This window comes from Lagopus leucura, unplaced genomic scaffold (assembly GCF_019238085.1).
Source record: "Lagopus leucura isolate 7727_CA_CO unplaced genomic scaffold, USGS_WTPT01 35437-0_obj-0_obj, whole genome shotgun sequence".
Classification (NCBI taxonomy): Eukaryota; Metazoa; Chordata; class Aves; order Galliformes; family Phasianidae; genus Lagopus; species Lagopus leucura.
Window position 1 is genome coordinate 1 of NW_024968076.1, and position 63,168 is coordinate 63,168.

At 50.8% G+C, this 63,168-nt stretch overlaps 3 protein-coding genes and 2 long non-coding RNA genes across 20 annotated transcripts; 4 read left to right on the top strand and 1 right to left on the bottom strand.

Annotated features, from left to right (window-relative positions):
• The first annotated feature begins 174 nt into the window (after positions 1 to 174).
• LOC122193429 (capping protein, Arp2/3 and myosin-I linker protein 3-like) lies at positions 175 to 15,111 on the top strand. The gene is given in 33 exon segments (XM_042894210.1): positions 175 to 424; positions 640 to 710; positions 1,287 to 1,360; positions 1,665 to 1,740; positions 2,210 to 2,298; positions 3,174 to 3,268; positions 3,616 to 3,702; positions 4,343 to 4,452; positions 4,788 to 4,865; positions 4,940 to 5,016; positions 5,555 to 5,659; positions 5,739 to 5,808; positions 5,904 to 5,942; positions 5,944 to 5,986; positions 6,067 to 6,163; positions 6,437 to 6,491; positions 6,586 to 6,758; positions 6,830 to 6,898; positions 7,522 to 7,615; positions 7,690 to 7,788; positions 8,303 to 8,452; positions 11,069 to 11,182; positions 11,501 to 11,682; positions 12,297 to 12,384; positions 12,759 to 12,839; positions 13,148 to 13,214; positions 13,303 to 13,373; positions 13,853 to 13,914; positions 14,254 to 14,318; positions 14,469 to 14,539; positions 14,645 to 14,738; positions 14,866 to 14,970; positions 15,042 to 15,111. Coding segments are annotated over 33 exon segments (3,009 nt in total). The 3' UTR covers positions 15,050 to 15,111.
• Positions 15,112 to 15,204: 93 nt separating this feature from the next.
• RNF212B (ring finger protein 212B) lies at positions 15,205 to 20,205 on the top strand. Of its 7 annotated transcripts, XM_042894215.1 has the most exons (14): positions 15,205 to 15,377; positions 15,731 to 15,783; positions 16,010 to 16,078; positions 16,155 to 16,270; positions 16,333 to 16,393; positions 17,030 to 17,055; positions 17,130 to 17,176; positions 17,255 to 17,297; positions 17,396 to 17,448; positions 17,719 to 17,755; positions 17,840 to 18,099; positions 18,195 to 18,305; positions 18,834 to 19,135; positions 19,762 to 20,205. In XM_042894215.1, exons 1-11 carry the CDS (start codon positions 15,260 to 15,262, stop codon positions 17,964 to 17,966), a joined length of 750 nt encoding a protein of 249 aa, XP_042750149.1. In that variant the 5' UTR covers positions 15,205 to 15,259; the 3' UTR covers positions 17,967 to 18,099; positions 18,195 to 18,305; positions 18,834 to 19,135; positions 19,762 to 20,205. The 7 variants fall into 7 exon arrangements, with proteins under 7 accessions (XP_042750149.1, XP_042750147.1, XP_042750145.1 ...); XM_042894213.1 differs by lacking the exon at positions 19,762 to 20,205 and having other exon boundaries at positions 18,168 to 18,305; positions 18,834 to 19,546; XM_042894211.1 differs by lacking the exon at positions 19,762 to 20,205 and having other exon boundaries at positions 18,834 to 19,546.
• Positions 20,206 to 20,631: 426 nt separating this feature from the next.
• LOC122193434 lies at positions 20,632 to 27,704 on the top strand. Of its 10 annotated transcripts, XR_006182905.1 has the most exons (10): positions 20,632 to 20,757; positions 22,248 to 22,433; positions 23,699 to 23,878; positions 24,519 to 24,652; positions 24,729 to 24,811; positions 24,915 to 25,780; positions 25,921 to 26,017; positions 26,207 to 26,251; positions 27,050 to 27,137; positions 27,249 to 27,704. It is a non-coding gene; the product is annotated as an uncharacterized LOC122193434 (long non-coding RNA). The 10 variants fall into 10 exon arrangements; XR_006182902.1 differs by having other exon boundaries at positions 25,921 to 26,251; XR_006182900.1 differs by having other exon boundaries at positions 26,207 to 27,137.
• A 761-nt stretch (positions 27,705 to 28,465) lies between these two features.
• LOC122193433 lies at positions 28,466 to 30,488 on the top strand. The gene is made up of 2 exons (XR_006182895.1): positions 28,466 to 28,691; positions 29,194 to 30,488. It is a non-coding gene; the product is annotated as an uncharacterized LOC122193433 (long non-coding RNA).
• A 1,668-nt stretch (positions 30,489 to 32,156) lies between these two features.
• On the bottom strand, positions 32,157 to 56,261 carry MELK (maternal embryonic leucine zipper kinase). Its single transcript, XM_042894219.1, has 18 exons — positions 56,143 to 56,261; positions 54,828 to 54,927; positions 54,459 to 54,544; positions 53,896 to 54,012; positions 53,180 to 53,323; positions 52,047 to 52,115; positions 50,900 to 50,992; positions 49,697 to 49,795; positions 48,115 to 48,183; positions 47,455 to 47,553; positions 46,465 to 46,551; positions 45,034 to 45,162; positions 41,612 to 41,758; positions 40,684 to 40,906; positions 39,096 to 39,189; positions 38,479 to 38,647; positions 33,182 to 33,285; positions 32,157 to 32,568 (listed from the first exon to the last, which is right to left on the bottom strand). Exons 2-18 carry the CDS (start codon positions 54,889 to 54,891, stop codon positions 32,391 to 32,393), a joined length of 1,971 nt encoding a protein of 656 aa, XP_042750153.1. The 5' UTR covers positions 54,892 to 54,927; positions 56,143 to 56,261; the 3' UTR covers positions 32,157 to 32,390.
• Positions 56,262 to 63,168: the final 6,907 nt, after the last annotated feature.

Below are 63,168 nucleotides of genomic sequence, written 5' to 3' on the forward strand. Positions count from 1 at the left end.
CCCCCCCCGTGTGAGCCATACTTGGGATATGCTGGGAGAGGGTTGGGGCGGGCGGTGGGGGGGACAGGGAGGGGACCGGGAGGCATTAGGAGAGGGCGGAAGGGGGAGGGAAGGGATTTGGGATATACTGGGAGCAGTCCGGGGAGGGATTAGGTGGCACTGGGTTATGCTGGGATGAACCGGGAGCGGTCTGGGGGCACTGGGATGTACAGGGAGGGCACTGGGGGGTGGGTGGTCACCGCGGTGTACTGGGATGAACCGGGACGGGAGTGGGTGCACTGGAGCGCATCGGGGGCTCCAGTCGCGGGGTCTGGGGGGGCTCTCACTCTTGTCCCCGCCCCCAGCTGGACCCTCCCCCCGGCCCCGCCCCTCGACACCTCCCCCACCTCGGAGAGCTCCGCCTCCAGCGGCCCCAGCGTCTGCGGTGAGGGGCGTGGCCTCGGAGGGGGTGTGGCCACGAGGAGGGCGTGGCCTCGCCACGGGAGGGTGCTCGGTGATGGGCGTGGCCTCGGGGGCTGTGTTGGTGTTCGTGAGAAACGGGAAGGGGGGGGGGGGGGGGGGGGGTGGGGGCCGGTGGGCGTGGCCTGGGAGGGGGCGCGGACAAGACCGGCCACGCCTTCTCCCCTCCAACCCCAACAGGGGGCTTCTCGGACACCTACGCGGCGCTGTGTGACTACAACGGGCTGAGCTGCCGGGAGGAGGTGCAGTGGGTGTGTGGCGGGAATTGAGGGCTGCGGGGCGTGGGGGTGGCTTGAAGGTGTTCTCTGGGGGGCTTTGGGAGGTTTATGGGGTCCCTGGGGGCCTTTGAGAGAACGTATGCGGCAGTGTTTCGGAGGGTACGTGGGGTGTTTTGGTTGGGGCGATGGGGTTTATGAGAAGCTTTCTGGGGGGGCTCTATGGCATTCCTAGGGGACCTTGAGAGGTCCGTGGGGAAATCTTGGGGGGGTCCTGGGGGATCACTGGGGGTCTCAGTGTTCTCTTTTGTCCTGAGGGATTTATGGGGATATATGTGGGGGTTTGGAGGTGTTTGAGATGCAAAGAGAGCATGGGGTTTTAGGGGGGTCGATGGTAGTTTGTGGGTTCAGCACCAAGGACAGCGTCGAGAGAGGGCTTGGGCTCCACGGGGCTGCTGGGAATCCTTGGGGTCCTTCCGGGGACCCTTGGGGGGTCTCTGGGAGGCTCCAGGGGATTTTGGGGGTCCTGCGGGTCAGTGGTGGGTCTATGGGGTCTTTGGATTTCTCTGGGGGGGTCTCTGGGGGGCTATGGGGGTTTTGGGGTCCCCCCAGGACGTGGACACGCTGTACCATGCGGGGGAGCGGAGATGCTTCGACCTGAGGGACTTCAGCCACTTGGAGAGCCGGTGATGGTGGCACTGGGGGCACTGGGAGGGAATGGGTGTTACTGGGAGCACTGGGAAGAGGCTCGGGGCAATTAGGAGACACTGGAAGGGGAAATGGGGACACTGGAAGGGGTTTGGGAACTGTGGGAGGTACTGGGAGGGAGAATAGGAGTATTGGGAGGGGGCCTGGAGCACATGGAGGCGCTGGAAAGGCAGTGGGGAACTACTGGGAGGTCACTGGTGCTTACTGGGAGTGCCGGGAGGTGGCTCAGGGTTACTGGAAGGCACTGAGGAGTTCGGGTGCTTACTGGTGGCACTGATGCAGGGAGCTGGCACTGGCAGTGGCAGCACTGGGCTACAACCGCTGGTTCCGGGGGCTGTGCTGCCGTGATCTACGCCTGGTGGGTACCCCAAACCCAGGACCTCCCCATAGCCTCCACTTTGGGATCCCCTCGTTCCTTTCTTCCCTCCCAAACCCCCACTGTTGGAGTCCCCCGATCCTATTCTCCACTACCCCATTTTGGGGGAACCCACTGTCCCTTTGCACACACTTTGGGGTCATCACCTTGCCTTCTTGCCGCATTTCTGAGCTCCTTCTGTTTTCAGGGTCCTCCAACACCTCACTTCCATCTCAAAATCAGTCTTGGGGTTCCCATAACTTCCTCCATCCTGTCTTGGGGTCACACAAGTTTCGGGGCCCCCACAGTTTTGGGGATTCCCCCTGTCCTTCCGCACCATTTTAGAAGTCCCTCCCTCCCTTCACCCACCATACTCCTGTTTTTGGGTCCCTGCCCCCACCCCATTCTCAGGGTGCTCCCCATTTTGGGGTTCTGTCTCCAACGTTTTGGGCTCTCCCATGTTGTGGTGCAGAGCAGTGAGGTGCAGGCACAGGTGCTGCATGCTGTGCGTCGCTCACCTGCGTTGGAGGAGCTGATCCTGGACAATGTGGGGTTAAATGCGTATGCGTGGGGTCGATTCCTTTGGGACTTGGGCTGTGCACCATAAGTGGAAGGGGTGGGATTCTGGGGGGAACCTGAGGGGGGAGGGTTGGAATGGTTTTGAAGGAATTTCGGGGGGCGATTTTAGAGGTCTTGGGAGGGATTTGGGGGGGCCATACTGGAAGGATTTGGGGGAGTTTTGGAGGTTTGGGGGTTTTGGAGGGGTGGATTTTTGGGACATTATTGTGGGAATTGGGGGATTGTGGTTGATTTTGGGGGGTTTAGGGAGATTTGGGGCATTTTTGGTTGGTTTGAATGGTTTTGGGAGCGTGTGGGGGATTTGGGGGATTTTTGTCTTTTTAGGGGGGGAAATTTTAAGAGTGTTGGGGGTGTCAGGGTGGTATTGGTACATTTGGGAGGGAGGCGTGGGTATTTTGGTTGATTTGGGGGAATTGTTATGGGTTGGGAGTTTGGGTTTAGGGTTGAGGTTAGGAGATGTTGTATGGGTTTAAAGAGATCTGGTCCACTGCAGGTTTGTGAATGCACCCTCAATATGGAGGGATCTAAAATCTAAGTGGAATTTGGGAGGTTTTGGGAAGATCTTGAGGGGGTTTGGGGAGGATCCTGTGGGGTGCTTGGATGTTTCAGAGGGGTACAAAATTGGGGATGTCCCCTTTAGCTGGGGGAGGTGAGATTATGCAGGAACGGATTTAAGGCATTTGGATTCTTTTTGGTTGGGTGCATGAGGAGCGCTTGGGGAAGCCCTGGGGGGAATTTGGGGTGGATTTTGTGTTTTGAGTGAGATCTTGGTGGGTTTGGGGGGATTTAGGGTGAGATTTGGGGGCTTGGGGTGTTTCAGAGTTCGAGGTGCCCAAATGTGGCATTCCCCCCCCAAGGGACTTCGCCTCGCGGTTGGCAGCAGCGCTGGCGGCTCACCCAGACCCACCGCTGCGATGCCTGGAGCTGCCCCGTGGATCCCTGGGGGACAAAGGTGACCTTCACACCCCCACTGCTCCCCAGAATTCCTACGGCACCTCAGAGCCCCCATGGCACTGCAAACCCACTTACAGAACCTCAGAAATCTCCCTAACGTGCCAATTCCCCCATTGGACCTCAACTCCTTTTCTTGCACCCAGGAATTCTTCCTCCAAATCTTACCCCAAACGCCCCCTTCACACCCCCAGTTGTCCCCAGATCCCATTACGGGATCCCCTAAATTGCCCCCAAGTCCCCTGACTCCACGATTCCCCCACCCCCAGATCCCTTATTCGGTGATCCCCAACCTTTTGGGGTCCGCCCTTATTTTGTGGTTCCCCTCAATTTTGGAATCTTCTCCAGGCCTGGCAGCACTGAGTCAGCGCTTCCTGGGGCTGCCAGGGGGGCTGCGACGGCTACGCCTGCCCCATTGCGGCCTGGGGGCACGAGGTGGGGCCGTGGGGACTGTGCAGTGTTGTTGGGGCAGGGGGTGGTGAGAGCAGGGAGGGTGCGATGGGTATGTGGTACTGGAGGGATATGGGGGAGGGGAAAGGATATTAAGGGGCCATTGGGTGACCCATAAGGTTTTGGGCGCCTTGCAGTGTAATGGGGACCCATAGGGCTGTCGGGTGTCCACAAGAATATTGGAGTGCCTTCTAGATAATGGTATGCCCCATAAGGTTTTGGGGTGCCCATGGGGTGAAGGAGACCTACTGGGTAACGTGGAGCCCCGTGGGGATATTGGAGTGCCTGTGGGGGTGTTGGGGTGCCCACTGGGGTTGGTTGGTGGGAGGGGAAGATTGTGTTATTGGGATGCTTCTGTAGCATGGGGGAGCACTCTAAATGTGAACAGGTTACTGGTGTGAAACCGATTATTTTGGTACCAAAATATTTTTGGGGGTATCTATGGGGGTTGTGAGGTGCCAATGACTGCAGTGAATACAACAAATACTGTTGGGTTCTGGGGAGTCCCCTGGGGATATTGGGCTGTGCATGGAAATTTTGGATGCTTATGTGTGCTGTGGTTCTGTGTGCCTCCATGGGTTCCTATGGGTGTCCTCCATGCTACTGCGCCCCACCTGCCTCACAGGATTGGCGGCGCTGGGCCGGGCGCTGGGCGCAAACCCTGCTTTCCGCAGTGCCCTACAACTGCTGGACCTGGGCCACAATCCTGGGCTGCTGGGCAGCCCCCACGGCACTGTAGGATGGGAATGGGGTGCTATGGGGCAGGGATGGGGCTGTGGGGCACTGGAGGTCAATGAGGGGTACTGGGGTTTGGATATATGCTATGGGGCTGGAGTGGTGCTATGAGTTGGATAGGCTGTATGGTGTTGGAGGGGATGCTATGGGCTAGAACAGGAGTTGTGGGACTGGAGAAGTTGCTATGGGGTTGGAGAGGGGGTGTTGGGCAGGGTACAGTGGGATGCAATGGGGCTGGATGGGTGCTAAGGGGCTGGATGGGGTGGGTGGTAATGTGGGACTGAGTGCTATACAATGGAGCAGCCATGGGGTCAGGCCCTACTCCACACCTCCAGGACCTCTTTGCCTTCCTGGCTCAACCCAACGCCCTCCTGCACCTTGACCTGGCTTCCACTGACTGCGCCCTTGATGTGGTGAGGGGCTGTGGGGTCGCCATGGGGCTGCCGTGGGGCAGTCGTGGGGCTGATGGCCCCCTTGTGCCTCCCAGCTCTTCGGGGCGCTGCTGCACGGCTGTTGCTCACGGCTCAGCTACCTCAACGTGGCCGGGAACAGCTTCTGCCACCGGTCAGCTCCTGCCCCACATGTCAATGGTGGCTGTGGGGCAGGGGGCAGGTGGGGCCTGGGGAGGCGGTTGGGAGCCCATCGGAAGTTGGAGTACCCTAGTGGCCAGATAGGTGGTCCAGAATGTCATTGGGTAGATGGCCATCCCACTGTGTGGTAGAGCATCCCGTTGGGTGATAGAAAACCCCTGTGAGCACTGAGTGCCCCATTGGCCGATCGAGAAATGCCATTGGGCTGTTGAATAGTGGAAAGACCCCTTTGGGCATTGGAGCTCCCAGCTGGCCAATCTCTTGGGTGATCTAGAGCAGCATTGGGTGGTTGAACATCCTGTTATGTGTTCAGGAACCTCACTGGGTGGTCAGGAACCCCATTGGGTGGTCAGGAACCCCATTGGGTGGTCAAGTACCGTGTTGGGTGGTCAAGAACTCTGTTGGGTGTCCAAGGGCGCCATTGAGTTTTGGCCTGACCGGTTGACGCAAGGAGTGCCTGACTGACCCCAGACGAGTGGGGCTGATGGAACCCTGCTTCCACCTCCCCCCAGGAAGACCCGTGAGGTCCCACCCACCCTGCAGCAGTTCTTCTGCAGCACCTTTGCTCTGTCCCACATCAGCCTGGCAGGCGTGCGGCTGCCCCCTGATGCTCTCAGGTGAGCTTCGCCCCCTGGGGAGGCCCTCTGCCTTCTGGGGAGACGGAGATGTGGGAGCACCGTGACCTGCCCTCCCCAGGTCTCTCCTGCAGGGATTGGCTGCCAACACCCACCTGAGCGACCTCCACCTGGACCTGAGCAGCTGTGAGGTGGGGATGGGGGGCACGGCCCAAGGCTGGAGGGGCCTCGTGGGCACCCTCACATCGTTTTCTGTCTCTGTCCAATTCTTGGTGCCATCTTACAGCTCCGCTCACCAGGGGCTCGTGTGTTGGAGGAGCTGCTGGGGGGGCATCAGTGCCGTGGGCAGCCTGGACCTCTCAGACAATGGTGAGAAGAGGGAGAAACCCCGTCCTGGGGACTGGCCTGGGACCCCCTGCTGTCTCCATTTCTCCCCACACTTCTCTCAGGCTTTGATGCCGATTTGCTGACGCTCGTACCAGCCCTGGGGAGGAACAAGGCGCTGAAGCACCTCTGGTTGGGCAAGAACTTCAGTGTCAAGGCGCGGTGAGTGCCCTGCTGGACTCCCCTGGTTCCATAGGGCCTTCTGAGGGCCCCCCTCCCCACCAGCCCTGGAGGAGGTAAGCAGAACCATTGTTGGGCTGAGCCCAAGGAGGTCCATCCTAATGGCCAAAGCCGTGTCATGGAAGCCCACCAAGACCTGATGGGCCATGCTGTGCCCATGGCGGCCCACCAAGACCCAGAGTTCTCATTGACATCTTCTGAGACCCCAAGGGCCAGGTCGTGTCCATGTCCCACTGTTCTTTCTCCCCCCTTCAGAACACTGGAGGAGATCCTCCACAAGCTGGTTCAGGTCATCCAGGAGGACGACTGTGTGAGTTCCCCAGGGGACGGTGGGATGGCAGGTGGACATCCCTCCTGTGGATCCCCCAGGCCCCATCTCATGTTCTCTCTGGCCTTCCCGTAAGTCCCTGCAGTCGCTGTCAGTGGCTGAATCGAGGCTGAAGGCCAGGACCTGTATCCTGGTGAACGCACTGGGCAGCAATGCCTGCTTGGCAAAAGTGGACCTCAGTGGTAACCTCATGGAGGACATGGGCGCCAAGATGCTGGCCAAGGCCCTGCAGATCAACAGCACCCTGCGGTGGGTGGGTGGTTTCACGGGGGTTCAGGGGTGCTCTCTCCACCCCGATGTCACCTGTGGTCCCATGGCAGGAGCCTTAGCTGGGACAGGAACAACACAACAGCTGTGGGCTTCCAGGACATCGCCAGGGCCATGGAGAGGTGAGTGGGACCACCAGCATATTATACTGCAGGTGGACGCCCCATCTGGAGCATGTGAACATCAGGTTCAAACAACCAACCAGGTCTGGACATGATACCTGGATCTCCAGACAGGTCAACCAGTTTTTGGACCTACTTGCCAGTTCTAGACTGTGCAACTGACTATTCCATACAGGTTGATGAGTTACCAACTGATTTTAAACTGGTCAACAATTTTTAGACTGGGCAACCCATCGCAGACAAGTCAGTGGGTTCCCAATTAGTAAACCAGTTCTAGACTGGTCAACAGTGTCTAGATCAGACAACCCATCCCAAACTTGTCAATTGGATCCCAACCACTCAAATGCTTCTAGACTGGTCAAACATCTCTAGACTGGACAACCATCTCAGAGCAGTCAACTTTTCCAAAACGTCAATGGGATCTCAGCTAGTCAACTGGTTCTAGACTGGGCAACCGTCTCTAGACTGGTCAGTCATCTTTAGACCAGTCAGCTCATTTCAGTTCAGTCAATGGGATCCGGTCTGGTCAACTGGCTCTACAGTGATCAACCAGCTGTTGACCAATCAACCTGCTGTATTCCGTTGTCAATGGAATCCCAAGCAGATCCGTGTCCTCTCAACAGCAACCACACATTGACCTTCATGGCCCTTCCCCTCTGCGACCTCACAGCCGCCTACCGTAGTGCCCCGGAGCGGACAGACACTGGTTGGCAGCAGGTGGGTGGAGGCACCTGGAGATTCTCTACAATTTGTGTCTGGGAGTCTCAGGCATCCCAATTTCCCTCCTGAAGATCCAGTGGTGCCTCCTACGCAATGGCCGTGGTCCCAAGGTGCCACCAGAGCAGGTGCTCCGGCTGCAGCGGGGCATCGTCACCAGCACGGCTGAGCAAGTAATCTTTCCCCGGGGACATGGGGAACCTGGGCACTGGGGGCGCTTGTGGGGCAGGAGAGGGCATGTGGGGCTGTGGGGCTGATGGGGGAAGTGATGTGCAGGATACAGGATGGTGGCCAGAAGGATGCTTGGGTGGTTACTGGGGTCACTGCTAGGCAGCTTTTGGGGTGATTATAAGTGTTGCTGAGGGATTGCCTCGGTGGTTTCCAGGGCAGTTGCTGGGGCAATAAGAGCAGAATCTGCTGTTGTTTCTGGAATGGTTGCCAAGATGAGAGATTGCCAGAGCAGTTGTGAGGGTGGTTGCTGGAGCGGTTATTGGGGTGATGGGAAATATTCCTGACGTAATGCTGGGCTGATTGCTGGGGCAGTGGCAGGGTTGTAGGGTGGTTGCCGGGGTGATGGGAGGTGTTGCTGATGAGGGGCCGGGGCAGTTGCTGTGGAGGTTGCTGAGGTGATGGGGTGGTTGTTGAGGGGATGCCAGGATGGTTGCCAGTTTCCAGGGTGGTTGCCAGGGCTGTTGCCAAGGAGATGTGCTACAGATGCTCTGCCGGCTGAGCGGCCGAGTGCAGGCGGCGGCGCGGGGGCTGCGGGGGCACCCAGGGGCACAGCGGGACCTTGCAGAGGCCCAGGAGCTGCTGCGGGAAGCCAGGAACGCCCGTGCGGTGAGCACCCCAACAGCATGTCCCAACAGAGAGCGAATGGAGCCTGTGTGCCCCAAGCCCTGAAACACCCCAAAATCCCCAGCACCGCAGGCATCTGACCCCACATTGAAGCATCTTCTCCCCCCTAGAAAATAGAACCCACAAAGAACCCCAGGAACATCCACAGGACCCCAACACCCCCCCCCCCCCCCATTTTTAGCGTATGACCACCAAATTGAAGTATCTCCCCAGGAAATTGAGCCCCCAAAGCGCCCCAGGAACCCTGCAGAAATCCCCTGCGTGCCCATCAGAATTGGAGTGTCCCACTCCCCTGTTGAAGCTCCTCCCCAGAATTGAAGCATTCTCCCTCAAGGAACCTCAGAAACATCCCCCCAAAATAGCGTCACCTTCAAAATAGAAACATCTCACTCCAAAATTGAAGCTTCCCACCCAAATAAAGAGAGTCCTTAAAAAGCTCAGAATCTTTATAGAAATAAAGCACACCTCCCCAAATGAAACAAATCCTCCCAAAGCTGAAACATCTCCCCCCACCCTGATGAAAATAGAACTCCCTCTCAAAAAACAGAAGCCCTCCCAACCCCCATCCCAAACCTCCCTCCAGAACAGTGCTCTTCCTCTCAAAAATGAGACCCCTCCAAATGAGATCTGCTCCAGCACCACAAAACCAGACCCCTGACAGCCCCCATAGGTCCCAAATTTTCACCATGACCTTGTGACCCCCCCATGACCCCATGACCTCCTATGAATCCCACTGCTCCCCCATGACCCAGGGACCCCTATGATCTCCTATGAACTATGATACCCTGTGACTTCTTTGACTTCCCATGACCCCATAACCTCATGACCCCCATCACTCCTATGGCCTCCCATATTGTCCCATGACTTCTATGACTCTCTTGACCCCTTGCATGACCTCCCCCCTTTTCCCGCCCATAACCCTATAACCTCCCTTTTGAGGAGTAGGAGGGAAATGCACAGGCAGTAGGAGCAGGGATGGGTGCCCTGGGAAGAGTGCACAGATGTCAACAGGAAAGCCATGGCACAGATGGAGCTGCACTGGGCCAGGTGTGGCAGATAATGAGGAGGGATTCCGCAGGTCCCTTGGTCAGAAGAAACAGTGAGAAGAGTGCACCGTCTGTGATGGATGAGAAGGGCGCCAAGGCAGCAGCAGGCACGGAGGTGGCTGAGGCACTCCATGAATTCTTTGCCTCGGGCTTCGCTGTCAGCCACGTCTCACACATCTCTCCAGGCGGAGCTGGGGCAGCAAAGTCCCTCCACCGCAATCAGGGAGCAGGTTTGAGAACAGCTGATGAGACCGAATGTGTGCAATCCCTGCTGGATCCAGATGCTGCTGTGGGAGGTGTTCAGGGACCTGAAGGCTGAGCGGGCGATCTGAGAGAGCACGGCTTCCCCAAGGGCAGCTCATGCCTTACCCACCCGGTGCCGCTCCGTGGTGGAGCGATGGCTGCTGCAGACCAGTGCAAAGCAACCGATGGTGTCATCTGCTGGGACTCCTGCAGGGCTGCTGGCATGACCCACATCACACCTCCCATATGGGAAGATACGGATTTCACCATTCCATGGGCGGCTGCAGCCCGAGGGCTATGGGCAGTGGCTCTGCGTCCAGGTGGAGGTGCTCACAAATAACATCCCCAGGGGTCCTCGTGGGAGCAGCGTGCCTGAACATCTTTATCAGGGATTGGATGTTGGGATCGGCGTGTCCTCAGCTTGGTGATGACCCCATGTGTGTGCTTCAGGAACACAACCAAAGGATGTTGATGCCACCATCCAGAGGGAGCTGGACAGACTCAAAAAGTGGGCACGTGTGAACTGAATGAGGGCCAGCGGGGCCAAGTGTAGCTGTTGGGTCGGGGCAATCGCAGCTGTGAGTACAGAGTGGGAGAAGAACGGCTTGAGAGCAGCCCTGCTGAGGGGGCCGGGGGTCCTGGAGGGTGAAAAGCCGGACGTGATCCAGTGCTGAGTGCCAGCAGCCTGAGGGCAACCGCAGCCCAGGCTGCACCGACGGAGGGCGGTGGGGCAGGGAGGGGACCGGCCCGTCTGTCTGCCCTCGGCAGCCCCATCCGGACCGCGGGAGCCGTGGGGCTGCGGGAGCGGGGCCGGAGGAGCACGGGGACGGCCAGGGGTGCAGCTGTGTGTGGGGAAAGGCCGAGGGAGGCGCTGTGCGGCCTGGAGAACGGACGGCTGCGGGGAGACCGCGCTGCGGCATTCCAGTACTCGAATGGAGCCTATGGGCAGGAAGGGGAGCGACTTTGAACGACCCGGCGCTGCTGCCCGGAGCTGTGGGTGCCCATCCCCGGAGGTGCCTGGGGCCATGGATGGGCAGCCCGAGCTGGGGGGCACGCAGCCCATGGCAGGGGTGGGGCTGGATGGTCATTAAGGTTCCTTCCGAAGCAACCATTTCATGATTACTCCCCACAACCCCACGACCTCATCACCCCGTGACCTCACCTGACCCATGACCTCACATGACCCCATGACAGCCATGACTGCCACGATCCCCTTGAACTCCATGACCTCTATGACCTCCATGCCCCTCCATGACCACCTCCGACTCCATGGCCGTGTGAACGCCCTCCTGACCCTGTGACCCCACAGCTGTTCCCCAGCCTGGCAGCGCTGGGACCGGCAGGAGCCGGAGCGGGGCCGCTGCAGCTCCTCCTGCAGGGCGTGGCTGGGGACGTGGCCAAGGCTGTGGACAAGGAGCTGGAGGTGAGCGCTGGGGGAACTGGGAGCGACTGGGAGGAGTCTGTTGGGGAGCTGGGGAGGGAGTGGGAGGGAATGAGAGGCGTGGGAAGGACTGGGAAGGACAAGGAGGGAGCTGGGAGGAACTGGGATGGAATGGGATGGAATGGGAGGGACGGGGGGGGGCTGAGAGGGAACAGAGAGGGAACTGGGAGACACTGGGAGGGAACTGGAGGAACTGGGGATGCTGAAGGCCCTCAAACCCCAATCGGGAAAGGAAAGGCCTTCCAGGTGGGGGTCCCCTCGCCGGAAGTCCCCCTCCCAACCGGAAGTCCCCTTCCCCAGGTGCTGCTGGAGGCGCTGCTGGGTCGGGCCGCCGAGCTCTGCCCCCGGGCGACGGCGGCTGGGGTGTGGCCCGGGGGGGCGTGGCTCGGGGGGGCGCCTCGGCCACGCCCCCCGCTGCCCCCCGGCCTGGCCCCGGGGGCGCTGCTGGAGCGGGCAGGGGAGGAGATCCGGGAGCAGCTGGGGTAAGGGGGCACTGGGGGGACTGGGCGCACTGGGATGGGTGGGAGCGAGGTGTAGTGGGAAGGCGCTGTAAGGGCACGGGGGGACGTTGGGATGTAATGCAAATGAGTGGGAGTGTGTAATGAGAGTGCTGGGATGGTCAGAGTGACTGAGACGGTGTTAAAGATGACTGGGAAGGCGCTGAGATATACCAGGAAACCACTGGGATGGACTGGGATAGATTAGGAAGTACTGGGAGAGCATTGGGGTGAACTAGGATAGATTCAAAAGGACTGGTAGGGCACTGTGAAATGCTGGGAAGCCACTTGGGAAGCGGCAAGTGGGGCATACTTGCAGGATGCTGGAATATAGTGGAATACAGTTGGATGTACAGAGAGGCACTGGGATATACTGAAATGGCACTGAGATATTCAGGGAGGGCACTGAGGGTTGCTGGGGGAGTGCTGAGGGGAACTGGGAGGCACTGGGACATACTGGGAGGGATGTGTGGGAAACTAGAAGGAGATCAGGGAACACTGGGAGGGGATTAGGGTGCACTGGAATGTAATGGGAGGGCACTGGTGGGCACTAGAAGGGGTGCTGGTGCTGCTACCACCCCAAGTGTTCCTGTGGTCAGGGAGGTGCAGCTGGCGCTGGTGACGTCCCTGACCCAGGCAGTGGTGGCTGAGCTGCTGCGGGAGCTACGCCGTGTCCACCAAGCACTGGTGAGTCCCCCCTGATCCCCCAACAGCCCCCTGGTCCTCCATAAGCCCCCAAAGTACTCCAACACCCTCCAACATTCTCCAATTCCCTGAGGTCTCCAATACCCATTGGGTTCTCCAACATCCTCTGGAGACCTCCAACCCCTGAGACTTTCCAAGATCTTTTGGGTCTTCCAACACCCTTCAAGGTCCTCTTACATTCTGTGGTGCCCTCCAATCTCCCAAAGTCCTCCAGCATCCTTCCAGCCATCCAACAACTTTTGGGTCCTCCAACACCATTGAGATCTGCAAACACCCCCTCAAGTTCTCCCACACTCCTTTGGTCCAAAACCCTACAATATCCTCCAGCCCTCTAAAATCCTCCCATGTGCCTCCAGGCCCAGCACCTGCAGGATCCGAGGAGTCCCCAGGGGCAGGAGCCATCCAACAGCACCGATGAGGAGCTGGGCGTTGACGTTGTAAGAAGAAGGGCAAAAGTTGGGGAGGACATCCAAAATCTGAGGGGCATGCAGTTTTGGGGTGTTGGGGTGCCCTGTGGATCAGAGGGGAGATCTGGGTGGAGTCCATGGGCTCTGGAGACCCCACTGCATATTTTGAGTGCCATGAGAGTTTTGGGAGGAAGGCCGGGGATCTGGGGAAGCTTATGCATGGGGGTGGAGCTAAGGAGTTTTGGGAGTCTCCTGTGGTTTGGGTGTACTTAAGGGTGTTAGATTCACGTGACAGTTTTGAGATGAAACCAAAGGACTTTTGGGTTCTTCCCTTGGAGGATGCACCGACGCTGCAGCGGCACAGGCGCTGCTGCCGCCGCACCCGCCCGCCTTCTGCCTTCATGGGTGAGCACCTGCACGACCGCGCACCATCACCTGTCATTGAACGTCGTAGTGCACTGTTACCCATCATGGCAAATGTCACTGCCTCCAGGGCAATCCGAGGGCCTGGAGTCACCGTCGCCCCCCAGGAGCTCTGAGGGGGATGCCAAGCCCCACCCACTGGTGAGTAGCCCTGCCTGCCATGACAGAGCCCTGTCCATTGGTCCCTAGCCCTGCCCACAGCCCCGCAGCCTGCCCTATTGGTGCTGTCTTTAGGCTTGTAGCCATGGCCACTGCTGGACACGCCCCCAGGCACATCGCCACGCTCCCAATCCCACAGCCCCGCCCCCCATCCCCTAGCTGTAACCACAGCCACTTGGCCCCGCCCACCGACACAGTCCCGCCCACATAGCCCCGCCCACAGACACCCCTGCTCAGCCCCTCATGGCCTCACCTCCAACTCATGGCCCCGCCCCCTGTCTGCAGCCCCCCCACCTTTTGCTCTTGGCCACGCCCACCGCCCAATGGCCCCTCCTGTGACCTCAGACCCACTATGTCCCCTGACCACGCCCACAAGATCTTATCCCCGCCCCTCGAGGCCCCGCCCCCTGGGTAAATGGGCGTGGCCTCCCTTAAAGGCGCCGTGCTCCTCCTTCCCCCAGCACTTCAGGGCCCCGGAGGTTCAGACCGTGGGGGGCTCCCCGCAGCAGGAGGAGTTTGGCCGGTGAGCTGGGAGTGAGGGATTGGGGTGCAAGAGGGCGTTCCCAAGGTGATGATGGAGGGATCAACGGGAACTGGAGGGAGAGGGGAGCTATTAGGGTCCAGGAGAAGGCAACTGGGAATAATACAGGGGGATCATGATGGACTAACTGGGGAACGTAAGGTGCAACTGAGATCTTCTGGTGCTGTGGGGTACAAAAATGGGGTAACTGCAACTTCAGAGGGGGTAAATGTGGAAAGTCTTACAGAGGTAATGGGTTAATCTGTGATCCTGGAGGGGTAGCTGATGTTGAGAGGGCAATAGGAGGGTTCTTGTGGGTCACACGGTCTATGTTGCCCCTAGGCTGCCCCCCACAGTGCCTCCCTATCCCCAGGAGCACAGCTGCAGCCCAGGCTCAGAGGCATCAGGTGGGTTCCCCCTCCCAAAAGCTGCCCATGATGCTTGAATACTCCCATAAAGCCAGGGGTTTCCCCAGAACCCTCTTCACGAAGATCACCCTCGCCAAAATTATTTTTCTCTCTCAAAAACGTGTCTTTAATTCACATTTCCCACTGCAGCCCCTCCGGAAGCTGGCAGCCCCGGCCTGGAGTGGGCAGGGCTTCCTTCCCCACAGACCCCGCCCCCTCAGGTGAGTGGCAGCGCGGGGTCAGCTAGGCTCCGCCCTCCGCTGCGAGGAGAGCAGCCCTGGGGGCGGAGCTTAGGGCTGCAGGCTCCGCCTTCCGCCTTTCTCCAGGCCCTGCCCAGGATGGGGGCTTGGCCCCAGCAGAGCTGCGGCGGCGAGGGAGGGGGCGGGGCCATCCCGGAGGCCACGCCCACTGCTCCCACAGGTGAGGGCGGTGCGAGATCCAGCGACAGCGGGAGGGGCGGAGGGGGGTCTGGAGGTGCGCTGGGATGCCGGAGGGGTTCAGGCGGCGTTCCTGGGGCGCTGTGGGATGCCGGAAGTCTCTCTCGCAGGGACCTCAGACAGGAGCCGCCAGCTGCCCCCCCCGAAGCCCCAGCGGAGGCAGCGAGCCCATTCCTGCGACAAGGCGGATGCCGGGCCCGGGCCGGGGGGAGGAGGTGAGGCCGCCGCGGTGCTCTTAAGGGGCCGCCGCTCACCTCACCGCTCGAACGGCCACTTCTCCCCACAGGCACCTGAGGGGCGGGCAGGACCTCACGACGGCCGCTCTCGGACGGGAATAAACTTTTATTGAAGAGAAAGCTCGGGAGGTCTCGTTAATGGCATTAAAACCACCGCGCCCCGCTGCACCACGCAGCCGCGCGCTTCCCACGGCCGCTCCGCTTTTCCCGCCCTTTTAACGGTTTCCCTCAGGATCTTCCCGCCTTTCCCGGAGCTCTGCTCCCCCCCATGGCGGCCCCCCCGGCCCGGGATTGGTTCCACTGCAATCGCTGCTACCGCCAGGAAGGCGCCCGCTTCTCCGTCACCAGCTGCGGGCACGTCCTGTGCGAGGCCTGCCTGGGTGCAGGTAGGGATCCCCGCAGAGCCCCTCACAGAACGGAGCAGAAAGGAGGTTCCAACTCCTGACCCGTAGAACGACAGCAAAGGGCCCCCGGGCCTTCAGCCCCACACAGCGGTGACGAGGAGGGACTCCGTGTACCTTCCCCACAGCTGGGGAACTTTTACCCTCACGAAATGCCCACCCTAATCTTTAGCCCACACACAATGGAGGCACGGAGAGGCCCACCTCTTTTAGCCCCCAAAACAACCCCAGCTCCATCCTGCTCTGATGGCTGCAGGCTGGGCTGTTCTGGGGGGAGGTGAGTGTTGTGCCCTACCTTCTGCCATGTGTGGGTCTTCAACCTCCTCCCCACACCACAGGGCCGTGCCCCATCTGTGCTGCTGTGTGCCGTCGCTTCCCCATCCCCGAGCAGGTGAGTGCCCCCAGGACACTTGGAAGGGTCCATTTCAGTCCCCTTTTCCGCACACTCATAGGACGCCCTTTTGCACCTCCCTCTTCACTTACACACACGTGCAGGCTGCCATTTTGTCACACCCTTCCCCCTACAACCAGAGGCTGCCGTTTTGTACCCTGGTGGGCTGCCACTTTGAAGGCACATGGCCATGTCGTCCTTCTCCCCCTCCTTCCCCCACTTACAGCTGGAGGAGACGCTCTTCTTAAAGAGCCCCACCGCCATCGCCCGGCAGCGCTTGGCACACATCTCTCAGGTGAGCAAACCCAGGGGGCTCTCCACCATCTATAAACACCCCCAAAGCACAATGAACCCCAAGTTTCTCCCCTTAGGCCTGGCGCTTCCAGCAGGCACAGGTGGACCTGCTGCTTGCCTCCCACCGTGACACAGCGCGCCGGGCTGAGGCGGCTCTGCGGGACACCCGGCGGGCATTGGACTCCAAGCAGAGGTGAGTGTTGCTGCCTGGGGGTGCCCTGTGCCCAAACCCAGCCTCACTCAGGCTTCCCACAGGGAAGCGGAGGCGCTGCGGAGGGAGAACGGGGAGCTGCGGAGGCACCTGCGGGAGGCTGAGGTCACCTTTTTTTCTTTGTTTGATGCTCACCCTTTCCTCAACACTTAGGCCTGCTTTTTCTCCTCAGTTAACCTCCCATTTTTCTATATTTAGCTGTCATTTTTTCCTCATTTAACCTCTGTCAATTTAGCTCCCCATTTTTCCTTATTTAGCTCCCTATTTTTCCTCATTTAGAATCATAGAATCTTTTGGGTTGGAAGGGCCCTTCCAAGGTCCCACGCCCTGCACTGACCCCCACAGGGAGCAGGGACCCCCACAGCTCCATCAGTGCCCCATCCCCTGCCCATGGGTGTCTGCAGTGACAGGGTACCACCACCTCTCTGGGCAACCCGTGCAGTGTCTCACCACCTTTACTGTAAAAAAAACTTCCTCCTTATATCCAATCTAAATCTCTCCTCTTTTAGTTTGAAACCCATTTCCTCTTGTTCTATCACAACAGATCCTGCTAAAGAATCTTCCCCATCCTCATAGCCCCCTTTGTACAGATGTAGATTTAAGCCCCCCTTTACCCATTCTATCCATTTTTCCCCATTTTACACTTTTACCAAATTAACCCTTCATTTCTGCCCCCTCTCCCCAGCACTTCTCCTTATTTTACTCCAATTTTTCCCAATTTAACTCCTTTTCTTCCCACAGGTCTCCCCTACCTGGCGGTCAAGCAGGTGAGCCCCAAGCATTTCAATTTTGGGGAAAGGGAGAACATCCAATGATCAGCATCCTGTATTTTTCCATGCAGGAGCAGCACTCCTCGGCCCATTGGCATCACTTCCCCAGCTACGACAGGTAGATCCCCCCCCTAATTTTACCCGTTTCCCCCCGATTTCAAGAGGAACTTTATTAAAAGGTCTCTGTCTGCTCCAGTCACCCCACAGCCTCGGCGGCAGCTCAGCGGGCAGGTGGTGAGGTGAGCAGAGCCCCCCAGGTTGCCCTATTGCAGAAACGGGAGGAACACCCTCAGATTTGTGTCTTTTCCCCTCAAATGTTCTCCCCTCCATAACGCAGCCGCTCAGCCTCACTGGAGTTCCCCTCGGCCAGCAGCACCCCGACGTGGCTGGGTGAGCCCCCAAACCTGCTGCACGTGCCGCCTCCTCGCCCAGCTGGCTCCCAAACCACATCCCTCTGGGCTGCACACTGCACCCCCACCTCTGCATTCCTGCAGCCCGATCCTTTTATCCCCGTGCCTGTAGCCGTGCCCCCTGCCCAGAGCCCTTTCACACCCCTGACCCCTGCGCCCACTCCCCAGCTTTGGCTTCCCCACTGCTCTCTTGATTCCCCCCCTTTCCAGCCTTGTCCCTCTCCTCTGACCCTGCCCCTCTCCCCCACAGCCCCATCTCCAGGCTCCACCCCCAGTCTGGCCCACAGGTGAGTGGTGCAGGGTGGGATTGGGGATGTGCTTTCTGGGCACCCGGGATGTCCCTGTGCCCACTAAAGCCCCCATCTGCCCAGGGCTTCCCTGCTGGCTTCCCGTACTCCGTTGTGGGGTCCTTTCACCACTCCGCCGCTGCCGGTCCCCGTCCCGCCCGGTGAGCCCCAGCACTTTCTGTCCGCCGGCCTGCAGCCCCGCCGTGGCTGAGCCCACCATGGCCTGGCCTCGACCAAGCTCGTACTGCAGCGCTGCCGTGTGCGGCTCAAAGAAGCGCCTTCTGGAGTGCTGCTGGAACCCCTGCATTGTCCGGCAGTGTGGGACCATCGCTGCCATTTTGGAGGTAGAGCGGTCGTCTTGGAAGCAGATGCCTTTCCTAGATCCTCTGCCTCCCTGCTGAGACCCCACCAGTTCCTGTCGTCTTCCTACTCTTTGCAGTTCTGTGGGATGTTTTGGGGCTGCCAGAGGGGTTCACTGCTCCCCCATGGTGCACCGCACCCCTCCAGGCCTGACTTCCACCTCCTGCTTAGCATCACCATGCAGGCCAAGGTAAGCTTGGAGCCAGGGAACCTTGTGGAGACAGAGCCTGGCTGGGGCAAGCCCAAAAACCTAATGCTGGGGATGCCAAGGCCCAATGGAAGCTCCTGTAGGAGCTGTGCCCTGTGTGAAAGGACCTTCTGGAGGGAACCCCATGGCCCCATAGAAGCTTCTGCTGAGCAGATTTTGCTCATGGGGATCCTTAGGTCCTATGGTGGGAACCTAAAGCTAGGTGTAGGACTCATGGTGGGAACCCACAGCTACATAAAAGCTTCCAGAGGGCTGATTTCTGCTTGAAGAGAGGGATCCATGGAAGGACCCCAAGGACATGTAGAGGTGTCATGGCACACTCAAGGCCATATAGGGACCCCCATGGAGCTGACCCTTACCCACCACATCCCCTCAGCCCTGTGTCCAGCCCCAGACCCTGCAGTTTGACCATGGTGTGTTATCATGGTGGTGGGATCATGGCCACCTGCCCATAAGGGTGCCCACATACAGCTGGTGGCCACCAGTCTGCTATCCTGTTTGTCCCTGCAGGGCTCTACTATGCAGGCAGTGAGGAAACCCACGTGGCTGGCTGAGCTCTTGTGGTGGGCTTGGGCCCCACCTGCAGCACCCTGGGCTGAGGCTGCAGCTGGGGGCTCCCAGTGGAGGCTGCCTGAGGCCTGCTCTGCTGTGCCATCTTCCAGGAAACACGATGTGATGCCTCCTTGGTTTGCCATGGTGCTGTGCAATGTGGGGCAGCTGGCTGCACCACATCTCAACCAACAGTGTGGCTGAGCTGCAGGAGCTCTGCGGATCACAGCAAGTCCAGCCTGAGGCTCTGCAGGGATGGAGGGGTGAGGAGCTGCTCCAGAGATTTTTCTTGGTCGTGGAGGGGCAACTGCAGTCTGAATCGGGGGTGTTTTGGCACAAGGAGTCTCCTTAGTTAAGATGGTTTTGGGGTGAAGGGACTTTTTTCTTAAGATTGAGGTCTACATGGTTGCAGAGTGAGGTTAAGATAGAAACAGCAGTTGTGGGGTGAGTTACGGGGGCTACCGCAGTTGGGGAGGGTGGTGATAAAAGCTGGAGGCCACCACACCTGAGGGCTGCAAGCTCTAGGTCAGTACTGAGCAGAGCCACGGTGCTGCTGTCTTGGGATGCAGAGGCACCTCTACGGCCAGGAAGGTGGCAGCTGCCCTTGGACTGAGGGCTGTGGCTGTGGACTGGGTCACCTCCCTCCCTGGTGTATAAAGTTTCCTGATTCGTTACAGCTGATGTCTGTCGTTGTTGGAGGTGGGACGTGCGGTTGGTTGCAGCTCCTGATAGCAGAGGGCGGGATGTGAGCGCACGGTGATGGAGGGCTCTGCCCCAGCTCGTGTGCTGTTGGAGCTGGGGGAAGTGAGAAGGGCGCTGCGCAGCCTGCAGGTGCTCCAATAGCTCTGGGATGTGTCGAGCTCACTGCGGGGCTCTGAATGGCCTCCAGGTCCCATCAGATGGCACAGGGTTCCACCGGAGTGTTGCAGAGTACAGGGAAGCCTTGGAAGCCTCTCAGGAAGCCTCGGTGGGGCCTAGAGCAGAGCAGCTTTGGTGGCGTCTGAGTGGCTGGGAGGCGGCTGCCCCGGGAAGGTGAACGAGGATCAGCTCTGGGTGGTGCTGGGAGGCCCGAGGGGTGCGGGGAGCTCCGCGGTACTTGGATGCCTCCAGAAAGCTTTAATCGCTACAAACTCCCAAATCCTCACTCGGCAAATCCAGAAACAGCTGCAACCCTTCTGTAAGGCAGCAGCCGCCCCGCAGCCCCTCCCTGACAAAACGCTCCCGAGGACGGAATCAGCAATACTGGTGGGCACGGGCACTCAGCTCTAAGAGAACAAATGCCAGCGAGCAGCGGCCGCCCCACGCATCCCTTAAAAACGCAGCTCTATCTGCTCCCAGCTCCCAGCTCCCGCACCGAGCCCCGCAGCTCAGACGAGCAGCGTCCACCGCCTTCCTGCTCCCGGAGCTCCATCTGCTCCGCGCTCTCGTCTCCGTCTCGGACTCGCGTGCCCGAGAGAACCCCGGAAACGGCTCGGTTCGCCTCCTATCGCGCCGCCCGCCCCGCCGCCCAGCAGCGCTGAGCAGACCTGCCCTGAACAGCAAAGCGCCGCAGCTTCCCGGCTTTATGGGGACTTGTCCAATCGCTACTGCGCGTGCTCCAGCGTGTGCCAGTCTTTGTCGTCAGTCGTCCAAGCTCTATGGTTACCCGTCCGCTAGGCAGCAACGCCCGCGACAGAAACGCGGAAATGGCATTTCTTTACGGTTGCCGCTCTGCACTGCCACTCTATGGTAAAAGGCTTTTCCGGCAGTACAGCGCATGCGCATACAAACGCGGAAGTAGCGGCGTTCCGATCCGTGCAGCGTGGCAATGAAACGAGCAGGGAACGCACTGCCCTGCTGTGCGGGACTCACTGCCCTGTGCTGCGCGGCGAGGGAGAGGGGAAAGGTCTGAGAGCAGTTACTGTGCGTATGTCCGTAACCGCACTGCGGAGCGCGCGCTGCTGTTCCTCACTCTGCTCCGCAGCGCAGTTTTGCATTCCCGCGTTCCTCTCACCCGGGTCACGTGGTGCCGGGTCACGTGGTGCCGGGAGCTAATGGCGGCAGGGGCGTCCCGTGCCGTGCGGCAGTGGGCGCGGGATGGGAAGGGGAGCAGAACGGGGCGATGGCGGGCGGAGCGCTGTCAGGTTGTGCTGCGCTGCAGGTACGGCCCAGGGTGTTGATTTGCAGAAGCCAATACACGATGTGTAGTAGCACATTTTAGAAGCAGAGCTGTTGAAGTGTTGCGCTGTGTGATTATTTCATGCTGAAGCAGCTGTTAGATGTTGTGAGGTTCTGGATGTGGCGCTGCAGACTGCAAAGCGGCTGTGTTCTAACGAGAGACCTTCAGCACATGAAACAACAATGAAACGGCGCAAACGGCTCAGCCGGCATCAAAAGGAGCCCCAGTAGGGCCTGCAGCTGCCGCAGGAGCTGAGCTGTTACTGCAGCAGGCAGCGTGGAGGTGCTGCTCCTTGTCTGCCAACACCCTGCTATATGGCATTCATATCATAGAATCACAGAATGGCCTGGTTTAAAAAAGGCCCACCGTGCTCATCTGCTTCCAAGCCCCTGCTGTGTGCAGGTCGCCAACCAGCAGCCCAGGCTGCCCAGAGCCACATCCAGCCTGGCCTCGAATGCCTGCAGGGATGGGGCATCCACAGCCTCCTTGGGCAACCTGTTGCAGTGCCTTACCACCCTCTGGCTGAAAAACTTCCTCCTCATATCCAACCTAAACCTCCCCTGTCTCACTTTAAAACCATTCCCCCTTGTCCCATCACTGTCCACCCTTGTAAACAGCCGTTCCCCTCCTGTTCATACACTCCCTTCAAGTACTGGAAGGCCACAGTCTCCCCGCAGCCTTCTCTTCTCCAAGCCAATCAATCCCAGTTCCCTCAACCTCTCCTCACAGCAGAGCTGCTCCAGCCCTCTGCTCATCTCAGTGCCTCCTCTGGACCCGCTCCCAGAGCTCCAAGTCCTTCCTGTGCTGGAAGCCCCAGACCTGGACCCAGTACTGCAGGTGGGGGCCTCACAAGAGCCGAGCAGAGGGGGACGATCGCCTCCCTGTCCCTGCTGGCCATCCCTTCTTAAAGGCAGCCCAGAACACAGTTCAGTTGGCCTTCCGGGCTGCGAGCGCACACTGCTGGCTCATATCCAGCTTCTCTTCCACCAGGACCCTCGAGTCCTTCTCCGCTCTCAAGATCTTCCTCCAGTCTGTATCAATACCTGGGATTGCCCCAACCCAATGCAGCACCCTGCACTTGGCCTTATTGAACACCATTAGGTTTTCAAAAGACAGGTGGCCAAACTGATCTCTATCCAAGGACGAGCAGATGTGCAGAAATAACGGCCGAGTGCTGAGTGAGCAAATGTTCTGATTGTGGTATCTATAAATTACAGGCGGTTGGCATTCTCCTCCCCAGTGTGTGTCAGTGAAGGAAGTTCACTTTGAGGATGAGTGAGGAAGAGCCCTGGATGAAGTCAAAGGCTGTCAGTGGGGCTGTCGTGGTGCTAAAAGGACGCTGGGCAGTAGAAGAGATCGTGGCATAGAAGACTGGAAACCTCATAAATCACTGCCTGAGTGAGGTGTGTATGTCTTAATTGCCTCGCAGGCAATTGATGTGTACCATCTCTGGAAATACAGTGAGTTCTGGATCCTGCCATCTTTGAAGTGCTAATGGTGGGAATATTCACAGTGCTTCACAGTGCTGCTGACAAAGAGCCGCTGCCTGAATGGTGACAAAACTTTGCCGTTAAGTTTCTCAGCTTCTTTCCTTCAATTCGGTGTCAGAATGAAGCTGTGAAGTGCTGCGCTGATTTTACCCAGAAGTTACCCTGTAAACCCACTGCAGCCACAGCATCAGCTCTGCTCCTTCTGCATTTCATGAAGTTGTGTTTCACCAAGGTTAATTGGCGCGTGCCTTGGAGTGCTGCCAGCACCTCCATTTTTGTGTGACAGACATCACGTTCCATTCAGAGCTCTACAAAAAGTGCTTTGGGCAGAGAAGCTCTTAGCAGGTCAGCACAAAACTGAAAGCACAGAAGTGAATAAAGGGAGGAGGCATTTTTTCACAGTTCTTTCAGTGTCTGCGATTCATTCAGATTCATTAAGTGGTGTTGATGGAAGACGTCACAGGTTGTGGCCAAACAAGAGAGGAAGCATTGCTGCAGGGAGTATCATTCATTGGATTAAAATGCTGAGATTACATTTATTTGATACAACGCACTGACAAAAAGCCTGCCTGGACTTGAGAGGCTGCTTTGTGTTCCCTCAGCCATAATGGAGAGTGGCAAACACAGCAATTTCTGTGCTTCTGGCTGTGTGTGATGCTGCACTCAGATGCAGAGCGGTTCTTCTGCTTGGAGCAATGTCCTTTATGCTTTGCCAGGAGTGCTGCGGGCAGGAGAAGCTGCAGGGCTGCCCTGTTGTGCTTCTGGTGAGAAAGAAAGCCTCCATGTTCACAGTGCAGCCTTTGGCACCTGGGATCCGTGGTTGGAGTCAGTGATCTTTAAGGTCGTTTCCAGCCTGAGTGACTCTATGACTCTGCAATCCATCCCTGTGTCCCCACGACCCTGACACACACGGGGAAGCCTCGGGCTGCTCCCTCCACAAGGATTGCTCACAGGAGCTTCCTGGGTGGACAGAATGCTGTTCTGAGATTGGCATCCTCAGAGCAGTGCCCTCAGCACAGCAAACACCACGGATGCCTTTGAGTTGAGGGAAATGAATTTGCACAGCGAGAAGGGAGGTGCTGAGCGCCCCTAAAGCTGGCCTCCAATCTGCGGCATACTTTTATCCAGGATTGCTGTGTGATGTTTATCACCTTTATTTTTGTATTTTCTCCTCGTAGGTTTTGTTTCGAAAGGAACACTCAGATGCTTTTTGGTGTCCTGAATTACTTTACAACTCGAGGTGGAAGTTGGAGTCTCGGGTCCAATATCCCAGAGCCACAGCTGATGCTGCACCCAGGAGTCCAGGCTGTGCTCAGGAATTACGCCAAGATGGGAAGCTGCTGTTGGTCTTCAAGGAGGTAGGAGTTTGTTATTAATACACAACATGATATTCCTTTTTTACTTTCTTTTTGGACCAGCGGTGATATGCAGGCTGACTCAGTGTGTTGGAAAAGTGTTTTGTGTTGTTGTCAGGTGACGTTAGCAGCAGAGCACTGGGCCGGGGCAGGGAAAGATGGAGGGAGGGAAGGGGGCAGGGAGAGGGGGATGGAAGAAGGAAAGGACAGGAACCTGCAGAGCGTCCTGAAAAGCAGTAAGGAGCTGTGGGAGGACTGCAGGGTGCCACGTGCTGTAACAGGTGTATCTGTGTGCATGGCCACGACTCGTTTGGGTCGGGGTTGTTGCTGCTTCTGAGCTCCTGCAGTGGGAAGAGCTGGAGCAGATGGTGCAGTCTGTGCAGACCTGTGGGATCCTTGGACAGCCCTCTGCTGTCAGGCTTCCTCTGTGTGCCCAAACTGTGAGCTGTGCCGTGCCTGGCTGCGCTGCTCCATGCCTGTAGCTGCATCTTTGTTTCCTTCTCTCCCACACAGAGCCCTGAGGTGCTCCCACCATCCTCTGCCCACCCCCAAAATGCTGAAGAAGACATTTGGCAGTGGGTCAGAGGAGTGCCAGCACCCTGCCTTCCCTCTGCTTGCAGTTCTCTCCTCCTCTGCCCCACAGGGCTCCAGCCTGAGCAATGGGAATGGGGTGGGGGACAGGGAGACCCTCATGTGCTCTCTCCTGCTGCAGCAGGACCAGAGAAGGGCAGATGAGAAGCTGCAGCTGAGCCTGATGGACCTGCACAACTGCAAAAGGTAATCAGGGAATTAGAATTCTCATTACTTCTCTTTCATTTGAAAAGTAAAGTAAGGTTTTGTCTTCTGTTTTCAGTCCCGGTGGTGTGGCTGTCAGCAGAGGAAGGCGTATCAAATCCATCTGTGTTACTATGAGCACACAAGGACCATGGAGTGAAGGTAGAAAAGGCTCCATGGGGATTTTATTTTTGGTAAACATTTTGGGTAGCAGCATCTGTGGAAAAGTCTTTTGTCTGACCTATTTCTGGTTTATTTCCTGCAGATTCAACCAGTAACCAGGCTGTATCAAACCAGAAGGTGTTACAGAGATCACCTGCAGTGCTTCAGGGGCCACAGAAGAGGCTGTTCAATGAATTCAGTATCTGACTTCTTACTCCTCCCTATGTGAGCTGCAGTGGCTGTTTTTGTTGTTCTTCGATCCCGGAGAAATGACACTGTAAACATTCAAGCCTTTGAGCAAACGAAGCGTCAGAAGGAAGACAACAAAACCCTCAGTGAGTGTTGCTGGAAGAATAACAGCAGTGTGCATTGAGTCTGCAGTAAATACTGCTGGTGTGATGTGTAACGTCAGGCAGTTATGAAGGTCGGTTGGGACGATGCTGGTGAAGTGGTGCTGAGAGCTGAAGGGAGACTGGATTCCTGATTTCTGCTGCTGAGAAACAGCCACGGAGGGAGGCAGTGGAATGGAAAACAGGTTGGGGCTCAAAGCCCAGTTTAGAAAGAAAGGCGTTCTCAAGCATCTTCAGGACGCCGCAGCTCTGACAGCAATCCCTGCTCACAGCAATTTGTCCTTCTGGGTTCTCAGAAACCTCAGGAATTCAGGACAGGATGGAGAACTGAGTGCTCTAACAAATGAGATTTCCCTTCACCAGCCCCACGTGGACCTCGCTTCTGACTTTTCCACATGCAGGAAAGTGACCTCGCAGCTGCAGGTGCTTCCAGTGTTTGTTCTGGGATGAATAACGGTGGGATCTGCCCCTCTGTCCCTCTCTGTTCTTTGCAGGATGTGGTTTCTCACAGCGAAAAGCTTTCTAAGGAGAACAAGAAGCAAAAGGGAGGTTTGAAAGCTTTGAGCGAATAGGAGAAGAAATGCTGGCAGTCTGTTGGCAGCTGTTCTGCTTCCTTCAGGTGTGCAGGATTCACTTTGCTCTTTAGGAATTAAGCCATTTTCCTTTAGCTCTGTACTTTGTCACTCGGGGAGGTGCTGGTTGTGATCTGATGCAACGCCTTCCTAAAACTCAGTCCAATCTCAATCCTTTTCTTACAAGGAGTGCCAGCAGGCTGTGAGCTCGGGCTTTGCAGGCCAGGGCAGCTGACACAGAGGGCTCTGAATGTTCAAAAAGGAACGAGAAGGCTGAGAATCAGGTGCTTTGTTTTTACCAGCTGTCCTCCCTAAGGATCCTGCCTGTCTGAGGCATGTTTGGTGGCTTTGGCTGGAGCTGAGCTTGGTGCTCATGGCTTCAGTCCTCTGTGATACAGAGCTGCACCACCGGCTGCCCACACCAAACATGCGTGTTGTTGGAGGAGATTACTACATGCATTTTGTTTTTTTAGAGTGTGAGATGCTGTGTGACTGTGGAACCAAACTCTGTGACGCAGGTGAGATTACAAAGCAGGTGTGGTTCATTCAGTGCTGCACAGACACCGGGTGCAGGGGGCATCGATCCGCCTGACTTGGAAAGTCGTGCTGCAGATACAGGCTGAACTCAGGCATCGTCAGGAGTTTCCCTGGATTCGGATCCATATTCATTACACCCCGACAGTTCATTAGTGTGCACACCCTCCCCTCTTGAGTGTGGATAGTGGGTCGTGGGATGAAGATTTGTTGTTTTCCTTGCAAAGGCTTCTGACCGTTTTTGCTGTCAACTCCTGGCCTTTCAGGGGGGCATCCCCCAAACCGGTTTCTTCTCACGCTGTGGACATCAAAACCCCTCCCTGCCAAATGTCCTCGGGCTGTTCTCAAACCTTATCTTTATGGCCTTCATCCCTCTCACTATCCCAGACACAGGGTCTGCCATCCCTTATTTTCTAACAAGCTCTACATTCCTGCTTCTATCAACTATCTCTAACTATTCCCCTTCACCCCCTTATTCTCAGTCACTGAAGCCTTCTTGCCTTTTGACTTTCACTTGTGGGCCCGTCTCACCTTTCAGCATGCCTTCAAACAGTCCACGTCTACAAGAAACTTCTTTTTCTCTTTTCTTCTTTTTTCCTTCTTCCCTTGGAGCAGCAGCTCAGGGAAATGTGGATGCTTTCTTCTCTGCTGCTGTGCTTCCCATAGCAGTATTCCAGGAATGGCTTCTGTCATTGATTGCTTTCTTGCTTATTTTAAATACTGAAGGGAACTTACTGTTCTTTTCTTCTACCCACATAAAACTCAGTTTTTTTCCATTGTAGTTTCGAGTTGTGCTCTCGAATGGAATGTACAGCTGGATCTACAACAGCTGCCAAGGAGCCTGCAGGCAAACGGTGATGGATTTCCCAGGTGAGGCCATAAAGTTCCTTGCCTCCTGCTGTTCTTGTATTATACTTACATAGGGTTGTATGTGGTTGCTGTACTGTGACTTTTATGACAAATCCATTCTGTTTCCCCAAGGCGATGCTGAGACGCCTCCTGCTGACCTTGGCATACCTCGTGCTTCATATTAATTCTTCCCTTGGGTTAAAAGCAGACCAAATCCTCGAAGCCGTGCCTGGGAATCCTGCTGTTACTGGAATGGTTCAGCCATTCAGTCAGAGCGCCCTGCAGCAGATCCTGGCATTGGTTGTGAATGGGAGAACTCGCAACAGATCGCTCGATCTCAAAACCAATCCGGTGGATATGGACGAGCCTCGGGCGCCCCGTGTGGGATCCCAGCATGGGGAGGCCGCATATGGAAGCTCTTCCTGCTGTGCTTCTGCTAAGAGTTGCTCGGCTGTTTTATGTTGCTCTGTTAATTGCTCCAAGCCATCCTTGGGTTTGCTGCACATCTCTGTCTGATTGATACCAGCTTTTTCGTCACCTCAGACACTGGCTGAAAAAAAATAAAAATAATAATAAATAAATAAAGCATGACAACATCAGTTTGCTGGTTATTAATTTATTTCCACACAAATTTCCACATCATAAAAACTTAGCGCAGGTTTGGTGGATTTGTCGAAGTTTTCGTTGGTTTTCTTCGTCGTCTCCCTTTCCCCCCCCCTCCCTCTTCTGGTTTTCCTCTGCCATCAAAAGGAACAGAGCGGATCGCCGGGGCTGCACTGCGGCTCCGCGACAATTCGCACGGAGCGGTTGTTTCCGCGGTCTCTGCTGCCCCCACGCGGCCAATCGGGGGAACTGCGGCCATGTTGGTTTGGTGCCGCAGGCCGCACGACGCATGCGCGCCCTGATGCGGAAGTGGCGTGTCGGAGTTTTGACCGCTCTGCGCAGAGAATCCGCCAGTCTTTATTGTGAGACGCCCTGCGGCCGGCGGCGCGGCTCGAAGACGCACCGAAGGCACGGATGTTTGCACGAACTGCCGAGCAGTTCATCTCCCGCGACCCCCCGCCCTGCGGCGTCCCCCGGCCACGTAAAAGCGCTCTCAGCGGCAGTGGAACGCGAGCAGCTCGGCGATTCACCGTCGCGGGGCTGGCGTGGAGCGGCTCCGACATCGCAGCCCCCGGGACCGGCACGGAGAGGCTCCGCGGTCGCCCCAAGGGGAGCATTGCCGAGTTTGCTAGGAGGAAATGGGCTTTTCCACCCGTCCTGTCCCACCCCCGGTAGCCGGGCTCCTTCACGAGGCAGTGCCGCACGGCTGCGGGCACGGCACCACGCGCTGCAGGTAAGCAGGCACGCAGCAGAGCCGCGGCGCTGTCGGCGGGGCGAGGAGTGCTCCGCGGGAAGGCGGCAGGAATACCGCAACAGAGCGGGAAGCGAGCAGGAAAACGCACCGTGCCAGGCTGGGAGGGGAAGGGCAGCGCCCCCCGATCTCGTGCCGGCCCTTGAACGGGTGCTGCTCACAGGGGAAAGCTGCGTGTCCGGGAATGCCCCGGAGCCCAACTTTGGTCACTGCCCAAACAGGTGAGGACCTCGTATGGATGCACATCTTTTCCATTTCACAGCGCGGTACAATGCGGTGCTCCCAGAGCTCGTTACGGTGCTTTAGGGCACCTTCCTGACCTTTTCCTCCTCTCTTTCCCTGGTTCTCCCCAGGTTTTTGCCTTGCTTTTCCCCGTTATTCCTGCTCCCTTCTTCTGTGTCACTTAGGTGTGAATATCAAACCCCCAGCTTTGCTGCTCCACAAGAGTTATGTGCTGGGATTGCATTGCTTCACTTTGTGCCCTGGGCTTTTTTCTGGGGCTCAGCATCAAAGCGAATGGCAGTGTGGGGGGGGGGCCTCATTGGCTGGGATGTGACCTTAGTGTTAACCTTAACGTGGACTCCAACCCTCATAGGAGCTGTAAAGATACCCATATTAACCCCCCGTGTAAGTCTAATCCTGAATGATTTTCCTTCAGTGTTTTTGCAGTGGAAATTTCCAGTGTTTCTGTGTGTAACGTGGGATACGTTGTTTTTCACACAGAAAGCTGCTGAACAGAGTGCATTTGGGACTGGGGTGTTCCAACCTAGGTAAAACTGGGACAGGCACCAGGTAAGGTAATTATACAGGGTAGGGAGAGTTTGGTATGGGACGAGTGTGCAGGTAGTTGAAAATACTGTCCTCCTATCGCAATAAAATGTATGGAACATAGCTAAAAATGATGGGTTGGTAACAGACATTGCAGGGAAGCGTAAGGTAGCTATGGAAGTGTATGGCAGTAACAGTGTTGGAAGGCTGTGAGCCTGAGATGCTCCTGAGTGCCAGGAGCGGCTTTACCTGCGTCAGACCCAGGGTCTGGCAGGTCTACCAGGATGGGTTTCCCTGACTGGTTGTGCAGTTTCTCCCTGGTCGTTAGGGGTGTGCACCCGTTGTTGCAATAATGAATAAAATGCCCTTCACAGAGATCATGGCTTGATTGGAAGTTGTTGATTTTGGGCTATTTCTCACAAGATGCCCCATGAGTCTTCCCTGCTGCAGGGAATTTCCAGCTCTCCCTGAGTCTTTCCTCATAGAAGGAGATGCTTGAGAGTGGAGACCCCTCCCCATCTGTGTGTCGTTGGTTGGACTCTCTATGGCAGCTCCCTGCTCCTGTTGTGCTGCAGAGCCAAGGACTGGACGTGGTTGTGCAGAGCAGCTTCACCAGTGCTGAGGGGAAGGTTCTGCAGCATTGACCTGCACCTCATAACATAACCCTGGTGGGTGCTGGCCTCCTTTGCTGCTTACAAGGGCAGATTCCTGCTGTTTTATGAAAGTTCCGTTGATGTTTTAAAGCCTTCTTGGCTTTCACAAACCACTGAGAAACACTCTGCATGGAAATGCAATGGTGCCAAAACTGTAGGATGCTGCAGATGCATGAGCTGGCACCAGCACTGCAACAGTGGGAAAACCCAGGAGAAATTGAGCTACCTGAAGAACACAGGGCAAAAGAGTTCCAGAAGAGAAGGATCTTCCTCCTGCAGTGCTGGCATCTTCAGCTGATTCCTGATATTTAGCAGGCTTAAATTTCAACAGCTGAAAACCAAACAGAGGTCTAATATTGCAGCTGGAGGGGTTGTGCACAGAAGTTATTTAAGCACTGATATGAGACTTTAATTTGTTGGAAATGTATGTTATGTACACTTTGTCAACAATTATCAAACTCAATTTATTATCCTTTTTTAAAATTTAATCAATTATTAATTATCAAGCTCAACTCTTGTGCTGGTCGTACACCACCTGTAAAATCTCACTTTGTGGTATTCACTGTTTGCATTAAAGCTTAAGGGACTTAAACCTCATTGCCACTGTGTTGTTTTTGGTCCCATCTCAAGGCATGGGTCTGTGTGCCCTCGCCCCATTAGTCACAGAACCAGGCCTGAACCACTGGCACACGTTCTGTACACATCTATCAGTTAATGTGACTGACCAGGCTGGGCTCACATTGCAGCCTTTCCTTGCATTTGTTGGTCAGGTTTGTGTCATCGTGTGTTCCTGTGAAGAGTTCCCCATTGATGTCATTTTGCATCTGAAAGATTCCTGACCAGAAACACAAAAAATTTAGTAACATTTTTAACTTTTCCTTGGAATTCCTTGAAAATATTCCCAGTTCTTTCCCTGCCTGAAGAGCAGCAAAGTGGGAACTTAAAGTTAGAGAAAAGTGATGCAGACTTCTACCTTGGTCAGCCATTCTGATGCATATATCCTCCTGCTTCATGCATGAAGGGCTGTGGATCGTTGTAGCCCCTGTTTGTAGCTTCTGGATGAGAAAGCCTCAGCCAGGAAAGAGCCAATAATGTGTCTTACATACTGCACAGAGTGCAGTTCCTGTCATGAAGGAAAACCTGCAGCACAGTGCTGTGAGCTGCAGCCCCTTTCCAGGTGTTTGAGGGCTTTTGTATGCAGAAAGGCTCCGGCATGGCTGCCCTCACACTGCTGCGTAGTTGGATATCAGCGTGGTTGGTGCTCACATTCTCATGCCTTCCTGATGCAGGATAAAGGTTTAACTGCATAACAGAAGGAACCAGGCTTTGGAGATGTGCTGTTTTATGAGGGATGTCCTAACGCCTCTACCAACTCCTGTGTTTCCTTCCTAGTTCTGCAGATTTCAGAAGTTGTTTGTATTAACCTAGGATCAGTGCTTCCCCTTTACATTCAGCAAAGCTAATAGCATCTGGAGAGACTGTGGGAGAGTCCTCTCTCAGTGTGCCTCGTCATTAAGGGCAGTAAGTTAATAAGTGATGGGAACCAGTCCTGGTCAGAGCCACTGATCAGCAGGGCCGTCTGAGAGCATGGAAACGTTTGTTGCAGCAGGGTGATCCGGGCAAGGACTCCTCAGGGGTCTGCGCTTCTCTGGGTTACATGCTCAGCTTTGTTGCAAAGGGGGCTGTGGGGGTTGTGTCCCCATCCTGGGCTGAGACCTTGGGCCGCCCGGCAGGAGGGCTGTGGGAGCAGCAGCAGGAGGCTGCCGCTCTGCTCTCTGTGCACTGCTCACAGCACCCTGCTCAGCTGCTTGCAAAACCTAACTGAGACGTTTCCTTCACTCACACGACTTAAAGGTGCTGCATGACTTAAAGGTGCTGCATTACTCTTAGCATAACGACCAGGGAACACAGCATCAGAAGGAACGCTCACTTTTTAAGCATCACAGAGGCTCAGTAATGAGCTGCAGCAATGTTTTACATAGGATCACAGTTTAAGTCCTGGCTCTCCTGACTTCCCATTTACTGAAGATGGCTCTGTTTGGTATGGCACTGAGCACATATTTCAGCTCTGTGATCCACAGCTGTGACTAGCTAATGATCTCAATAAATCCTACTTACACAGAGACAAGAAGAGAACTGTGCAAATGCATTTCTGTCCCACATCTATTGATAACTGGAATCGTGCATAAATGAGCCTCAGCACATCAACACCAATAACTCCTTTTTTTATAGCAGATACAAAAGATGGGGCAGTGGAGCTGGGGGTAGTTTAAGGAATTTTATTTCAGTCGAGTTACAGTTGCAGAATACATAGCATAAGTTGACAGTTTTTGTAAGAAAAGGAAACATGCAGTGGGCAGAAAGGGGTGGATAAAAGTGTAAGAGCTGCGATTTCTCAAATACAGCTGTGAAGGAGGCCACAAATCACCTTTCCAGACTGATTTTTTCACAAACAATGATAACTGTCTCAGCACAGCATTGTGGCTTTCCGAGCAGCAGTCACACCTGGCAGCTGGATAAAATGTCTTCCACCAGCCTCTTGTAGACCCACGCATCCCCTCTGAGCCTCTGTCTCCTGATTCCAACTGCTTCGTTCTTGCTGAGCTGACACACTTCTAGCTCAAACTTCATGCATTCTTTGCCAAAATCTGGCTTTGTTTGGCATTTCAGGGTGTAGCTGTACAAAACAAAGGCGAAGCAGAACAATCATTTCGTCATGTTTCAAAGCTGGCGTTGGACAATTTTAGATGAATAAAAGCACTTCATTGCAGTACTCCACTGGCATTCACATGACTGGGAAAACAGCCCCTGGTGAAGTCAGCTGAGAGCTGTGACACCCAAATCCAGCAGTGGCACCTTCAGAGGTCCCTTCCAACCCTGAGGATTCTGTATTCTGTGACCTCTTGGCCAAATGTTTGTGTGTTTTAACTGCAAGAATGGGCATTACAGTTACAGCCTCTCTCCCAGTTGTCTGTGTATTACAGCTCACCTTTTGTATTGCAGTTTCACAGGGGCAGACAACACTCACACCAGCCTCTAAGTGCTACATCATCATTACTGCTTCATATTATCACAGAGCTCTACGGGAGCTCATTTAACTCACTTAACACTGTTTTGCATCGTGTGGACAATTTTTCATGCACAGACCCATTTACTGTTTCCTATGCTTTTTCTGAAAGTGTTTTACAGAGTGGGACAGAGAAAGTAAATGACAACATTTGCTTTATGAAGGGCTATGGAACTGACTGTTGAGGCACGTACAAGGTGAAGGCGTTCCGTTTTCCACTTACCCCTTCTGAATGTATTCCACCTGCTTCTTTGAGAGGACAGAGATTATTTCATTCAGCAGTTGGTCAGGATTCAGCAGTTGAGTCATGGTGACATTATAGTGTGCCTAAAAGCAGTCAGCTCATTAAAAAAAATCAGAATCATAGAATATATCTTTTTCCTGAAACTGAAGATATTACGGAAACTTTTGATGCTGGAAGCTGCAGAACATCCCACCATGCAGACAAATGCTTCAGCTCCCCAGTGATCACCGTTAAGACTCTGGAATAACAGCAGGAACGCTAACCAAGAAGTTCTGGACAACTAATATCAAAGCACTGCAAGTTCTAAGTCAGCATAAAATCCAAAGCAGCAGTGATGGGGCAGGAAGCACAGAGGCATGCAGCCACGAGTGCTCGCTTGGCAGGATGACAGAAGACAGGCATGAAACCTTATTTCCAGTACCCTGTGACAGCAGCACGCAGCTGGGAACTGCCTGTGCTGTGCTGCTTTGCTCAGACTGAGTGCTGCAGATGTCAGGGAACACACAAGGTTCCATGAGGCTTTTCCAGCCCTGAAACATCAGTGCAAAAAAAACCCCAACAAAACAACAAGTAATTTCCAACCTTAAACTTATGGTTGCAGTTTTGTTTGTTTGTATCATGTCTAATACTGTGTACAACAGATTTGTCCACTAAGTGACTTCTGCAACTTTCAGACACCCACGTGTAGAAGGAGAGAGGGTTCACCAATTGGCATCTCACAAATACTGGAACTGCCATACAGACAGAGCAGAGAAGACAGGAAGGTAAAACAGCTTGAGACATGAACACAGGCTGTGGATGTAAAGGTGGAGAGAGAAAAAAAGAAAAAGAAAGCTCTTCAATTCCCTGTTCAACCCAGAACACACAGAACTACCAAAAGGCAAAGATTACATAAAGTTTCATCTTCCACTGTTGTGATCTAGTGCCCATGGAAGTGCACCAGTGATCCTGCATAATGCTTTGGACAAGGGAAATTGATACAGAATGAGAAAAGCTTCTAGAGGCAAAAAATTTCACTTGTATTTGTTTCTGATCACTCAGCATCCCAAATTATTGGTGCAGTCTGGCCGCTTGTCAAATGAGCTGGGTAGGTTTGTAGTCCCAAATGTGCTGAGCTGGTAACAATGCCATCTTAGATTTAACAAAGCACCAATTGGATAAGCTTCCATATCAGAATACAGAAGCTAAACTGCATTTAACCAGACTGCAGAACACAAATTAATCCCCTTATTACAGCCTTGCATGCATCAACCATGAGACAGCTGATAACAGGATCTTGCATCAAAGAAAGACAGCAATAATTAGGACTGCACTCCTAGACTTGAGGAGATCCAGCTTTGGCCACTTTGAGGGCCTGATATCCCATGAGCTGGTAGACATTCAAGCACCACTTCCTCCAGGCTCACGACTGGGAATCCTTATGGGTAAGAAATCAGGCACCAGTGGCAAGAAACCTAAAGGATGAGCAAGGAGCTCATGGGAAATCTCAAATAGAAAAAAGAAAGTCCACAGAATGTGAAAAAGGGTCTGTCCCCTTGGTAGAAATACAGGAATGTTGTCAGGGCGTGCAGGGTTACAACAAGGAAGGCTAGGACACTTTTGGAATTAAATCTGGTGAGGGAGGTCAAGGACAGCAAGAAAAGCTTCTCTAAGTAAATCAATAACAAAAGGAAGGTGAGGGAAAGTGAGGTCCCACTGCATCCTGGCAGCAAAGGACATTGAGAAGGCAGAGTTAGTGAATGCTGCCTTTGCTTTAGTCATTACTTATAAGACCCCCAGAGAATCCCAGACTCTGAAGGTAAGAGAATGAGTCCGGAGAAAGGAAAACTTCCTGATGGTCGAGAAGGATCTGATTAGAAATAGGCTAGGCAAACTCAATGCACACAGATCCATGGCCTTTGATGGGATGCACCCACAAGCAGTGAGGGAGCTGGAAGAAGAGATTGCTGAACGACTCTCTTTCATTTTTAAAAGGTCACAGATAACAGGACAGGGGCCTGAGGAGTGGAGGACAGTCAATGTCAGGTCACTCTTCAAAAAGGGCAAGAAGCCAAGAAACCATGGGCTGGGAAGCCTCACCTCTGTCACTGGGAAGATGATGGAGTAGCTTCTTCTAATGTCATCTCCAAGCAAGTGAAAGAAAAGAGGGTTATTAAGAGTAGTGAACGTGGGTTCACCAATGGGAAATCATGTTTGACCAATCCAGTGCCACTTGATTTTATACATCCACATTTATTTTATCCACCCTATTTATTTTATATATGCACAAGTCTATGGGTCCCAATGAGATGCATCTCAGAGTCCGAATGGAATCAGCTGATGCAGCCTCCAAGCCATTCTCTACGATATTTGAAAAGTTGTGGCAATCAGGTAAAGTCCCTGGAGACTGGAAAAAAGGTAACATCATGCCCATATTTAAACAGAATGACTGAAAAGGGAACTACTGACCTGTCAGTCTGTGTGCCAGGAAAGATCATGAAACAGATCCTCCTGAAGCTAGATCCAGACAGGCTGGAGAGTTGGGCAGGGAGGAATTTAATGCGATGTAACATGGGCGAGCGTAGAGTCCTGCATCTGGACAAAAACAGCCCCAGGTACCAGGGTAGGTTGGGACAGAGCTGTTGGAGAGGAGAGCAGGGGAAAGGGACCTGGAGGACAGAGGGATGACCGTGGGCCAGCACTGTGCCCCTGTGGACAAGAAGGCAAAAGGCATCCTGGGGTGTAATAGAAGGGCTGTGGGCAGTAGGGTGAGATTGGTCTCCTCTCCAACTACTCTGCCCCAGTGAGACCACATCTGGAATATGGTGTCCAGTTCTGGGCCCCTCCGTTCAAGAAGGACAGGGAACTGCTTGAGAGAGTCCAGCACAGAGCCACAAAGATGATGAAGAGAGTGGAGCATCTCCCTTACGAGGAGAGATTGAGGGAGCTGGGCCTCTTCAGCTCAGAGGAGACTGAGGGGTGACTTCATTAGTGTTTATAAATATGTAAAGGGTGGGTATGAGGAGGATGGAGCCAGGCTCTGCTCAGAGACACCCAATAATAGCACAAAGGACAGTGGGCACAGGCTGGAACACAGGAGGTTCCACATAAATACGAGAAAGAAATTCTTTATGGTGAGGGTAACAGAGCACTGGAATGGGCTGCACAGAGAGGTTGTGGGGTCACCTTCTCTGGAGACATTCAAAACCCACCTTAAGTGTTCCTGAGTGACCTAATATAGGAGCTTCTGCTCCAGCAGGGGGGTTGGAATGGATGATCTTTTGAAGTCCCTTCCAATCCCTGACATCCTGTGATTCCATAGTAAAGCACATGGAAGGCAAGGAGATGATACAGGAGAATTAGCATGGCTTCATCAGGGGCAAATCCTGCTCTACCAAATAGTGGCCTTCTATGATGGTGTCACTGCATCAGTGGACAAGGGAAGAGCCACTGATATCACCTGTCTCAATTTCAATGAGGCCTTTGACGTGGGACCCCACAACATACTTCTCTTTAATTGGAAAGACATGGGTTTGAGGGATGGACTGGCCAGTAGACAAAGAAGGGAACAGACTCTTCAGCAGGGTTTGGGGTGACAGAACGAGGGGAAATGGTTTTAAGCTCAAAGAGGGTAGATTTAGAGTAGAGGTAAGGAAAAACTCTCCTACAGTGAGGGTGGTGAGGCACTGGAACAGGCTGTCTCGTAATGTGGTGGATGTCCCATCCCTGAAGACTCTCAAGGAGAGGTTGGATCAGGCAACCTGATCAAGCTGTGCGTGTGGCTGTACACTGCAGGGGAGTTGGACTAGATGGCCTTCAGAGGTCCCTTCCAACTCTAAGGATTCTATGACCATGTAATGACCAGCTGGGTAGATGGGGGGAGAGCAGTGGATGTTGTGCACCTTGAATTCAGCAAGGCTTCTGACTCCGTAACATCCTCATAGGTAAGCTTAGGAAGATAGATGACTAAACAGTGAGGTGGATTGAGAATTGGTGACAAGCAGAGCTCAGAGGGCTGTGATCAGTGGCACAGCCTAGCTGTGCCTCCCTTATGAGGAAAGGCTGACAGACCTGGGGCATCTTATCAATGTTTACAAATATCTGAATCATAGGCATCAAGTGGATGGGGTCAGATGATTTTCAGTGGTGATCAGCATCAGGACAAGAGGCAATGAGTACAATCTGCAACACAGGAAGTTCCATACAAGCATGAGAAACAACTTCAAGGGTGTCAGAGCCCTGGAGCAAGCTACCCAAAAAGACTGAAGTCTCCTTCTCTGGAGATACTCAAAACTCCCCCGGATGTTTTCCAGTGCTGTTTAATGTAGAGAACTTGTTTTAGCATAGGCTGCACTGGATGATCTCCTGAGGTCTCCCTTCCAGACTCCTGGATTCTGTGGCTGTCCTGCAGATGTCCCTTGTAGCTACAGCTCCAGGAGACAGCTGGCTGGAGAGATGCACCAGTTTCTTTTTGTGAATGATTAATGTGAAGCCTTGTCTTCACATTAATCACATGCTTTTTGAACGTCATCTACAGATTCAAATATAAATTCCTGCCAGGTGATTTATGTGATTCTGTTCACTGCATGGAGAAGTCTATGGATGTGCATTCTAGAAATCTAAAACTGATGTTATGAATCAACTTTGCTAGGCGTAAGTTCTTAATGTCATGTAAAAGTGTTCTATGCAATGCACTAAGTAATTTTTGCAGGGCAACTTAAAAAAAAAAAGTAATAAAAAAAGGGCTTGGGTGCAGAGACACCAAAACTTTGAAAATTAAAAGTCACAATGACAGCATCAGAAATTCTTTCACCAGCTGAATTCATTAAAGCCTTAACTTTAATCTTGGATTCTATCGAATCCCAGACAAGGTCCTGGGACTCCTTTCCAAGTGCATCATTCCTGACCTATGGAAAACAGCTAGCAGGGAATGTTATCAAAACTCCCTCACAGCAGAGGGAAAAGCCAGCAGTATTTCTACAGAAATAACATCATTAAATGTTTTCAGCTCCTTTAAACCCATCCTGCATCCCCTCCAGTGTGGTGAGATGGCATGCACAAAGCAATGCTCAGCCCTCTCCCATGAGGTGCTGGTGACTCACCTGAGCTGGAGCCAGCACTAAATCCCTGGGCAATAACAGGGCCATTGTATTAACAGCAAAACAGAACGAGCAGGTGCAGTTTTCTATAGAGTGCAGGCAACCCAGACCACAGAATTCTTCACAAGACCATTCCTAATAGCTCTTGAAAACGTTTAATGCTATCATTTCCATAAAATATTTCTCTAGCAAACATACCTTAAGTTTTCTTGGCCCATGTCTACTGAATCGCTTCTTTTTGCCTGGTGTAAGCATTGTTATCACTTTATCCAGGCCTCTTTCAAGACTTCCAAATAGTTTGGCCTTCCTCTTCTTTTGGCTGCTCTGCAAATGAGCTAGGTTGAGATCTAGATCCACAGAATGACACCTGTCACAAAACCAAATTAATTAGTGGCCTTTCCTCAGCAATCAGACAGCAGTTATTTCAGACACACTATTAGAACATTACCAGGTCGGACAGAATGAAGGAACAAAAGGAAGTGCTGTGTATTAGGAGAGTTTCTGCTTACATGTCAGTTGAGCTTTAAGCTCAGAGATGCATTTTAAAACTGCAGCACTCAGGGAAAATGGAACAAGATGGGATTTATGTAATGAAAATAGGAATGCATTCCAAAGATGAGTGACTTCTAGTTTTAAATTTTATTTTTTTCCTGCTTTCAGTGTTTCCCAGTGAATACAGAAAGAGGTTTTAGGAAACTTTTAACCAAGATAAAGGAAATACAGCTTGCTGTTGTGAACAATGCTTCCTAGGCTGTTCACTGATTAAGATAGCACTGCTCTAAACAGAAAACATGCACAGGTAACTGGACATTTACCTCTTCTCAGGAAGAACCTCAGCTGCTGTCAGTTCATACGTATTTGTTGGTATTTTGGGCTTCTTAACTGGGGTAACTGTGATGAACTGGATCTCTGAAAGAAAGTATCCAAATCAGAGCATTTATGTTTTTGCACTGGAGGATTTACTTTTCTTCAGTCAGGATTTCTCATGATTAGCAATTATTTTTTAAAGCCAGCCTCCTACGTATCTCTAGACTGCATCTCCAGAGTGATAAAATAGGTTTTAACTGCTCTGCTCTGCCCCGTCTCCAGACAAACAGAGGAATTTCCTACATCAAAAAGTCACATTCCACATCAACTCATTTCCTTAAGGTGAAAGGTGTGAATTACATTACCACAGTTAATGCTACGTGTTAAGTAACAGCCTAAAAACTTCCATTATCCACATGTGGGAAAAGAGTTACATGGAGCAGTTCTGAATTTGTGGAGCCAACTCAATGCAGAGCTCAGAGATTCGGCTTCAACAGCAGCAGTTGGCCCCAGACAGTGGTGTGCTAGCATTTCCTAGAGATACTTCCACCATTTTCATCATGTCTCCAAGTACTGCTTTGGCCCATCCCAGTGTAAGAACTTCCAACAGAACGACAACATTTTAATTAACTCTCACAATATCTAACAAAAATGATACCATACTTCTGCGCTTCTCATTTAAGAAATACCTACTTTTACTTTTTAAACTTACTGTAAGACCAGCATCACAAATCATGTGCAATCTTAAGACAAAAATGAAACCTGTGTGAACAACCAGCCTTCATAATGCGCTGCGTTGAACACTTAACAAAGGACAGCAATATGTTCAATAACCCTTACTAACATATTAGCCTGCAAAGATCTAGCATCTCTGAACAGTATTTTCTAGCACTTGGAACAGAAGAATCTTCAATATTAAGAAATGTATAGTATTTTAAAAGGCAAAGTGAACACATGCAGTATCAACACTAAGACAGGCTGGAGAAAAACATTTTTGTAGCTCAGAGGAGCTGATGGAGCATGGACACATTTCCGTGGTCCTTCACATAAATGCAGGTGTTACACTGCTAGCCTAAGTATTTTCAATGCCATGCTGAACAGATATGTGGAAGGATATGGTATGCTATCATGAGGAATCCAGTAGGTAACATTTAATTTAGAAGCAAGATGCAATAAAAGCACACGTAAGTAAAAGCACTCCCTTTTCTTTCACTCAAAATAGCCCAGAAAAAACAAAAACCATAATGAATAGTGAAGAAATTTTCTACTGGATTTCCACGGACAGTGGAACCACGTGCCAGTTTTGGGAGCACAGCACTTGTCTCGTGATGGATGACTGAGGGGAACGAGTGCATCCAAAGGCACGCTCCTTGTGAAGCTGTGAGTTGTTCTCTGATGAACAGACGAGCGACCTGCCCTGATGGATGGTTGGACCACCTGCAGAGCACTGTCAGATGTACAGGCTGGTGAGCGTACGAGCTGTGACCAAAAAACCCTCAAACCTAAATCTTCCAGAAACAGAAGCTTAGCATCTACAAGTATTGTGCTCACATTTAAATTACAAAAACGTCTGGGTTTTCATTTGATACGACTTGCCTTTGGAAGTAGGTGCCTGAAAGGGCATGCCTTGTGCTTGCTTGTCTGCCTCACTCTTTGCAAAGGAGGCCTTTGGAGCAGGAAGTGCAAAGGGCAGCTCATTTCTTAATGCTGACTCTGCATCAACATTCTCTTTGTTTGCGTGCTTTGGTGCCACTTTTCTTGTCACTGGAGTTGATGGTGTGAATTCCATATCACCCAGCTGAGTGTCATGCCTTGAACGCTGCCAGAGATGTAACAAAAGGCATTTCAACCACATCCAGAGAAGTCACTGTCAAGGAAATTCTAACATCTAAGCAGGTCAGACATGCTTATAAAAATATCATACACTACTTGTCTATTGAGCAAAATAGTTAAAAACTCTCCAGTACCTCTGATTCTCTCCTAGAATGAGTTTGCTTCTTATAGATTGTCAAGTGCCATTTTTTTATTTGTTCATCTAAACTCTACATTTAGGATTAGTCCTCGCCAAATATCTAAACATAACTATGAATTATCACTTGGTTTAGCTGCAAAATTTGAATTGCTTCACTGTGGATTTTCTTGTCCAATACAGAGAGATTGAATTTCTGTCAGTGCCTTTAAAGCTCTGTCCGCCTCTTGCCTAACTCCAAAATCTTACTAACTGTGCCTTATCACTTCCCATTTTGTTTTAAAATCCTCACTGACTCCTTTACTCTTTCCCTTATTTGCTGTTTCTGTGCAAACCGAACACTGAAGTTAAGGTTCTCATCAAATAAACCATGGTCTACAGGTAGAAGCACCAAAATTTATGCTCAACATACTTCTTTGCTCAATCTGTATCTCCCTTCGGTCAAGGTCTGCTAGATACTTAAGTATGTAATAAGCATTCTATACAATGAGAAGTAGATTTCTGGATTAAGAATTGTGTTTTTCTGTTGGAAACTAGCACTGGATCTTCAGACACCTGCTTTGTTCTGTGAGTATTCAGAATAAACTCTTCCAGTGGAGATTCTTCAGACAATGAAGCTGCATCAGAGAATTCCATGGATCCAAACACATCTGGCACATGGCTGCAACCTGGCACATCTTCAGATGTCACAGCCTTTTCAGACTGAAAAGAAACGTTCAGTGGAGATTATTTTGCAGGATTAAAAGGAAGATTTCATCAGAAAAAAATAATACCAGTAAAATCTAAATATGATTGCTTTGCAAGTTCCTAACTATGGCTAACAGCTCATGGCAGTCCACATGCCAACAGCCCCAACTTTTGTATCATGTTCTTAATATTGTAATCGTGGATTTGACATTTGTATCAAGAGCAGAAGGGAAATTATTCTTAAAGCTCCAGTCATCTTTTACAACCTGTGTCAACAAGAGCAGCATCTCAGAGCCTTCCATTGGGAGACTTGGACCACAAGCTCTTTTCAACAAAAGTCAAATAACAGCCTGGAAAGAACTGAAGAAAAGAATGCAGTGAGGTCTGAAAGTGGCTCACACGAAGGTAAACAAGTCATATCCAAAACCTATGATTGTGCAATCTGCAGCACTGCTTGAAGCGGCGTTTGGAAGCCTGTGAGCAAGCCCAGGTAAAAGCTCCTTACTGAATCATGGAATCCAGCTCTTCAGTCAAGATTGCTAACCTTCACGTCTCACACCACGTGTGACTGTGGTATCAAAGTTTCCTTTGTTTTAAGAGCTCGTTATGGTTTCAGGAACATCTCTTCCATGGACTTATTTCATACCACTTTGCCACTGTTGCATACAGCTACCTCATCAGTCCTGAGATGGAAAGGAAGCATTTTTGGAAGCTATGTTCTGTTGACACAGAACAGAGACACAGTGCCTCCAGACCTGTGTTCACAGATATCACAATGATCCCGTGTCTCATTACTAGTGAGAGCAGAAACAGCAGATCTAGGGAAGTTCTGGGAAGCTCTGTGATGACTTACGTAGGGTATTTTGGCAGGCTGAGGTATTCACATGCATTATCTACAGGCAGGCAGGTAAAGTTTGTTCTGACTACTGTAGAAGGACTAATAGGCTGCTGCTTTATGTGGGCATGATTTTCACAACCGTATGTGAGGCATAATGCATATTTTAAATAGCAGTATTAGTCAGACCTAATTTACCTGGCACCCATTCCACAAGCAGAGATAGAGTAACGTCACTGTTGCTGAACCCAGAAAAACCAATGATCTGGGTGTGAAAGACTAACCCACTGTGACCACAGAAATCACACTGTACCTCTTCAGCAACTCTTATGATACTTGATCTGTTATGCAGAACTAGTAATCTTAGATCTCATCAGTGTGACACAGCAGCTGTGTGAATGATCTGAAATGATTTACATGCAAGTGAATCAGATGCATAATAATGTATTTATTTGGAGAGCTTGTCTTTACACAAAATAGCACGTTCAGCTAGCTAGCTACCAATTTTACACAGAAATCCAGAGTTCAAGTAATGGTTTATATTATGGCTGCAATTCTACTGAAAGCTTTCATCACACACCTCCCCTGTGTGGAAGGGCTGAGAGAGCTAGAGCTCTTCAGCCTGGAGAAGAGAAGGCTCCAAGGAGACCTTGCAGTGGCCTGCCAGTATCTGAAGGGGGCCTACAGGAAAGCTGGGGAGGGACTTTTTATAAGGGCAGGTAGCAACAGAATGAGGAGAAATGGCTTTAAATTGGAACAGGGTAGGTTTAGACCACATATTAGGAAGAAATTCTTTACTGTGGGGCAGTGAGACACTGGAACAGGTTGCCCAGTGAGGTTGTGAATGCCTCCTGCCTGCAAGCATTCAGAGCCAGGCTGGATAGGACTTCTGTGCAACCTGGTCTAGAGGGAGGTATCCCTGCCTATAGCTTGGGTTTGGAAGTAGCTAACCTTAAAGGTCACTTCCAATCCATACCATTCTATGATTCTATTCTATGATTGTATATTCATAAGGCTATTCTTGTTCTCTAATTTGTTGTGCTACTTGAATAGAATAATCTTGCACAGAATTTGCTTAGAAGATGCAATTAAATTTGCTGAAGCCCGAGGACACTGGACTTTCACCCAGCTGCAAGTAAGGAAGGCCACAGAGCTTACTCTAACTGCAAGATAAGGAAGCAAGAAAGATGAAATTGAGACTCTGCAAGCATTGGCAGATCTTATAGTCCTGAAGATTGGAGAAAACAGCCCACCAAGAAACAATGAGAGGAACCAATCCAGAGCAGAAAGATCTCCAACCTCCATAGAACTATTGGTCTACATGACTGAGTGAGAGGTTGGGAACATGCAGCAAAAGGCCATTTCTTTGTGCAAGGTCCTTCTTCAAGGACAATCACCTCGAGTTTCTTGTTTAACTTCAACTCTGTATGGCTTTTATTTGCTTTGGTGGGGAACCAACCACCATCCTAAGAAGCCTGTATCAGCAGCTGCAGCACTAACAGTAAAGAAGTGTTTCCTATTGTCTGGTCTGAACCTCCCCTCGTGCAGCTCAGTGCCATTCCTACTCTTCCTGTCATTGGTTCCCAGGTAAACACAGCACCTTCCTCTGCACTTTGCTCTTCAGGGAGTTGCAGAGAGCAAAGAAGTCATCTCCTGGCCTTCTGTTCTCTGGACCAGGCAATGCAAGTGCCCTCAGCCTCTCCCCAGAGCACACACCTTCCAGTCCTGTTAGCAGCTTTGTTCCCCTCCTCCTGGCTGCCAGGGCACGCCACTGGCTGGTGTTAAACTTGCTGTCACCACCACCTCTAGACCCTGTCCTGAAGTACTGCTCTCCAGACACTTGTCTCCTATTCTGTATCTTTGTCCTTATTCCATTGCTGGTACAGTGTCTGGCATTTTCCTCTGCTGAACTCCATGCCACTCCTGACTGCCTAATGCTCTGATCTATCTAAATTCTTCTGCAAGGCTTCATATCCTCCAGGGAGCCTCCAGCACTTCCCAGTGAAATATCATCAGAAAACCTGCAGAGGATGCACGCCTTGCCTGCATCCAAGTCACTGATTAAAATGTCGAACAGGATTGGCCCAGAAGTGGAGTGTTGGGAACACCACTAGTGAGAGCCTACAGTAGACGTAGCCCCATTCACTGTGACTCTTTGAGCTCTGCCACTGAGCCACTCAGTATAGCCTGTACCTGCCCATCTCACACTTGGATGACTTGTCTGGAAGGATGCCACAGGGGACAGGATCAAAGGCCTCCCTGAAATCTAGAAGGATCACATCCTCTGCCTTCATACACAAAGTGGGCGGCCTTATCACAGAACAAGATTTGACGACCAAGACTGGCTGCACACATCTCTCTTACAGATGTTTGGGCCACCAGGCTGTTTACCCAGGCAGAGCTTGAGCACACAGCAGCATTTTTACCAAATGTTGTGCTGAACTCTAACACTTACCCCCAGATTTGCTGGCTGTGTTGTACTGGCATGTGCTGCTTGTGATGGAATCCTTAAGTGGATGCGCTTGCCACGAACCTTCCTGGACTGAAGCAAGAGATAGGTTGCTGACATCTGGTCATAGTTCCACTAGAAAACAAGAGTATTTAGATCTCTTCAGAGAAGTTGTCAGTACAAAGAAAGCTTAGCGTTCTGAACGTTTCTGCACATCTGGAATATTTTCCCCTTGACGTGCAACCTTCATGTCTGATCACATTGGGGTAGTTTCAGACCTTAGCTGCTCACACAACAAGTTTAAGATAAAGAAGCAGACTGCTCTTGTTTTTGCTTGAGAGCAGTACAATTGCTGAAAGTGAAAAGTAAAGCTGGTGCCAGAATCTCTCTACTGAAGTGAATGGCAAAGCTCCTAATAATGCATTTTGCACAGTATTTAAGCTGGACTCCCATTTTTGGGGGCCATGTTTCAGCCCAGCTCCAAGGAGCATCAACATTCAGCTTGATTTTCAGCAGCTTTTTGACTGCTATGAGAACCATGGGTAAATTGCTTGACAGACTCACAGTGTAGTACAATTGGCTTGAATTACTTATAAGGCATTAGCAGTCCTTTGATAAGAAACTGAAAACATCACAGACTAACATGGAAGAACTCCTTCCCCTTGGAAGTAGATTGTTCTCATTATTTCCTGTACCTGAAGAAAAGTAGCAGTGACTCCACAAATGATCTCTCCCAGGTAAAACTTACATTTTACATCTATTCCTACTAAAGTTATATGGAAATCCTAACAATCCTTCCAAATTCTACCACTTTCTATTTAATAGAAAGACAATTCAACTTCAAGGAACAATTTTCAGATTCAGATAAAAGCCAGAGTACACACTGTGTTTTAGATTTCCTCTACAGCTTGGAATATCATTATTTACATTTATACAGCATCTCTAGAAGCACTCAGTTTAGCTTTTCTCATTTATTTTCATAAGTTGCTGAAATGGATTCATTTCTTTTAGAGTTTGTGAGTTGTAATTCCCAAAACTTGTTTGGTTGTCTGAGTGAGGTGTTGGTATTTTCCACTTATTAATGAAACATTTCAGAGCAGTGTGTTCAGCCAGCACGTGACAACTGTTATTTATCCATAAGTTTCTGTTTTGAGTCTGTCTGGACTTCCAGAGATTCCTAAGAATTTTAGCATGGTAGAAAATAACAGAAAGCCTTAGAAAACACAATTAAAGGAGAAAAAGAATAAATGTGAACTTCAGAAATGTAGTTATTAGCTACAGATAGACTGTGGAGTTCAGCAGGGGTACCTCAGGTCTGAAAGGTATGAAATATTTCACATTTGAGAATAAGTGAGCATTAGAGTCTGTTAATACAGAAAGGTTATTTACTGTAGTAGTGAGCTTAAATACAATAAATTACTGACATACATTCATTACCTCTGATATTAATGTTGATATACTCTCTCTGCTCTGGTTGTGAAACACAGAAAGCTCTGTTACACAGTCTTCATCAAGGTGCCCCAGCTGCAAGAACAAGACCTGTACTGAAGAAACAGCTTCCAAGTCATCTCACATAGCCAATATCACCACCATATCAGATAGTCTTCTGATATGCAGCAATCAAGTCAACAATTAGCCACAATTCCAGATTTTCTATTTTAAATAGTTAGCATCAGGGCTAAATACTGCAAGGAGTAAACAGAGTCACCACACTTCAGCAACTGGTCCCTCAGTGGCAGCAGGTTCTGCGTTCAAGTACAAAAGCCTGTCAGCAGATGAGATTTTCACTAGAGCACAAGTTACACCTCTGTCCCCTCTTAATTATTCAGTTGCATGGCATGCACAGCACACGGTGGTGTACGACCAGCACAGCTGTTCTTCAGAGAAGCAGTGGCACCCAGAGGCCAGCAGCAGCCATTGGCTGCAAATACACAGCAACTTCTCAGTATCTGCAGCAAGAATCTCCCTCACACACCCAATTCCCACCCCCACCAACCTCTCACACAGGTCAGACAATTGAGAGATAAGGAGCACAAGCACAGCACCAGAGAATCATAGAACAGCTTGAGTTGGAAGGGACCTTAAAGACCATCAGGCTCCAAGTTGCAAAGTTGCAACTCACCAGATCAAACTGTCCAGGGCCTCATCCAACCCAGCCTTGAGTACCACCAGGATGAGATCCCTACCTCCTGTTTGATCCACTGCACCTCTCAGCACGGGGCTGCCTGCAAACTTTCTGAAGGTGCTCTCTAGTTTCATTCTCTCTGTCACTGACAAAGGTGTTGAAGGTGCCAAAGTGGACCCTGAGAGTCACCACTTGTCAGCAGCCTCTGAAGAAATGTGTTATCACTCCCATTCTGTGAGGATGCCACTGGTCCAGAAAAGATTCCAGAAAATACTTAGGCTTCTTCAGGTAAATGTACTTACTGGGTATTTACTTTGCCACTGAACAGCATCAGAATAACCTTGCATGAGCCAAGGGTGATTTAACAGGTGTTTAACTGTAATCCGCTTCTTTGGGTCTACCTAGTGGGCAGCAACATTCAAGCTGTTACTTATATCATCAAGAACTGGAGACAGTTATTCTTTTCCTAAGAACTTCAAGGTGTCCAGAAGCACAAATAGAGACCAGCAGTATTTATTCACTTCACCAGAAGGAAGGTCAAACACCTGAGCTGTGAAAAACAGTTGCAGAACCTATGGTTACAGTAAATGTTCCACGACCATTTTGTGTTTGAGACTGCATAGATACAAGCCCCAAGGCACACTCAGTACGTTCAGCTTCCTTTATGAAACAGCTTTTGTGTACAGATCACTTTTAATTACACAGCACAATTAAGAACATTCAAATGCAAGCTGCTTGAAGACTGATTAATTATTAAAACTAATTATTTCTATAACCAGTAACTAGTACTACGTTACTGAGAATTTTCAGCACAAGGCAATGCTAACCTTTTCTTCAAGGAAATCAGGCGTGGAACAGTTTAACTTGTTTAAACACTGAATATTTTCTAAGCACTCCATCAATGTTTTGACCTCATGCAACAGCATTTTGTACATCAATCTGAATAGAAGCAGCTCTTTTACCTGTAGCAGTTGGTTAAGTAGCAGCGTGCTGCTAGGGGAAAGCCATTTTGGAACAGTGTATTTTCCTCTCTGCAATAAAAAAGTTAATGAAAACAAAATAACTGTAATAAAAGAGGATCTAGAATGAACCTTGAACAACTAGCTCAAAAGGACTGTTATATTGTTTGGATGATACTGACATCTCCTTTCTTTCAAAGCGTAGGAACAGACATGCAAACTCTGCTTTAAGAATAGCTTGAATAAATTAATGCTAAAAATTAACACGTGCTTGGCTGAGGGCAATGCTGGAAGGGGAATTGCTCACAAGAGCTACAAAATGGTAAGATCACACCAGAAATACTTTGTGCTAACAACAGTTATGGCACATAGTCCATTTCCTGAAGTATTCCCAAAATGAAGTGATGTGGAGCATTACAGGGAAAAGAACACTGAACACAGATGCTGTGATCCTGATTGGATTCAAGCAGTAGACTTAAACCAGTTCTGAGTTTTAGATTCCAGGATATCTCAGGATCTGTAACGTGTGACAGTCAATTACACAACAATGCCTCGGTGTCTGCATTTCAAGCACTTTTCAGATCACAGCCACATAAAATTAAAACAAATTCAGTGCAGAAATAGCAAGCCAGTATCTTAATACTTGTGAGATTATCCATTTTTTACTGCATTCTGACTCAGTTCTGAAACTTGCTCATCCCAGTTCACTTAAGCAAGTTCCACCAGCTCAAGCAAAGCAGCTCTCAGCTCTGTGCATCAGACAGACAGAACTAAATGGTGCAGAAACAATCTTGGACAGCTTTAAGAGCTCCATTCTGCTTACAAACTCTCAGTCCAAAACTATCCACAATTTTAAGGAAACGAACAGCAGAAGCAGTTGGATCATTTGCCATTTGCCACATTCTGCATCTTGGAGTAATGATAAGCACGAAGGGTTTCCTGCAGTCCTGCAGAAATGGACAAAGTCCTGCTTACAAATGGACAAAGTCTCAATGCACACATAGTTCACACCAGACTAAGAAGCCGTGTCACTGATTAACACGCTCAGGTTGTTGTGCACTCTGACAGGAAACAGAACCAACTGCTGAAATTTGAAGGCAACCAATGGGGTCCTACATTTCCTCCTGATTCTGGAAGAGGAAATTCTGATAGCAGATGCAGAACTTTGCTCTTCCAAGACATGAGAAAAGCTGGCATTTAATAACATAAAGAAATATAAATAAATAAAATTCATTTCAGGTAAATCAGACAATGCATTTGTATTTTTACTACAGGTAGTATAGGGAGCAGCCAGTTGAAGAACCAGACACAAAAATCTAGTCCATTGGCAAGAAAATACTTCTCCTTAAACTCTGTATGCTATCGTATTATAGAATCAGGCTACAGTGCTGTGCTAGCCAACCAAGTGCAGAACCAAATCCACAAAATAGTGGTGGAAAAAGCAGCAAAAAGAGGGGCAATGTTCAGCAGACAGTCCTTTCCACCCACAGCACAGCTCAGCATGCTCTGCCATCAGAAAAGCAAGGCCTCTTGTCATGCTCAGCTATTTCCCTTCTCAGTGTATTCTAGCACCATTGATACCTACTGTTATCCTCCTGTAGAGTGCCATCACATTGTCATCATCAAAAGGAAGAAACCCACACAGCAGAGCATACAGCAGTACACCCATGCTCCAAATATCTGCCTAAAAAACAAAAGGGCAAGTTTACAAACCTGGAGCACCTAAAATGGTTTACTGACAGACTGTATTGTCTGCCCTTGCCAAAGGCCACACACAGCCCAAGAAAAGCTGGCTCTTTTCCTCAAGAAAAAAAAAATTATGGTCTCAGAGAAAGCATAGGACCTTATTCAATTGTTCTTCCATTCAACTTAAAGCACTACTAAAACTACTAATATCTTCTTAACTCATCACCCTGCTGCAGTGCCTTCTATCCACAAGGATTTCACTGGCAAAAACGAAATCAAACCCATCAGAAGGGATTTGGCACAGTTACTGGCTACAGCGAGAGCTGCCAGCACAATCACCTGTGAGGCTCTGCTGCTGTTCTCTTTATGTATAGGTACAACAAGGTTCGTACACCTCACAGTTCTCACTTTGACTGTAAAGAAGAAGGAGGCTTGAAAAGCAGTCTGTGGAAAACAAAGCAAGAATTAGAAGCCAACAGCAGTGGTGCAATGGTACCTGAAAGAATTGCTCCATCTTTAACAGCAGAGCAATTCAAGAAGTATGAGGGAAGTATGCCCTAGACCAGTTTGGACAGATGAACAACTGCAAGTAGTGGGTTCCAAAATCCCAGATATGAAATCAAAGCTGGAAAAACTCCTCACGTTTTCATCTCTCAATTTTTAGTACATTGTGCATTACAATGGAAGCAAGTCTTCACACACAACTTGGAAGCTAAAGACAAGTCTGACAAAACATGTAAGATCCTGAGACCACACAAAAGTTTGACCAATGATGGATAATTAACAGAGCAAATTGCTCTTTCAATGGCTTAGTAATAGAAGGAGATCTCTGAAGTTGCTGTTTTGTAGAGCCCCAAAGTAGGGAACAATTGGTGGAGACAGATGAGGATCAGGCAGAGACAAACCAGCCAGCTGTGTGAACTGCAGCCCACTGCACTTTTCAGTCTGTGGCCACTGACAGCTTCTGAGAGCTGCTGAGCAACGCAACCCAGAATTCAGGAGGGGAACCAAGTGAGCGTATCTGAGCTGCACTGCCTTTAAACGCTCTCTGGGGAGGGAAAGAGGGGAGAGGTGCAAAACAAACCAACTCTGGTCTGCATACCTCTGAGCCAATATAGGCTTTGCCCTGGATCAGCTCTGGTGCTGCATATGCTGGGCTTCCACAGCACGTGTTCAGGCGGTAATCAAGGCCTCCCTGGAATAGCACAGAAAACAGAAGAGTTTAATTTAACAGAGTTTATGCTTTCTAGTAGTGACACTTGAGAAGCCTCACAGGCTTCTTCTCCTGAGCATATTTTCATTCATTATAATTTTGCTTTCAATAGGCGACCTCACTGAGCAAATATTGTCTAAGACAATATATGAGTATTGTATAAATGTACAGATCCCAAGCTGCTCACTTATCTGATGTATCCTTGGCATGATGCATTATTTCCCTTAGCTGATCATCTACTAAGGTGAACTGTCTGTGCAAACACAAAACTGAGAAAGAAGCCATGCAAGAGCTGTTGTGTTTGAGGTCGCAGGTCATTCAGAACAATCCAAAGCAATAACTTTACAAACTTCACAAAGAACAACTGATAGAATACTTCCTTATTCAGAGTATCCTACTAGTTTACTTGGGTTTTGTTCTAAACAGGTCAGAGCAAGATGACATTATACCACTGGGACAACAGCCTGTTGGCCTTGATTACCTGCGAGAGGCTCTAAATTTGGCCAGGAAAAGCGATTTGAGGGTAAGTAATTCTGTTTGAATCAGGAAGGCAGTCTTCCCATTGAATTCTTTCTTACCAGCACCCATCTGGCATGTTAAGTAAAGGCTCCTAGAAAGCAGTTTTAAGATCAAGAAACAATTCAGTTCAAGCATATGCAACCACAGGATCTGTCTGTCACCTGCAAAACTCATTTGGTTCTATCCACAATCTCAACCTACATGCAGTTCCTCAGAAGAGATAATGGCATGCCAGCCCAGTGCTCCTACGACAGGCCCTTGCATAAGACAGGTGACACACCTACAAGATCATCCACAACTTAGACTATGAAAATAGGAAGTCTGGGTAGAGAAAAGAATCTGTGCTTCTGAGCAATCTGTTCACCACTCTCACACAGCTAAGGCCCTTCCAAGCAAGATGCAACTGCATGTCAACCACAGAAGCAGCTTGAATTTAAGGTGCTTGGACAAGTCCCTGTTGCACACTGTGGTCAAACATGCATTACTTGGGGGCACGTTATATTTAAGTTACTCTTACCTTTGGCTTTGCACAGAGCCCAAAGTCTATCAGCTTCAAATTATGTTTCTCATCAATTAGCAGATTTTCCTGGTGAATGAAAAAGCAGTCAGGAATGATTTTCACCTGAGTGTCCAAAGAAACATATTTTCTCTTCTGTTATTTCTTGTTGTGGTCGCTGATTAGCAGTCCACTAAAAGCCCTCTCTCTCTTAGAGATTTTCACTGACTGCTAACAAATACCCATCTTCCAATACCCAGGTGGGAAATACTAGTTTGTCTCTATTAGCAAGGGCCTGGGGGCTAGGAGGACAAGTGGTGATAGACCACAAGATGAATGCAAGCCAGCAGTGCGTTCTGACAAAAAAAAAAAAGCACAACAATATAATTGGCTGCATTCAAAAGCAGCACAACCAGACCAGGACAAATCACCCCTGCTTCACACTCATTGGATCACATCTACAATACTGTATCTAGTTTTTGGCCAGGAAGGATAACAGCCTGAAGCAAATTCTGTGATTGGCCTCCAGTCAGTGCAGGGAGCTGAAGCTCCCACTCAGTGAAGAGAAACTGGAGAGAAAGATGTTTGTTCAGAGTGCAGAGGAACCTCATGGCAGCTTCTAAACGCCCACAAGGGAGGTGTTGAAAATGGAAAAAGCTCTGAGAAACTTGGTCTCAGGATTCTCGGAGCAGCAGGTTCAGTAACAGAATCACAGAATGGCCAGGGTTGGAAGGGACCTCAAGGATCAAGAAGCTCCAACCCCTCTGCCACATGCAGGGCCAGCAACCTCCCCATTTAATGCTAGACCATTAGATCACGTAAATCTCTTCCACTACTAGGAGGCTAACTGGACATTGATTGGTAGGTGGTGAGCAATTGCTTTTGCATTCATCATAACTGTTATCCTTTTCCTTTCCTCTATCTCAGTAAATAATTTTATCTCAACCCATGAGTTCTGCTTTGTGTTGTTTTTTCCCCCTTCAATTCTCCCTTGCAATCCACTGGAAAGGAGCGGAGTGAGTGAAGCACTGTGTGATACTTAACCCCCTGCCAGGCTAAACCACAACAAAGGGATACATCACTCTCCCTCCCAATGGAAAAATAAAAACACATTCATTATTCTTCATGAAAGACTGAATGCAGTTCAGACTTACTGGTTTGAGGTCTCTGTGGGCGTAACCCTGACTGTGAACATAAGCAATTGCTGAAACAATCTGTCGGAAAAAGACTCGAGCTTCCTCTTCTGAAAGGCGGTCCTTAGAAACAATGTAATCAAAAAGCTCCCCTCCGGGACAATACTGTGATACAATACAACCAGAAAGGTAAAGTTATCTGAAAACGTATTTAGAATGGATCAGAGAAAGGTAAGTAACAATGAGAGCACAGAAAGCACCGTGCAGCACGTGCAGGACGCTCTTCCATGCCCTGTGCTCAATCAGAGCAGAACACGAGCGGCCCAGTTATGCCATGGGCCGCCACTGTGGCAGCCCACACAAAGGAATCTGACTCTTGCCTCCAATCTGGTAACTGAGGCACTGCACTCAGGGTCGTGGGTGGCACAAATCACTCAGGAGATGGCAACAGCTTGGGGGCTCTGGTGTCCTGCAGACCTTGCAGATGCTACTTTAAAAAACCGAAATGTAAGTTAGGAATTAAAACCAGTTCCCTTACTGTGAATGCTGATTAGGGGCTTTTACAAAGAGACAGAATATAGAACATTTTCTACTTAATTCTAAAACCAATGAATCTTGAACCCATTCACCATTGAGATATTTAAGAATCATTTCATTTCAGCTTCGTTTTTGTATTATTGTCTATGGCTAAAGATAAAAACAGTAGCCTTAAGCGTGGCAGAAACACCATTTCTTACCTCTAAGACCATGAATATTTTCTTTGATGTCTCTATGACATGATACAATCGGCAAACATGTTGATGACTCAAGTTCTTCATGGCATCAATTTCTGTTTTAACACGAGGCAAGTCATCCTAAAGAGACCATAAAAGCAAGCTATGAAATCACTAATTCGGCATACCAGGTACCACATCTGACTGTTGTGGAACATAAGAAGTCAAAGCCTGTATGTGACAGTACACAATTCAGCATCAACTCAGCCACGGCTCAGTACTCCCATAGGAATTCTGGAACACATCTGCAAAAACTGAAATGTAAAAATCTAGTGTTTTCATTAGCATTTTGTTAAAGTTGCTGTAAAATGGAGGAAGTTCAACATTATTACAGCCAGAGAGCATTGCCCTCTGAACAACGAGGCACAAGATTTGTGGTGTTCTGTTGAACTTTTTCCAATCCTACAGCATCCTTCAAAAGGCAGTGGCACTAGTAGGCTGCATTTCTTTATACACCTCCCTGTGTTCTTGAGAACTCCACAACTCCAACAGAAGGTGTTATTGTACTTAAATATCTTTTGGCTTACCCCTAACGCAACTTTGTCCATGATCTTTATTGCAACTTTTTCACCAGTAAGAAGATGCCGTCCGAGTTTTACCTTTGCAAAACCACCTAAAATTCAAAACACAGATGCTTAAAGTTGAGTGTGAATTCTTCTCTAATATAAAGTTACAGGGAAAGCAGAGTACCTAGCATACATTGTGTGTAATGTTTTAATTAGAGGACGAGGTGATCAGCATAATCAATTTCCAACTGGTTTCAAAATTCAATTTCAAGTTTATACACGTGAAACCTGACATAGGGATCTTATAAGAGCAGTTAATCTATTCTAAGATAAAGAGAGTGGTGAGTCAGACTGTTAGGCACGCTGTTTTTGTACAAAGATCACGCTTACCCGTTCCAATTGTTTCATGTAATTCATAGTACTTGAGAATTTCCTGGTAGTCGCTGACAGACATCCTGGATTCTGCAAGACCTTGAGATCCTCCAAGCACCTGCAGTGAGGAAGAGCCAGCAGCGTTCTCATCCTACTTAGGACACACTCTTAGAAGCAGAAGGGACACTTCTGGCAGCTCCAGCACTGCCCATCTCCTCACCAAGGCTCGTCCCCTCTCACCTAGCAATAACAAATCACACTGCATGGCTCTGACTTCCCTTATGCTAACAGTACACAGCACCCCTCAGGGCTTTGTGCTGCAAAGCAGCAGCAGGGTTGGACTACAGCTTTCAGAATCGTAGAATCACAGTGTTGGAAATGACCTGCAAGATCATCCAGTCCAACCGTCCTCCCACTGCCATTGCTACCACAAGCACTAAACCAGATCTCGCAGCTCCTCATCCAGACACCTATTGAACACAGCGAGGGATGGCGACTCCACCACCTCCCTGGGCAGCCATTGCAATGCCTGACCACTCCCTGAGAGAAAATGTTCTTGCTTATGTCTAACCATAACTTCCTCTGGTACAACTTGCGGCCATTTCCTTGAGTCCTGTTTGTTGCCTGGGAGAAGAGGCCATACTCCTCACATCACAACCTCCCTTCAGGAAATTGTAGAGTGCAGTGAGGTCTCCCCTGAGCCTCCTCTTCTCCAGACTGAACAATCCCAGCTCCCTCAGCCGCTCCTCATCAGACTTGTGCTCCAGACCCCTCACCAGTTTCGCTGCCCTTTTCTGGACACTCTCCAGGGTCTCAATGTCTTTCTTGCAGTGAGGGGCCTAAAACCAAACACAGTACTCGAGGTGCAGCCTCACCAGAACTGAGTACAGGGGGATGATCACCTCCCTGCCCCTGCTGGCCACATTATTTCTAATGCAGGCCAGGAGGCCGTTGGCCCTCTTGGCCACCTGGGCACGCTGCTGGCTCGTGTTCAACCAAGCACGCGCAGGTCCCTTTCCTCTTAACAGTCAGCCAGCCACTCAGCCCCAAGCCTTTAACGCTGCATGGGGTTATTGTGGCCAAAGGGCAGGACCCGGCACTCGGCCTTGCTGAACCTCATTAGGAAGCAACGGGAGCCTTTCCCCATAGAGCCAAGCGGCCCAGCAGCGCTCTGTCCGTTAGCAGAGCCGCCTCAGCTCCGATCCCACCCCGCGCGCCGCTCCGAGGAAGGGCCGCTCCGCCGATGAGCCCCGCCGCCTCAGCGCAGACACACGGAGCGCTGCTCCCAGCCCCCCAGCCCCCTTTCCAGGACGACCCGGCCTCTGCCACATACCGGAACCGCGCTCGGACGGCTGCCAGGACAGCAGCGCCGGGTCGAAAGCGAGCGGGGCAGCCAGCAGCTGCACAGAACGCAGCCCGGCCGGCAGCTGCGTTTGAACTTCGCTGTCGGAACGCTCACTTCCGGCCGGGAGAGAGGATGGACCAATCACCGCAGCGCCGTAACCGGAACTGCTGGTGTCGCGCAGTGCATGACGGGAGGAAGGTAGAAACGCAATGGGGTGCGGTGCCACAGCGGCGCCATATTGGGTAGGTCTCCGGCTCCACTGCAGCGCTGAAGGGAGATGGATGCGGTGGTGAAACTGAATTTATGCAGCCCAAGGAGGCCTGGATTGCCGCATAACGCACGTTAATGATGAATCTCAGAGCCGTTTTATCACTGCCCCCCAAATGCACTTCAAGTGCTTTAGGAGCATCAGTGGAATTTTGAATAAACTCAGCATATTTTAGCAAAGCTGCAACAACTGCATGACAGAACTATGGGAAAAAAATAACCTGTAACGACTGTTGGATAGTGTTATTTAATGATCATCTGGTAATTAAATTAATCAAACCAAGGGAATCACCTCCCAGCCAATCAGCTCCCAGCCAAGCAGGTGCAACCTGCTGGTTGCACGAGCTGCTCCTACACTCCAGGGCCCACGGAGTCTTGCCAAGGGGTCTCCAAAAACTCCCCTGTTGACCTCTGGCTTCCAGTGCCCCTAATGTGCCACAGAGGTTTCTCAGGGCCCCACAGTTTGCTCTGCAGATATCCAGACATGCCCAATCATGCGTGCTGCAGGGGGACCAAGAGACATCTCAGAGCACCCTAGTGCCTTCTCACAGCTCCTCGGTGTGCTCGAGGGCTCTTCAGCTGTTTCCAAATATTTCCAAATATGCCCTACTGGACTCCAAGGACATCCCCATGTCTTCCTGTACACTCCAACATACGCTCAGAGTCCCCCCATTGTGGTGTCTGAGGCACAGACTCAGATGCAAACAATCCAAATCATTTATTGCAGGTTCTGACATCCCTCATAGAGACTCCCAAATTAGTCTTGTAACTTTCTCACCTTCCTTTACATATCAACAAAACATTTCATACAGACACACCTTAACCATGCATGCAGGTGCTTATCCAGGCAGTTCTTCCTCCAATCAGGGTCATTATCATGAAGCCATCACACAGCTTAGGTGACTTGTGGTTTTTGGTTTTCTCTTCTGGAGCCTTCCTTGGTTCTCATCTTTGCTTTCTCATGCCATTTATCTTGCTCCACAGCTTCTGCTTAGAATGCTGTATGGGAACTGCTGAGTCACGGCCTGAACCTCTGATTGATCACCTGAGGTGAGCCATGAGTCAGCCAGAGGAGCACAGGTGAAGGCAATTCACCCCTCCTGGACCTATTTAAAAGCTGGCTACCAGAGGGGAAGGATCTCTTCTGGAGATCCCCTCTTTTGGTATCTTCTAGTGAGCTCAACCCAAGGGTAAGCTCTTCCACTTATTCTCTTTTTGTGATCGTTGTCTGCTTTGCCTTACTCTCTTGATTATATTGTGATTATAACATCTTGATATCTATTGATTATACACAATTATATTGTGATTATAACATCTTGGTTATACACTTGGTGAGCCAGGCAGGCTGAATATACTGAAATTAACATCATGTCTTTTCTGTGGAATTTCTATAAATGGGTCAAGGGGGAGAACAATACTCCTCTAGAGAAAATGATTCCAGGGCAGATCCCAGGATTTGAGGGATTGCCCTATTATGAGTTAGCTGCCATCATTGAAAAATGGGGTCCCTTACACGTTATGGGCAATCTCTCCCCATATCGCATGGCGGACTATTTTCAAGGACTTGGCAAGGATGTCCTCACTACCGAAGAAAGACAACTGGCTGCCTCCATGGTGGCATAGCCATTATTAACCGCTTTAAATCATGCGGACTTAAGAAATAATACTTTAGAAACTGAAAATCAGCTTTTGAAAGACCGCATTGAAAAGCTGGAGCACGAACTTGGCGTTTTAACAGGGAAGAAGCCAATTCTACATCTTCCTATAAGCCAAATTCGTAATATTTCAATAAACGATGACCAGACTCCTGAATCAACAGACTTCGTTGATCAGGACAACAAGAAATCCAAATCAGATCTTGAATGTCCAATTCAAACTGATCCATTGGAAGTCCGTCCTGTTGTAACCCAAAAAACAAAAAAAGTACAGGACAGACCGGCAGGGGTGCCGCCTGATCAATGGCCCCCTGCCCAGACTCATTTACATGTTACAGCTCGGCCATACACGGCAACAGAATTAATGGACTTAGTACAACGATTTCGGCAGAAGCCTAGAGAAAGTGTGCCGGCTTGGTTATTGAGATTGTGGGATTCTGGGGCAGAAAGTGTCTTGGTGAATGGCCCAGAAATATCTAAGTTGGCCACCATGACCGTCCATCCTGCTCTCAGACAGAGGTTATACGTAGGCAATCAATATCGTGATGAAAACCATTCCATACTAGAATGGTTAATGGCGGCCTGCCGTATGGTATGGCCGAATAAATCAGACATACCGTTACATACAGGTATGTGGTCCTCCATGGAGGACCTTCAAAACTATATCTGTGAACTGGGTGTAAGAGAGGCCATCTATGAAGATACATTTGATGGCCCTGATATGGTTAAATTTTCAGCAGGGATGAGAGATTTAATTCTACAGCAAGCTCCCTCCCATCTGTACGGCACCCTAGTTTCCATATTAAATCCCCTTGTAGCATCAGAAGCCGTAGTCCAGCAGGCTGCCCAGTGAGTGGCCGACTTGGGAGAAACAGAACGCCTGCGGACTAGGCGCAGTATTCGGTTTTTGGAGGAAACAGAGGTCCTGCTGGTAAATAAAACCAAAATGCCGGCTACTCGAGCTCCTCCATTGGGACCCATAAGGGTATCCCGAAAACAAATGTTTAATGATTTAATTCGGGCTGGGGTCCAGTTTGCTAAGATCGACTGCCAGCCCAACCATGTCCTTCTCCAGCTCTGGAGACAACTAAAGGACAATCAAAAATTCCAGAGCTACCCTAAGAAATCAAGGGTAAGAGCTATAGACAGGGTTCCAACAACAACATGGAACCTAGAAGATTTTATTATTCCAAACAGGAAAAAGAAGCCACCTCAGGTGTCTCGGGCCACAATGCCTGAGCCGTCAGAAGCAAAAGAACTGGCCCTAGCACAATTCATGGAGTGACAAGGGATGTTAGTCCCCGTAGGGCCTCCAGACGGGACCGGAGGCCCTATGTAGAATTAACGATTTATTGGTCCCGAAAAAATATTCAGAGAGTTATGGCATTAGTGGATACTGGAGCAGAAACATCAATTATCTATGGAGATCCAGGAAAATTTCATGGCGACAGAGTGATGATTGGTGGTTTTGGGGGACAGACTATTCCTGTCACCCAAACATGGTTAAAATTGGGGGTTGGGCGTCTCCCACCCCGGGAGTACAAGGTGTCTATTGCCCCAGTCCAAGAATACATCCTGGGCATAGACATTCTATGGGGTCTGGCTCTCCAAACAACTGTGGGAGAGTTCAGACTTCGACAAAGATGTATCAGTATCCGGGCGGTGCAGGCAATATTAAGAGGCCATGCGAAACATGAGCCTGTTTGCCTGCCGAAACCGCGCCGGATTACTAATGTTAGACAGTATAGACTCCCGGGTGGGCAAGATGAAATATTGAGAACGGTGCAGGAATTAGAAAAAGTGGGCATTATAAGACCTGCACACAGCCCGTATAACTCCCCCATATGGCCAGTGCAAAAGTTGGATGGCACATGGAGGATGACAGTAGATTACAGAGAATTAAATAAGGTCACGCTGCCTATTCATGCGGCCGTACCCAATATTGCCTCCCTAATGGACACATTGAGTAGGGAGATAAAAACCTATCATTGTGTCCTAGATCTAGCAAATGCATTCTTCAGTATCCCAGTTGCTGAGGAATCGCAAGATCAGTTTGCGTTTACGTGGGGAGGCAGGCAGTGGACCTTTCAGGTCCTGCCACAGGGGTACGTGCATTCACCAACGTATTGTCACAATCTAGTGGCGCGTGACCTGGCTGACTGGAGAAAACCTGATGATGTTAACCTATATCATTATATTGATGATCTCCTGTTGACATCCGACTCACTGGAGGCAGTAGGACAGGCAGCAGATTCATTAACTGCCTATTTACAACAGAGGGGATGGGCTATAAATCCCCAAAAGGTGCAAGGTCCAGGCCTGTCCGTAAAATTCCTGGGGGTGGTTTGGTCAGGAAAGACCAAAGTGCTACCCAGTGCTGTTATAGATAAGGTTCAGGCGTTCCCAGTCCCTACAACATCAAAGCAGCTGCAAGAGTTTCTAGGTATATTGGGTTATTGGCGTTCCTTTATACCTCACCTAGCGCAGCTGCTAAGGCCGCTATACAGCCTCACAAAAAAAGGGGCAGCTATGGGACTGGGGGAAAACCGAACAGGATGCTTTCCAACAAGCAAAACTGGCAGTTAAACAAGCTCAGGCATTGGGTATATTCGATCCTACCCTCCCAGCCGAGTTGGACGTTCATGTTACTCAAGACGGCTTCGGTTGGGGCCTGTGGCAACGCCAGAGTTCTGTTCGGACCCCCATTGGTTTCTGGTCTCAGGTTTGGCACGGAGCAGAAGAAAGATACAGTATGATTGAAAAACAGTTATTGGCTGCCTATTCGGCATTACAGGCAGTAGAGCCAATAACTCAAACAGCTGCAGTTATAGTCAAGACCACTCTGCCAATTCAGGGGTGGGTGAAAGATCTGACCCACCTTCCTAAGACAGGGGTGGCCCAAGCACAAACAGTGGCACGATGGGTTGCCTATCTCAGCCAAAGGAGCAGTCTGTCTTCATCACCCTTGAAAGAAGAACTCCAGAAGATCCTAGGCCCAGTTACGTATCACAGTGATGCACCAAAAGAAATACTGGTCACTCCACCAGAGAAGAGTCCCGTTCAGGAGGGAAAATATCCTATCCCTGAAGATGCCTGGTACACAGATGGGTCCAGCAAGGGCAACCCGAGCAAGTGGAGAGCAATAGCATACCATCCTTCCACCGAGACAATCTGGTTCGATGAGGGGGATGGTCAGAGCAGCCAATGGGCAGAACTGCGAGCTGTGTGGATGGTTATAACCAAGGAACCCGGTGATGGTATCCTGAACATCTGCACAGATAGTTGGGCTGTGTACTGGGGGCTCACTCTTTGGATTGCACAGTGGCTCACCCAGGAATGGACTATCCATGCCCGACCGATCTGGGGCAAAGACATGTGGTTAGATATATGGAATACGGTCAAACACAGGACTGTACATGTCTACCATGTTTCTGGTCATCAGCCCCTACAGTCACCGGGAAACAATGAAGCCGACACACTGGCCCGAGTTCGATGGATTGAGAATTCACCATCTGAGAACATCGCCCGCTGGTTACATCAGAAGCTACGGCATGCTGGACAAAAGACAATGTGGGCAGCTGCTAAAGCATGGGGACTGCCCATACAACTATCTGGTATCGTCCAGGCATGCCAGGATTGCGACGCTTGCTCCAAGATGAGACCGAGATCGTTGCCCGAAACAACAGCCCATCTTGCTAGGGGACACAATCCTCTCCAGCGATGGCAGGTCGATTACATTGGGCCCCTTCCTCGTTCCGAAGGGACAAGATACGCCCTGACCTGTGTTGACACTGCAAGTGGGCTACTGCAGGCCTATCCAGTACCGAAAGCAAACCAGGCATATACCATCAAGGCACTCACTAAACTGATGTCTGCCTATGGGACACCTCAAGTCATCGAGAGCGACCAAGGGACTCATTTTACTGGTGCAACGATACAGCGCTGGGCAGAAGAAAATAACATCGAATGGCGATTCCACCTGCCATATAATCCAACAGGGGCAGGCCTCATCGAACGTTATAATGGTATTCTTAAGGCTGCCCTGAAGACAGACTCCCAGTCCTTGCAGGGGTGGACAAAAAGACTGTATGAAACCCTGCGGGACCTGAATGAAAGACCTCGAGATGGCAGACCCAGTGCCCTGAGAATGTTGCAGACGACATGGGCCACCCCGCTTAGGATCCAAATTACGGGCACTGATCATCAGGTAAGACCCCAGATTGGTAATGAAAATAATCTTCTGCTCCCTGCCCCTGAAAACTTAGAGCCAGGTACCCATAAAATAAAATGGCCCTGGAAGGTGCAGGTAGGACCCAAGTGGTGTGGCCTACTTGCACCTTGGGGGAGACTATTGGAGGTGGGAGGCTCAGCAGTCCCTCCAGTAATAGGTACATGGCCTACTGATATTGTGGTCAACACTCCGATCTTTATTGCTAAAGGGACCCCCATCCTGTCCCTATGGCAGATCAGGACACCTCCTTTGGTGCCTGATATCGTTATGCAGCCGCAGATATCCGGCCAAAAGGTGTGGTACAGGCGGCCAGGATGTGCCCCAGTACAAGCGGAAGTGTTGACCCAAGACAGAAATACAGCCTGTATCTTGCCCTGGAGAGCAGACCTTCCCCTCCTGGTACCTGTAAAACATCTGTATTACTCCCCGTGAGTCTGTGAGCCTTCAGGACCACCAGAAGGAACAAAATGCCATCAAGCGTTCCAGTGTTGCTGTCAGATCACGTACAACACCCGGTGATGGTCTGCATGGGACTGATGGAACATAGAATGGACTTGCACCTCAGGACCTCATGCCTCCAGTCACATCATCAAGCACTGGCCCATAGAAGAATATAGACATCCACTAATCATCACTTGTCTTGAACTGTACCAACATACGTTGCGATAAAATTGTATAAGCGTCGCGATATACCGGATCTCTGTATTAGGGAAAGCTTACCCTTTTGTTAACCTGATCATTGGTTCATGCCGTGAAGGGGTGGAGTGTATGGGAACTGCTGAGTCACGGCCTGAACCTCTGATTAATCACCTGAGGTGAGCCATGAGTCAGCCAGAGGAGCACAGGTGAAGGCAATTCACC

Bases quoted from the DNA above. Each gene is read 5' to 3' on its own strand.
- RNF212B (XM_042894215.1), top strand. From the start codon at position 15,260: ATGGCGGCCCCCCCGGCCCGGGATTGGTTCCACTGCAATCGCTGCTAC. The intron at 17,056-17,129 runs GTGAGCCCCAAG...TTTTCCATGCAG, and splicing joins CCTACCTGGCGGTCAAGCAG to GAGCAGCACTCCTCGGCCCA. The intron at 17,298-17,395 runs GTGAGCAGAGCC...TCCATAACGCAG, and splicing joins CTCAGCGGGCAGGTGGTGAG to CCGCTCAGCCTCACTGGAGT.
- MELK (XM_042894219.1), bottom strand. From the start codon at position 54,891: ATGTCTGTCAGCGACTACCAGGAAATTCTCAAGTACTATGAATTACAT. The intron at 50,993-52,046 runs GTAAGAGTAACT...GTGCTATTCCAG, and splicing joins GGCTCTGTGCAAAGCCAAAG to GGAGGCCTTGATTACCGCCT. The intron at 49,796-50,899 runs GTATGCAGACCA...TTTGTTTTTTAG, and splicing joins AAGCCTATATTGGCTCAGAG to GCAGATATTTGGAGCATGGG.